Source organism: Drosophila tropicalis, unplaced genomic scaffold, assembly GCF_018151085.1.
Source record: "Drosophila tropicalis isolate 14030-0801.00 unplaced genomic scaffold, ASM1815108v1 contig_580, whole genome shotgun sequence".
NCBI classification, from domain to species: Eukaryota; Metazoa; Arthropoda; class Insecta; order Diptera; family Drosophilidae; genus Drosophila; species Drosophila tropicalis.
In genome coordinates, this window is record NW_027173057.1 from 109643 (window position 1) to 181731 (window position 72089).

The 72089-nt window shown below is 37.8% G+C and overlaps 2 long non-coding RNA genes across 2 annotated transcripts; both read right to left on the reverse strand.

The window, feature by feature from the left end:
* Positions 1-22763: 22763 nt before the first annotated feature.
* LOC137575643 (uncharacterized) lies at positions 22764-23933 on the reverse strand. The gene is made up of 3 exons (XR_011032215.1): positions 23814-23933; positions 22988-23105; positions 22764-22925 (listed from the first exon to the last, which is right to left on the reverse strand). It is a non-coding gene; the product is annotated as an uncharacterized lncRNA (long non-coding RNA).
* A 5656-nt stretch (positions 23934-29589) lies between these two features.
* LOC137575642 (uncharacterized) lies at positions 29590-47664 on the reverse strand. The gene is made up of 2 exons (XR_011032214.1): positions 47581-47664; positions 29590-30209 (listed from the first exon to the last, which is right to left on the reverse strand). It is a non-coding gene; the product is annotated as an uncharacterized lncRNA (long non-coding RNA).
* Positions 47665-72089: the final 24425 nt, after the last annotated feature.

The window sequence follows — 72089 nt, forward strand, 5'->3', positions numbered from 1 at the left end:
AAGAGTCCAAATATGCCTGTTTTCCATTGTCTTCCAGCTCCATAGTGAATTTTATATTCCTGTCAAATGAGTTTAGGGTGTCCAGTGTTTTATCGATCGTTGTTTGAATTCAGTTGTGTTTTTAATGTTATATTTCGAGTCCAATGTTATATTCCTTAAAATTTGTATAATGTATTTACAAAGTCCATAGGATGGTGAGCCAATTGATGAACAAATTGGTCCCAATGGTGTTCCTTCTTTGTGTATTTTTTTTAGTCCATATATTCTTGGAGAGATCGCCGTAGTTGTCGTCATTCTGTTCTTTTCAATCTTTGAGATAACCCCCAACTTATGTAGTTTGTCCACCAGATTGTTGTTCTTTGTCTGTAATCGTGTTGTTGGGTCTTTCCTGAGGATTCTATAGGTGTTTGGATCCGACAAAATGTCCATCATTCTATGGTCATAATCAATCTTTTTCATTGCTACCGTTTTATTTCCTTTGTCAGATGTTAGTATCAAAATATCGTCATGTTGTTTAAGAAATTTGTATGTCCGTTGAGTTATATTTAACATTGCACGATCTGTTGCATTTATGTATTTCATCGCTCTATGCTCTTTAACCATTAAAGAGAATGCAGTACGCGCTGCCTCTTGTTTCTCTTTTTCCTTAATTGTCTGAACTATTTCTTCTCCATCGGCAATGTATTTAATGAGAGGGAGCTTCTCGTGTTCTATGGGAAGAGCAAACTTTGGACCCTTTGAGAGTAATGATTTTATATCCGGCGGGAATTCCAATTCTGTGTCATTTACAAACCAATCGTCAGTTCTGTTGTTGTTCAAGAGAGCAAAGTTCCGTTTGTTGTTTAGTTTCTCATGTTTCATTTCATGATCTTCCCGCAATGTTTTTGTTAGTCTTTTTACTGCGTTTTGTTCTCTCTCCAAAAATGCGCTCATGCTCTGTTCGTCCAGCTGTTTTCCAAGAGTTTTTGTTGTCTCAGCTAATTTGTTGTTGATTCTTATTAAAGTGTTATGTTTATGATTTATAAGAAGGTTTAATATTTTTGTGTGAAAGAAATATGTATATCTGTCCAATGTTTTGTTAATGTCTGGAAATGTGTTATTGTCAAACTTAAAAATATTATCACATCGTGTGGTATTTTTGATAAAATTGGGAATTAATTTAGATCTTCTACATTTTAACAGAAATTTTAAACTACTTTTCAGTCTTACTAATTTCTTGAAGGTAGTCTGATGTCTATTAATTGTTGTTTTTGTGTTGCTGTAGTTAAGTTTTATTTCCGCAATTCCAATGGTTTGGGTTGCGATCGGCGGGCCATCCGTTGTTGTCATTGTGGTAGTTTTTGCGACCTTTGTGTTGTTATATAAAAATTTTTGATCAGGCTTTAGGTCATTTTTTACCCAATTAAAAATGAAACATTGTTATACCATACACCCATAGGCTGAAATGGTATATTAAAGTCGCCAAAATGTATGTAACAGGCAGAAGGAAGCTTCTCCGACCCTATAAAGTATATATATTCTTGATCAGGATGAATAGCCGAGTCGATCTAGCCATGTCCGTCTGTCCGTCCATCCGTCCGTCCGTTCTTCCGTAAGTCCGTCCGTCCGTCCGTCCGTCCGTCCGTCCGTCCGTCCGTATGAACACGCAGATCTCGGAGACTATAAGAGCTAGAGCCACCAAATTTGGTATGTATACTCATAGTCACATAGTAAAGAGTTAGGTATCACTGAGTCAAAAGAAATCAAGAAACGTGCCCAAATGTTTTTAAAATGCGAGAAAATAAAAATAATTCTGGGAAAGAAAATAATTTACACTTTTCACGCCACCGGGTGAACAGCAGAGAGTTAGGGGTAAGATTTTTCCCTAAACTGGATGCCGTCATACTGAGGAGTTCTTCTATAAATCGCCATAGTTAGTCCAGTACGAGTACGTCCAGTTTTTTTATAAATCGAAGTTTCGTGTGAAATTTTTCTGTTAATAAAAGCATAGAATTAAACGAAGGTTACTGCACGTTTTAATTTCCATTTACACACACCCATAACCTCGCCCATACCAGAAGGAAGGAATTGCGTTTTCTTGACTGAAAAATTACCCTGGGTATGTGCAAGTCTAATAATCTCATGTTCCATTGTTGAAGGCACTATAATCAACTCAGGGTCTTTAAGAGAATCTCGTTCTCTATAAAGAAGTCTTTATAACTTTCCTTTTCGACTAGTGCGCTTACTGCCTTGGTCCACTCATCTTGCAACTGAGCTTCTCTTAAAGCAAGCACTTCGAGTTCGTAAGAATGATACTTTTCTTCGCACAATTTTGTCTTACGACTTATATATTCTAAAATAGGAAGTTAGACCCAAAAATCTTTGTAACCCCTTTTTGCTACTTGGGATGGGAAAATTCGAAACAGCTTTAATCTTTTATTTTCTCGGCGTTATGGTACCATTTTCTACATCATAGCCTAAAAATAGGACTTTTCGTTGCAGCATCTGCCATTTACTCCAATTAATTCGTAAACCGTTTTTTGCCGACACGTCTAGTACGGGTTTTAGCTTGGCGAGACCATCATCTATACCTGCACTTGGAATGATGATGTCGTCCATGTAGACTACACAATCGTTTGCTTTAATCAAATCTCGTAACACAACCATTATGAATCTTGTAAATACAGCTGGTGAATTAGAAATACCGAAAGAAACATACAGGAATTCATTTTGTCCACTCTGAGTCATAAAAGCAGTGTATTTCTGAGAGCTTTTTACTACCGGTACATGGAAAAATCCGTTTGTTAAGTCTAAAGTTGAAAACATATTGGCACCTTGCAACTTTTCTAAAACGCTGTCCATATGAGCCATGGGAAAGTTATCACGAAGAATATTTCTGTTTAATTTCCTGTAGTCACAGCATAAGCGCTTTTGACCATTCTTTTTCGAGACTAAAACAATGGGAGACGCGTACTCAAATGTACTGGTTTTAATTATTTTCTCTTCTAGCCATTCTTGAATTTGCTTATCAACGATTTCCTGATCACAAATGGCTAAACGTCCCGGGTGCTGATACACAGGTATTTCGTCGCTCAATATAATTTTCATGCTTACTCGTGCGTTTGCATTTCTTTTTGGCTGATAGTTTCTAATTAATTTTTCTACTTCCCCCTTTATCAAATGGTTCAAGTGCGAAAGATTTATGTCTAGACTCCTATCCCTGTCTTCAATATTTGTGATGAAGATATTTCCAATCTGTCCTGTCCACTGAATATCTGACTCATTTTGTTCTCTCTTTGGCATCCTATGGGTGTGACAAACTTCTTTCTCTTGCACCCACGAATCAATGTCGGGACTACCTGATCCGGAAAAATAGGATACACTGCCCTCCACATCTTTTAGGGTGATCAAATCAAGATCGATTTGAATGATTTGTAGGCAGTTCGCCTGTAACTGTAACTGTCGTCAAGCTCCATATAATAATATTTTCTTTTGTTCGATACTAATAATTAATGCTAAGGTTAGTTTTGGTAAATTCAATTAGGATTAGAACTATCCACATATAGTCCCCAAAAATTTACCCAAGTCCGCTCCTGTCCCACGAAGTCTTCGTTTAATTTCTGCCAGCGGGTTGTCTAGCCTCCTCTAACGTTTTGTCTCTTGCCGCGTCCAGCTTCTGCCTCTGCCGACGTTTTACTTCGCGCTACGACCAGCTTTGCCTCTGCAAACGGGTTGCCACTGCCTCTGCTGACGTTTTGCCTCGCGCTACGTCCAGCTTTGCCTTTGCCAACGGGTTGTCTCTGCCTCTGCTGACGTTTTGCCTCGCGCTACGTCCAGCTTTGCCTTTGCCAACGGGTTGCACCTGCCTCTGCTGACGTTTTACCTCTTGATTCGCTCTGTCCAATATTTCTAGACTGTTCTAGAAAGATTCACTGATCGCCGTCCGTTACCATACATGCTCGTGCATGTAGTGTCTGCTTCGTAACGTATTTGGGCATCAACGATTTTATGCAACAAATCTAGCACATCCTATCTCGCTTGCACTTACACAATGATGCCGACACGAAGTTTTTGCTTTGTTACTTTGTAGAACTTTATTTGTTGTCTCTTTCACTCACGCAGTGTCTTATGTACATATGTTTATTTTTTTAAACAATATTTAGGTCGAGCCCCCAAAAATGTAGTGTTGATTTAACGATAGATACTATATTTATTTATTTATAAAAAAAAATTTTTGATCAGGCTTTAGGTCATTTTTTTCCAAATAAAAATGAAACATTGTTTTTAAGTTTATTTTTATTTATTTTCCGATATATTTCGGTTGCGCAGCGGCAACCGTCTTCAGGGCAACTACAATAAAATACAAGAACATTTGACAATTATTTGACATTTAACAATTTTGTAACATACAATATTTAACACGTCAGCACCGTTCGACGTGGAGTTAAGAACTAATTATTGTCAAGTAAATGTCTGTATAAGTGAGCACAGTTGTCGGTATCAGTCTTAAAGTTAAGTCGTGTGGCGCTCGGCGTATTGATGATATGTAGCATCTCCATGGTCAACCTTCTGTTGTAGTGTCGCTCTTCATCTAATATTGTTGTCTCTTCGAAATTCGGTGCATGGCCACTAGATGCACAGTGTGTCATTAGTGCTGTTTTTGGTGTGTCTGAGTAATGTCTCTTTTTATAGTCAGATTTGTGTTGGGCAATCCTAGTTTTTAATTTCGATTTGGTCGTCCCTGTATATCTTATTGCACGGTATGTTTCCTTGTCCAATTTTGAATATTACATTGCTTCTATTTGTCTTCTCTATCTTGGATTTTGTTTGGTTGAATATATTTTTGAGGGTATTGTCAGGTTTATGTGCTATTTTTATTCTATCTTTGTCATAACAATCCGAATGTGATAATTTGGGTATATAAGCGACCGAAATGTAGGTTTTTTCATTCTTAGTTCTGTCTAGGGGGATTCATGTTTTTTGAATAATGCTCTGATTACGTTATCCGGAAAATCGTTGTCTTTTAAAATATTTATTATTTCCATCCTCGTTTCTTCGTAGTATATTTTATCCGAAATGTTTAGCATCCGTTGGATGCAGCTCCTTGCTGTATTTATTATCATCGTTTTAGGGTGTTTTGAGTTGAAATTGATGATTCGTCCTGATGCTGTTGGCTTTCTGTACCATTTTAGTTTTAATTCGTTTCCTCGTCTGATGACCAAAGAGTCCAAATACGCCAGTTTTCCATTGTCTTCCAGCTCCATAGTGAATTTTATATTCCTGTCAAATGAATTTAGGGTGTCCAGTGTTTTATCGATCGTTGTTTGAATTCAGTTGTGTTTTTAATGTTATATTTCGAGTCCAATGTTATATTCCTTAAAATTTGTATAATGTATTTACAAAGTCCATAGGATGGTGAGCCAATTGATGAACAAATTGGTCTCAATGGTGTTCCTTCTTTGTGTATTTTTTTTAGTCCATATATTCTTGGAGAGATCGCCGTAGTTGTCGTCATTCTGTTCTTTTCAATCTTTGAGATAACCCCCAACTTATGTAGTTTGTCCACCAGATTGTTGTTCTTTGTCTGTAATCGTGTTGTTGGGTCTTTCCTGAGGATTCTATAGGTGTTTGGATCCGACAAAATGTCCATCATTCTATGGTCATAATCAATCTTTTTCATTGCTACCGTTTTATTTCCTTTGTCAGATGTTAGTATCAAAATATCGTCATGTTGTTTAAGAAATTTGTATGTCCGTTGAGTTATATTTAACATTGCACGATCTGTTGCATTTATGTATTTCATCGCTCTATGCTCTTTAACCATTAAAGAGAATGCAGTACGCGCTGCCTCTTGTTTCTCTTTTTCCTTAATTGTCTGAACTATTTCTTCTCCATCGGCAATGTATTTAATGAGAGGGAGCTTCTCGTGTTCTATGGGAAGAGCAAACTTTGGACCCTTTGAGAGTAATGATTTTATATCCGGCGGGAATTCCAATTCTGTCTCATTTACAAACCAATCGTCAGTTCTGTTGTTGTTCAAGAGAGCAAAGTTCCGTTTGTTGTTTAGTTTCTCATGTTTCATTTCATGATCTTCCCGCAATGTTTTTGTTAGTCTTTTTACTGCGTTTTGTTCTCTCTCCAAAAATGCGCTCATGCTCTGTTCGTCCAGCTGTTTTCCAAGAGTTTTTGTTGTCTCAGCTAATTTGTTGTTGATTCTTATTAAAGTGTTATGTTTATGATTTATAAGAAGGTTTAATATTTTTGTGTGAAAGAAATATGTATATCTGTCCAATGTTTTGTTAATGTCTGGAAATGTGTTATTGTCAAACTTAAAAATATTATCACATCGTGTGGTATTTTTGATAAAATTGGGAATTAATTTAGATCTTCTACATTTTAACAGAAATTTTAAACTACTTTTCAGTCTTACTAATTTCTTGGAGGTAGTCTGATGTCTATTAATTGTTGTTTTTGTGTTGCTGTAGTTAAGTTTTATTTCCGCAATTCCAATGGTTTGGCTTGCGATCGGCGGGCCATCCGTTGTTGTCATTGTGGTAGTTTTTGCGACCTTTGTGTTGTTATATAAAAATTTTTGATCAGGCTTTAGGTCATTTTTTTCCAAATAAAAATGAAAATGCTGACTTGTTAAATAATGTATGTTACAAAAAAAATGTTGTTAAATGTCACATAATTGTTAAATGTTCTTGTATTTTATTGTAGTTGCCCTGGTATATCGGAAAATAAATAAAAATAAACTTAAAAACAATGTTTCATTTTTATTTGGAAAAAAATGACCTAAAGCCTGATCAAAAATTTTTATATAACAACACAAAGGTCGCAAAAACTACCACATTTATTTATTAATATTTGAATTGTTTGATTACAATCGAGTTCGATTTATTGTTAAGATTTAAATATACTTATAAAATAACACTGGACTACTTATGCCCCTTGACGTGCGACTCAGTTGACAGTCTCTTTGCAATTGATTTACGGCCTCTCTAACAAGCTCTCTCTCAACTTATACATATAATGATCCTATAAAAAACGACCATCGTCCGCTATCATACGTATTTTGTACGAAAAATCCGTTCTTAAACATAACGTGAATGAGGCTAGATTTAGAGGAATATGACTTCACGGTAGAGTATCTGAGAGGAAAAGAAAACTACGCATCTACGATAAACCACACGGTAAAAATCCGTCACATAGTAAAGAGTTAGCTATCACTCAGTCAAAAGAAATCAAGAAACGTGCCCAAATGTTTTTAAAATGCGAGAAAATAAAAATAATTCTGGGAAAGAAAATAATTTACACTTTTCACGCCACCGGGTGAACAGCAGAGATTTTTCCCTAAACTGGATGCCGTCATACTGAGGAGTTCTTCTATAAATCGCCATAGTTAGTCCAGTACGAGTACGTCCAGTTTTTTTATAAATCGAAGTTTCGTGTGAAATTTTTCTGTTAATAAAAGCATAGAATTAAACGAAGGTTACTACACGTTTTAATTTCCATTTACACACACACACCCATAACCTCGCCCATACCAGAAGGAAGGAATTGCGTTTTCTTGACTAAAAATGACCCTGGGTATGTGCAAGTCTAATAATCTCATGTTCCATTGTTGACGGCACTATAATCAACTCAGGGTCTTTAAGAGAATCTCGTTCGCTATAAAGAAGTCTTTATAACTTTCCTTTTCGACTAGTGCGCTTACTGCCTTGGTCCACTCATCTTGCAACTGAGCTTCTCTTAAAGCAAGCACTTCGAGTTCGTAAGAATGATACTTTTCTTCGCACAATTTTGTCTTACGACTCATATATTCTAAAATAGGAAGTTAGACCCAAAAATCTTTGTAACCCCTTTTTGCTACTTGGGATGGGAAAATTCGAAACAGCTTTAATCTTTTATTTTCTCGGCGTTATGGTACCATTTTCTACATCATAGCCTAAAAATAGGACTTTTCTTTGCAGCATCTGCCATTTACTCCAATTAATTCGTAAACCGTTTTTTGCCAACACGTCTAGTACGGGTTTTAGCTTGGCGAGACCATCATCTATACCTGCACTTGGAATGATGATGTCGTCCATGTAGACTACACAATCGTTTGCTTTAATCAAATCTCGTAACACAACCATTATGAATCTTGTAAATACAGCTGGTGAATTAGAAATACCGAAAGAAACAAACAGGAATTCATTTTGTCCACTCTGAGTCATAAAAGCAGTGTATTTCTGAGAACTTTTTACTACCGGTACATGGAAAAATCCGTTTGTTAAGTCTAAAGTTGAAAACATATTGGCACCTTGCAACTTTTCTAAAACGCTGTCCATATGAGCCATGGGAAAGTTATCACGAAGAATATTTCTGTTTAATTTCCTGTAGTCACAGCATAAGCGCTTTTGACCATTCTTTTTCGAGACTAAAACAATGGGAGACGCGTACTCAAATGTACTGGTTTTAATTATTTTCTCTTCTAGCCATTTTTGAATTTGCTTATCAACGATTTCCTGATCACAAATGGCTAAACGTCTCGGGTGCTGATACACAGGTATTTCGTCGCTCAATATAATTTTCATGCTTACTCGTGCGTTTGCATTTCTTTTTGGCTGATAGTTTCTAATTAATTTTTCTACTTCCCCCTTTATCAAATGGTTCAAGTGCGAAAGATTTATGTCTAGACTCCTATCCCTGTCTTCAATATTTGTGATGAAGATATTTCCAATCTGTCCTGTCCACTGAATATCTGACTCATTTTGTTCTCTCTTTGGCATCCTATGGGTGTGACAAACTTCTTTCTCTTGCACCCACGAATCAATGTCGGGACTACCTGATCCGGAAAAATAGGATACACTGCCCTCCACATCTTTTAGGGTGATCAAATCAAGATCGATTTGAATGATTTGAAGGCAGTTCGCCTGTAACTGTAACTGTCGTCAAGCTCCATATAACAATATTTTCTTTTGTTCGATACTAATAATTAATGCTAAGGTTAGTTTTAGTAAATTCAATTAGGATTAGAACTATCCACATATAGTCCCCAAAAATTTACCCAAGTCCGCTCCTGTCCCACGAAGTCTTCGTTTAATTTCTGCCAGCGGGTTGTCTAGCCTCCTCTAACGTTTTGTCTCTTGCCGCGTCCAGCTTCTGCCTCTGCCGACGTTTTACTTCGCCCTACGACCAGCTTTGCCTCTGCAAACGGGTTGCCACTGCCTCTGCTGACGTTTTGCCTCGCGCTACGTCCAGTAACTGTAACTGTCGTCAAGCTGCATATTATAATATTTTTTTTTGTTCGATACTAATAATTAATGCTAAGGTTAGTTTTAGTAAATTCAATTAGGATTAGAACTATCCACATATAGTCCCCAAAAATTTACCCAAGTCCGCTCCTGTCCCACGAAGTCTTCGTTTAATTTCTGCCAGCGGGTTGTCTAGCCTCCTCTAACGTTTTGTCTCTTGCCGCGTCCAGCTTCTGCCTCTGCCGACGTTTTACTTCGCGCTACGACCAGCTTTGCCTCTGCAAACGGGTTGCCACTGCCTCTGCTGACGTTTTGCCTTGCGCTACGTCCAGCTTTGCCTTTGCCAACGGGTTGTCTCTGCCTCTGCTGACGTTTTGCCTCGCGCTACGTCCAGCTTTGCCTTTGCCAACGGGTTGCACCTGCCTCTGCTGACGTTTTACCTCTTGATTCGCTCTGTCCAATATTTCTAGACTGTTCTAGAAAGATTCACTGATCGCCGTCCGTTACCATACATGCTCGTGCATGTAGTGTCTGCTTCGTAACGTATTTGGGCATCAACGATTTTATGCAACAAATCTAGCACATCCTATCTCGCTTCCACTTACACAATGATGCCGACACGAAGTTTTTGCTTTGTTACTTTGTAGAACTTTATTTGTTGTCTCTTTCACTCACGCAGTGTCTTATGTACATATGTTTATTTTTTTAAACAATATTTCGGTCGAGCCCCCAAAAATGTAGTGTTGATTTAACGATAGATACTATATTTATTTATTTATCAAATAAAAATTTTTGATCAGGCTTTAGGTCATTTTTTTCCAAATAAAAATGAAACATTGTTTTTAAGTTTATTTTTATTTATTTTCCGATATATTTCGGTTGCGCAGCGGCAACCGTCTTCAGGGCAACTACAATAAAATACAAGAACATTTGACAATTATTTGACATTTAACAATTTTGTAACATACAATATTTAACACGTCAGCACCGTTCGACGTGGAGTTAAGAACTAATTATTGTCAAGTAAATGTCTGTATAAGTGAGCACAGTTGTCGGTATCAGTCTTAAAGTTAAGTCGTGTGGCGCTCGGCGTATTGATGATATGTAGCATCTCCATGGTCAACCTTCTGTTGTAGTGTCGCTCTTCATCTAATATTGTTGTCTCTTCGAAATTCGGTGCATGGCCACTAGATGCACAGTGTGTCATTAGTGCTGTTTTTGGTGTGTCTGAGTAATGTCTCTTTTTATAGTCAGATTTGTGTTGGGCAATCCTAGTTTTTAATTTCGATTTGGTCGTCCCTGTATATCTTATTGCACGGTATGTTTCCTTGTCCAATTTTGAATATTACATTGCTTCTATTTGTCTTCTCTATCTTGGATTTTGTTTGGTTGAATATATTTTTGAGGGTATTGTCAGGTTTATGTGCTATTTTTATTCTATCTTTGTCATAACAATCCGAATGTGATAATTTGGGTATATAAGCGACCGAAATGTAGGTTTTTTCATTCTTAGTTCTGTCTAGGGGGATTCATGTTTTTTGAATAATGCTCTGATTACGTTATCCGGAAAATCGTTGTCTTTTAAAATATTTATTATTTCCATCCTCGTTTCTTCGTAGTATATTTTATCCGAAATGTTTAGCATCCGTTGGATGCAGCTCCTTGCTGTATTTATTATCATCGTTTTAGGGTGTTTTGAGTTGAAATTGATGATTCGTCCTGATGCTGTTGGCTTTCTGTACCATTTTAGTTTTAATTCGTTTCCTCGTCTGATGACCAAAGAGTCCAAATACGCCAGTTTTCCATTGTCTTCCAGCTCCATAGTGAATTTTATATTCCTGTCAAATGAATTTAGGGTGTCCAGTGTTTTATCGATCGTTGTTTGAATTCAGTTGTGTTTTTAATGTTATATTTCGAGTCCAATGTTATATTCCTTAAAATTTGTATAATGTATTTACAAAGTCCATAGGATGGTGAGCCAATTGATGAACAAATTGGTCTCAATGGTGTTCCTTCTTTGTGTATTTTTTTTAGTCCATATATTCTTGGAGAGATCGCCGTAGTTGTCGTCATTCTGTTCTTTTCAATCTTTGAGATAACCCCCAACTTATGTAGTTTGTCCACCAGATTGTTGTTCTTTGTCTGTAATCGTGTTGTTGGGTCTTTCCTGAGGATTCTATAGGTGTTTGGATCCGACAAAATGTCCATCATTCTATGGTCATAATCAATCTTTTTCATTGCTACCGTTTTATTTCCTTTGTCAGATGTTAGTATCAAAATATCGTCATGTTGTTTAAGAAATTTGTATGTCCGTTGAGTTATATTTAACATTGCACGATCTGTTGCATTTATGTATTTCATCGCTCTATGCTCTTTAACCATTAAAGAGAATGCAGTACGCGCTGCCTCTTGTTTCTCTTTTTCCTTAATTGTCTGAACTATTTCTTCTCCATCGGCAATGTATTTAATGAGAGGGAGCTTCTCGTGTTCTATGGGAAGAGCAAACTTTGGACCCTTTGAGAGTAATGATTTTATATCCGGCGGGAATTCCAATTCTGTCTCATTTACAAACCAATCGTCAGTTCTGTTATTGTTCAAGAGAGCAAAGTTCCGTTTGTTGTTTAGTTTCTCATGTTTCATTTCATGATCTTCCCGCAATGTTTTTGTTAGTCTTTTTACTGCGTTTTGTTTTGTTATGTTTATGTTTTATAAGAAGGTTTAATATTTTTGTGTGAAAGAAATATGTATATCTGTCCAATGTTTTGTTAATGTCTGGAAATGTGTTATTGTCAAACTTAAAAATATTATCACATCGTGTGGTATTTTTGATAAAATTGGGAATTAATTTAGATCTACATTTTAACAGAAATTTTAAACTACTTTTCAGTCTTACTAATTTCTTGGAGGTAGTCTGATGTCTATTAATTGTTGTTTTTGTGTTTCTGTAGTTAAGTTTTATTTCCGCAATTCCAATGGTTTGGGTTGCGATCGGCGGGCCATCCGTTGTTGTCATTGTGGTAGTTTTTGCGACCTTTGTGTTGTTATATAAAAATTTTTGATCAGGCTTTAGGTCATTTTTTTTCCAAATAAAAATGAAAATGCTGACTTGTTAAATAATGTATGTTACAAAAAAATTTTGTTAAATGTCACATAATTGTTAAATGTTCTTGTATTTTATTGTAGTTGCCCTGAAGACGGTTGCCGCTGCGCAACCGAAATATATCGGAAAATAAATAAAAATAAACTTAAAAACAATGTTTCATTTTTATTTGGAAAAAAATGACCTAAAGCCTGATCAAAAATTTTTATATATTTATTTATTTATTTTTTATTTATTTATTTATTTACGTCAACTAACACAGCAGTCGACGAAAAAGCTTAAGCTAAAGACAGATAGTAATTAAATGAAGAAGGTATGTAGCTTAGCTTTATATACAACTAAACATCCCCAGCCCGGTGGAGGTGTTTTATTTGCACAAGGTGCCAGCTATGCCCCGATTCACAGCCAATGTGGCCAGGGATGAGTTGCAGCCAATCCAAGTCCAGAATATTTTCATTGGTTTCGCTGTAGATGATTAAAAAGTATAGCGCGAAGAGAAGTGACAGAAAGATGAGGAGAGATAAGGTGAGAAAGGTTGTTAAAAGATTGGCAAAGAACACGAAGAGGTTCGTGAAGAGAGTAGTTAGTCAGACATCTACTAAGGTGAATAGGAAAAAAGTTTCTGGTCCGACGTGAGGGAACACAAAAATACAGCGTATCTAGTAAATTCGTAGAAATGACTTCGCCGTTGACTAGTTTATGGAGAAAGAGAATGCCAAAAACAAGCCTACGGTTATAAAGTGAAGGAAGATTAATAAGAAGAAGTCTGTCAGAATAAGAAGGTAGGCGAAGACCCGGGTCCCAATTTAGACCGCGTAGCGCAAACTTAAGGAATTGCTTCTGTACCGATTCAATACTACGCTGGCGAGCAATATTCTAGAGTAGGGCGAACTAACGAAGTGTATAAAACCTTTGTTACATAGGGATCATCAAATTCTTTGGCCCAACGTTTAATGAAGCCGAGAAGGCTGCTAGCTCTGTTGACAATTGAAGAAATATGAACATTAAATGAAAGTTTAGGGTCAAACATAACGCCTAAGTCTTTGAATGATGGAACACAATCTAACAGAACAGACTTAATAGAGTAATGAGCTAGGAGCGGAGACAAACGACTGAAAGTCATAAAAGAACACTTAGAGGCATTAAGGTGTAATTTATTAACGTGGCACCAATCACAGAACGCATCGAGATCTGATTGCAAGTACTGTTGGAAAGAAGGATCATTATAGGAATAACAAATCTTGACGTCATCCGCAAACATGAGCACGCGTGAATGAGCCAAGGCCAAAGGCAAATCATTTATAAACAATGTAAATAATAGTGGGTCCAGATGACTGCCTTGGGGTACACCTGACGTAACTCGAACAGTTTTAGATATCGAGGAACGAAAAGACACCTTTTGGGTTCTGCCAATAAGATACGACTTTAACCAACCCAATAATTTTGGTGAAAAACCCATGATGTTAAGTTTCGCGAGAAGCAAAGAATGATCAACCGTATCAAAAGCCTTACTGAAGTCAGTATAAATAACATCAGTTTGACACTTTTTACGGAAGCCATGGTGTACTAGGGTAGTCAATTCTAAAAGGTTGGTAAGCGACGAACGACCTTTCATGAAACCATGCTGGCAAGGAGAAATAGTGGATCTGGATAGATGTTGAAGGGAAGACGTAATAATTTTCTCAAACAGTTTAGGTATTGCCGAAAGTTTGGCAATGCCACGGTAGTTGGAAACATCCGATTTGCAACCCTTTTTAAAAAGCGGAATAATAAATGACTCCTTCCAAATATCAGGAAATCTACAAGTCTCACTCGATATAAAGAATAACCGAGCTAAAGGCTTAGATAGGGAAATCGAACACATTTTAAGGATGCAACTAGGTATATCATCAGGCCCGGGAACGAAGGAAGACTTCATAGATGACAAGCTAGAGAGAATACAGTCTTCAGTAATACTGGGAAAAAACATACAATTTAAATGTGGGATTGAAAAGGGATAGGGTGTGGGATCCGAAACAGTAGTAGAATATGTCGACTGAAAAAATTTAGCAAACAGATCTGCAATATCTAAATCATTATTAGCAGACTGATCGTTAAGTCTGAAGGTGGAAGGTAGGACATTAGAGCGTCTTTTGGAATTGATAAAGTTGTAAAATCTTTTGGGGTTATTATAAAATTCAGCCTTACAGCGAACGAGATAATTGTTGTAGCATTGAGTATTTAAAAGACAAAATTGAGATTTAGCTATACAATAATTTGCATAGTCAAGTCGCGAACCAGTTTTTTTAAATCTTTTAAAATATCTCGATTTAATGTTGCGAAGATTAGAGAGCCTACGTGTGAACCAGACTGGCGAGCTGGAGACGGTAGAGACATTCACATAAGGAACGCCTTTATAAATTAGAGAATTAAGAGCAGAGTAGAAAAACTTCACTGCACAATTTATATCGCAGCACTCAAATAGAAAAGACCAATCAAAAGAGAAAATAATGCTGTTAAGAAGATTGAAATTTGTTTTACGAAAACATCTACGACGAGAATTTGAGATGTTATTAAATGAACTAGTAACGGAATTGTAAGAAATAGTAACTTCAATGGTAGGGTGATAAGGATCTTCAGGTTTCACTAGTGGCTGTGTTTGTGATACAGCACTAACACTAACATCAGAGACAAAAACAAGATCAAGGATTCTTTTAGAACAGTTAAAGAAAGAATTCAACTGATATAGTGGACATTCAAGTAGGCTATCAAGAAAAACATGTTGAGATGAAGGAATTAAGAAAGATAGATTATCATCAACAAGCCAAGAAATATTAGGCAAGTTAAAATCACCTAAAACTATAAGAACATCACGATCTTTAAGACGACCAAAAATAGTTCGTAAAGCATCAGCATGGTGCACGTAGATCATGATATCAGAAGCTGGAGGAATATATGAACAAGAGATATATAGGCTAAAGTTAGAACATGTAACTTCGACGCAAATAAACTCAACACCTAAGGGGAGATCAATCGGCACCACACTTGAAGACAGATTCGAGTTTACAGCAATGAGTACTCCACCGCCACGACGACCAACACGATCAAGCCTATAAGAAATAAAATTATTAGAAAGAATTTCATTATCTAAAACAGAGGAGTTAAGCCAAGTTTCAGAGAAAGCTAATATGTCAGCCGAAAAGGTTTGGCTATCACAGAAAAGGTTCGACAGCTTGGTAAGAAGTCCTCTTACATTTGGATAATGAATGCAAAGACTAGACGTTATTAGTTTTTTGAAGCAGAAGATAAAGTAGGAAGGTGGACAGGCAACGGACGAGAGCGTTTATTGGGCGCAAATTCGTGTACAACTAGGCCCTCTGGCCAAAAATTAGGGTCAACCATAGCTGAGAAGTACTCATTTGGTACTGTAATTTTAAAAGAGGAGATTTCGCGAGGCCTAGAAAACTTAAACTTTTGAATTAAAACCTTAGCAGGGCAAATATTACCAATGTAAGCTGCCACAGACGACTCAGAAGTATCTGGAGCAAGCCTAGAAATAAATAATTGTTTGCGATGAGGCACTACAGTTAGTGGAGGCGGAGGAGCATTGGGATCCGCAAGTGATTGAGAGCCGGCATGATCCTGTGATTGATCAGAGTTCCCGTGAGGGATAGATTGAGGTACACCAGGGCTTGTAATGGGTACTTCAATCTGAAAAGAAGAGCATAAAGAGGGACAAGAAGATGGTGTAGGCGAAAGTAAAATCGGAGAGGAAGTAATAGAGAGAGCTGGCGACTGCTTACGAGGCAACTCAAGGGTACATTTCTTGTGCAATTTCTCAGAAGGTGGAACAAATTTGAATTGCGACAAAAATTGAACGCTAGAGTCACACTCGTTTGACAGCTGTTTGGCCAGTTTGTTTAAAGAAAGAAACCTTAAACGAAGATCCCTATACATACGGCTAAAATCAAGCTGCTGGCTAGCACAAGATGGGCAAGTCCAGCGCATTAAGCCAAGCTCAGGCTTAGAAACAGACAAACCAGAAAATTTGTCGTAGTCGCGGCCATTGAGGCCAGCACATTTTAAGTGAATAAGATTATCGCAGAGCCAACAAGATATTGCTCTATACTGATCATCAAAACGATCAGAATGTTTGCAATTAGGTAGACAACAAGCCATTGAAAAGCCGAAAGAAAGGCAAAAAAATTATATATATATAAGAATATATAGAAAAATTAAATTCACAGCACAAAGATAATTATTGATAAAATAATAAATAATTACAAATAAAACAAAGAGACAGCTAGAGTGCACAGCACAACAGAGAGTGCAAGAACAGTTATAAGCCGAGCTTTGAGAGGCGGCCTTACAAAAGTGATTACGCGGGAGAGAAGCTAAGCACAAGCACAAAGCAGAGAGAACAACAAAGCCACTAGCACTGATGGTATGATGGGGGCGATGAGGGGAGCAACTGCAGAAGCAATGACGAAAGAAAAAGAAAAAAAAAAATATGTAAATGCACCAAACACTAATCACGAAAAAGAAAAAACTGTTTTAACTGATTAATTTGGCGAATTATGGAAATAAAACAAAAGGGAGTCAAGCGAACAACACCAGCGGAAGTGTAAACAAACTAAGCACAATTAAAAATTGAGAAAAAACAATAAATATTAATAAAAACTCAGGAGCTATGCAAAAACACGACCGTCACGTCAGAGAACAGAAAGCTTATAACAACACAAAGGTCGCAAAAACTACCACATTTATTCATTAATATTTGAATTGTTTGATTACAATCGAGTTCGATTTATTGTTAAGATTTAAATATACTTATAAAATAACACTGGACTACTTATGCCCCTTGACGTGCGACTCAGTTGACAGTCTCTTTGCAATTGATTTACGGCCTCTCTAACAAGCTCTCTCTCAACTTATACCTACTATAAAAAACGACCATCGTCCGCTATCATACGTATTTTGTACGAAAAATCCGTTCTCAAACATAACGAGAATGAGGCTAGATTTAGAGGAATATGACTTCACGGTAGAGTATCTGAGAGGAAAAGAAAACTACGCATCTACGATAAACCACACGGTAAAAATCCGTCACATAGTAAAGAGTTAGCTATCACTCAGTCAAAAGAAATCAAGAAACGTGCCCAAATGTTTTTAAAATGCGAGAAAATAAAAATAATTCTGGGAAAGAAAATAATTTACACTTTTCACGCCACCGGGTGAACAGCAGAGAGTGAGGGGTAAGATTTTTCCCTAAACTGGATGCCGTCATACTGATGAGTTCTTCTATAAATCGCCATAGTTAGTCCAGTACGAGTACGTCCAGTTTTTTTATAAATCGAAGTTTCGTGTGAAATTTTTCTGTAAATAAAAGCATAGAATTAAACGAAGGTTACTGCACGTTTTAATTTCCATTTACACACACCCATAACCTCGCCCATACCAGAAGGAAGGAATTGCGTTTTCTTGACTGAAAAATGACCCTGGGTATGTGCAAGTCTAATAATCTCATGTTCCATTGTTGAAGGCACTACAATCAACTCAGGGTCTTTAAGAGAATCTCGTTCTCTATAAAGAAGTCTTTATAACTTTCCTTTTCGACTAGTGCGCTTACTGCCTTGGTCCACTCATCTTGCAACTGAGCTTCTCTTAAAGCAAGCACTTCGAGTTCGTAAGAATGATACTTTTCTTCGCACAATTTTGTCTTACGACTCATATATTCTAAAATAGGAAGTTAGACCCAAAAATCTTTGTAACCCCTTTTTGCTACTTGGGATGGGAAAATTCGAAACAAACAATCCGTTTGTTAAGTCTAAAGTTGAAAACATATTGGCACCTTGCAACTTTTCTAAAACGCTGTCCATATGAGCCATGGGAAAGTTATCACGAAGAATATTTCTGTTTAATTTCCTGTAGTCACCGCATAAGCGCTTTTGACCATTCTTTTTCGAGACTAAGACAATGGGTGACGCGTACTCAAATGTACTGGTTTTAATTATTTTCTCTTCTAGCCATTCTTGAATTAGCTTATCAACGATTTCCTGATCACAAATGGTCAATATAATTTTCATGCTTACTCGTGCGTTTGCATTTCTTTTTGGCTGATAGTTTCTAATTAATTTTTCTACTTCCCCCTTTATCAAATGGTTCAAGTGCGAAAGATTTATGTCTAGACTCCTATCCCTGTCTTCAATATTTGTGATGAAGACATTTCCAATCTGTCCTGTCCACTGAATATCTGACTCATTTTGTTCTCTCTTTGGCATCCTATGGGTGTGACAAACTTCTTTCTCTTGCACCCAGGAATCAATTTCGGGACTACCTGATCCGGAAAAATAGGATACACTGCCCTCCACATCTTTTAGGGTGATCAAATCAAGATCGATTTGAATGATTTGTAGGCAGTTCGCCTGTAACTGTAACTTTCGTCAAGCTCCATATTACAATATTTTCTTTTGTTCGATACTAATAATTAATGCTAAGGTTAGTTTTAGTAAATTCAATTAGGATTAGAACTATCCACATATAGTCCCCAAAAATTTACCCAAGTCCGCTCCTGTCCCACGAAGTCTTCGTTTAATTTCTGCCAGCGGGTTGTCTAGCCTCCTCTAACGTTTTGTCACTTGCCGCGTCCAGCTTCTGCCTCTGCCGACGTTTTACCTCGCGCTACGACCAGCTTTGCACCTGCAAACGGGTTGCCACTGCCTCTGCTGACGTTTTGCCTCGCGCTACGTCCAGCTTTGCCTCTGCCAACGGGTTGCATCTGCCTCTGCTGACGTTTTACCTCTTGATTCGCTCTGTCCAATATTTCTAGACTGTTCTAGAAAGATTCACTGATCGCCGGCCGTTACTCGTGCTCTTACACAATGATGCCGACACGAAGTTTTTGCTTTGTTACTTCGTAGAACTTTATTTGTTGTCTCTTTCACCCCCGCAGTGTCTTATGTACATATGTTTATTTTTTTTAAACAATATTTCGGGCAAACCCCCCAAAAATGTAGTGTTGATTTAACGATCGATACTATATTTATTTATTTATTAATATTTGAATTGTTTGATGACAATCGAGTTAGATATATTGTTAAGATTTAAATATACTTATAAAATAACACTGGACTACTTATGCCCCTTGACGTGCGACTCAGTTGACAGTCTCTTTGCAATTGATTTACGGCCTCTCTAACAAGCTCTCTCTCAACTTATGTAATGATCCTATAAAAAACGACCATCGTCCGCTATCATTCGTATTTTGTACGAAATATCCGTTCTCAAACATAACGAGAATGAGGCTAGATTTAGAGGAATATGACTTCACGGTAGAGTATCTGAGAGGAAAAGAAAACTACGCATCTACGATAAACCACACGGTAAAAATCCGTCACATAGTAAAGAGTTTGCTATCACTCAGTCAAAAGAAATCAAGAAACGTGCCCGAATGTTTTTAAAAAGCGAGAAAAACTAAACTAACTAAACTAATTCTGGGAAAGAAAATAATTTACACTGTTCACGCCACCGGGTGAACAGCAGAGAGTGAGGGGTAAGATTTTTTTCCCAAAACTGGATGCGGTCATACTGAGGAGTTCTCCTGTAAATCGCTATAGTTAGTTCAGTACGAGTACGTCCAGTTTTTTTATAAATCGAAGTTTCGTGTGTAAAATTGTTCTGTAAATAAAAGCATAGAATTAAACGAAGGCTACTGCACGTTTTAATTTCCATTTACACACACCCATAACCTCGCCCATACCAGAAGGAATTGGCACCCGCCAAGTAGTGGTATTTGATTTGGATCCATCCGCCTCTCTACGAACATTGATCCTTTGAGCCGGATATCCTTCCGCTCCTCCAGCTTGCATCGGCGGATAAGTACAACATTTCTTATTAAAAATCTTATTCACATCATATCCCATTACATCCCAATAAAAATGTAAGGTTTCCCGCAGTACAATTTTAACCATGGAACAATACACACTTAAACAACTCGCTGAAATTGTTCAGCTGTACATTCAAAATAACTTCTCAAGTGTGTTAACTAAACGTGCGTGGAAAAATAAAAATAAAGTTAAAACTTTGCCTGGAGACAACACTTTTCGTCGATTAAAAACGCAATTTATATCGTGTTATGCCAGTCATCTGTCCAGACAACGACCAAGACGTTCCGACGAGAATATTGATGCCGTTCCAGCCAGTATTGTAGAGTCTCCATCGACATCAGGTCGCCATCGTTCGCAAGAGTTAGGCATCGCTCGTACCACTCTCCGACGCATAATTTGTTCGTGAAAATGAATTGGATAATTACTGGTTCCCACAAGACGGCGCAACATGCCATACAGCGCATGCCACGGCCAGTTTATTGCGCGAAATGTTCCCCGGAAGATTAATGTCGAAAAACGGCGATTATGACTGGCCACCGAAATCACCTAATTTGACGCCTCCTGACGTATTTTATGAGGATATTTAAAATCCATGGTATACACTGGTAAACCAAGGACCCTGGTTGCGCTGAAAAACAATATCCGACAAGAAATTGCTGCCATATCGGCCGAAACAGTGGGAAAAGTGATGCGGAATGCCGAAAAAAGGGCACATTTTGCGGTCAAGGCCAGAGGCGGTCATTTCCGAGACATCATATTCAAAAAGTAGTTAGAACAAATCTCCTTGAACCTAAATAAATGAATTTAAAAAAAAAATTTTAAAAATTTTTTATACCCTTGCAAAAAGTGTATATTAATTTTGGTCAGAAGTGTGGAACGCATAGAACGAAGCATATCCGACCATACAAAGTATATACATATATTCTTGATCAGCACGACGAGACGAGTTCAAATAGCCATGTCCGTCCGCCCGTCCGTCCGTCTGGATCAACGCAAACTCCTCCTAGACTGTAAGGGCTACAGAGCTGAAATTTTGCACATAGGCTTGTATATACTGAAGGGTTGTATATCTCGGATTCAGCCGGATCGGACCACTATATCATAAAGCTCCCATACAAACCCCAAAGTCACGAACAGTGACTTTTCTCAATAACTTCGTTATTTTCTATGTTATTAACTTAATATTAGAGAGTTTATTACGCTTATAAACGACTGTGCCAAATTTGATCAAGATCGGATGATATATAGCTCCCATAGGAACGATCGGTCGAAAACAGTGACTTTTGTAAATAACTTCGGACCACTATATCATATAGCTCCCATACAAACCCCAAAGTCACGAACAGTTACTTTTCTCAATAACTTCGTTATTTTCTATGTTATTAACTTAATATTAGAGAGTTTATTACGCTTATAAACGACTGTGCCAAATTTGATCAAGATCGGATGACTATATCATATAGCTCCCATAGGTACGATCGGTCGAAAACAGTGACTTTTCTAAATAGCTTCGTTACGTTCGACGCGATTGCTTTCAAATTAAACATTTGTTAGTTTAATATATGTATCTGTTAATGACTGTGTCAAATTTGATCAAGATCGGGCGACAATATCATATAGCTCCCATAGGAACGATGACTTTTGTAAATAACTTCGTTACTTTTAACGCGATTGCTCTCAAATTAATTATTTGTTAGTTTAATATATATGTTAATGATGTGCTATGATTCTTAAGGCCATTCTTTCGCAAACATAAGCCTTTTTAGATAAAACGTTCTTCCACATTGATGGCTAATAGGTAAGGAAAGAGTTACCAAAAAAGTTGCAAGGGTATACAAACTTTGACGCGGTCGAAGTTAGCCCCGGCCCTCTGGTTTTGCTTTAATTTTGCAAAAACAAATCCTTCCACTTTAAATGGCCCACCCTGTACGTAAGTACACACACACGCAGTGTAGGCCATTACCATAATCACTGCAAGACAGCCATTATTTCATTATACTGGCTTTTGTTTGGTACTAATATATGTAAATGACTTTTTTATAGCTTGCCAAAAGATGGATGACATAATCGCAATTAAGGCAAACACTGGGATAAAATTCGAATGTGTCGGCAAGGATCCGTTAGGAGAGTTTTTGGGCATGCAAGTAGACCGGAATGGTGATACAGGCAGTATCGGAATGAATCAGACTCAGTACATAAAGGAAGTATGTCGAAATGCTGCTTTCCAAGTTTCCAAGTGGCATGCAGAGACGAGAAAAGCGTTATACAGGACGGAGAGTTATTGTGTCTTTTATTAACACCAAGTACTGATATCTACCATTCAATTATCAAATTAGCGCAAAGGAATAAGGGACCTCACAGCGAACATGTTGCAGCAGTTAAGCATGCTATGAGGTATTTGGCGGCAACGAAGTATTTTAAGTTTCGCTACCGATCATGCGGTGTGTAAGCAACCGCAAATCGTATAGGGGGGCCCGAATTTCTGGAAGTCAGAAAAACATTGTAGTGTGGTTCTGAACAGCAAATACATGGCTCAGTAGCGACGAAAGAGGCTTTGCATTTGAGGCAATTGTTGATGGAGATTGGATAAGGAGACGCTGGGACATCTAGGAAATTTTTCGGAGACAATTTTAGGGCTCAATCTCTGGCCAAGAATCTCTTGTTTCATGCTAGATCGAAACACAGTGACATCAGGCATCATTTCGTTCGAGAAATTGTTACAATTGGCTAGATGGATATAAACTGCAAAAAAATTGTTTCAAGTTATTGAATTAAAACTAAGAAAGAAATTGTAATTGGCTCACAGAATCATATTGAGGAAGGGTATTAAATATACCATATGTTTCTATTTGCAGCAATGTATTATCTGTTACCCCTCGTTATATCGATTGTACTAAAGCAATCCGATCGATCGTCAACAATCTGCAATGGTATGGAAATGGAAAGCAAATTAGAATTGTTCATAAAAAAACCAGAGGGCCGGGACTATCTTAAAAATTTTGATGTTTGGGAAAGAACCGCCTATAATCCTAGCACAGCAAATAACGAAGTTATTAATGAAATGGTTTGCAAGCTGTTGTTTAGCAATTTGATAGACCGTACATTATCATTGCTTTCTAGCTTGGAGAGCTACCGAATGCCACACTTCCGGATGTCTCACTTAACTGTCAGGATGTTAAGTTTTTTTTTTGATGACTAAATTACGCACACAAAGAGGCGCTTCAACAATTATGCATGAAGCTGTGTAAAATATTTCGGCGCACTATTGTATATTTTCCTAAAAAATCGCGTTTAAAGTTATAGCTTCGGTGAGTTATAGGTAAAACGCCGAGTGGCCTTCAAGCAGCACGGTGGTGTAAGGGGTAGAGTTCCTGCCTGAAAGTGAATAAATTCTGATTCAACACCCGCCCGAAAACAGTTAGTTTTGGTTTTTCATTCTTTTTTTTTAATAATTATTTAGGCAGGTTAAAAATAAAATAAAGCGGATGAAAAACTCCTCAACGCGTATAAAAAAAATCGTGGAATTTTATCAAGAGAAGACTGTATTAAGGTCTAATATTTCACACTGCTTCAAATTACGGGGTATTCTACAACATATCCAAAATTCATCCAAATCGGTGATTCGCATACCTGAAGTTCCCCTTGTTAGACAGTTTTAAGTTTAGATGTTTTTTATTTTTTTTTTTGAAGTGAAAACTTCTTTAGAATCGTTGGGAGTGATTTCAGACTCGATGAAACGAAAAAGCGACACTAAAAAGAGACACATATAGATCTTATAGTATTTAGCCTGCGAGAGAATGAGATGCAAATATATAAAAAGCATTATGAATAAATAGCGACAACGCGAAAATGAGATCCGTGCTTAACTACAGAACTCGACGGCAATTTACAAAGTGTCGAAGTGGCTCTGTTGTTAGTGTGCTCGCTTGGCGATCGGGCGGCCGAGGTTCGACTCCCAGCTTGGTCGAAGTTTTTATAATGCTTTTTATTCATAATGCTTTTTATATATTTTTTATTTACTTTTTATACCCTTGCAGAGGGTATTGTAAAATTGGTCAGATGTTCGTAACGCACAGAAGGAGGCGTTTACGACCCCATAAAGTATATAAATTCTTGATCAGCATGAGAAGCTGAGTTGATATAGAGAGCTATATGATATAGTGGTCCGATCCTAAGGATTTTCATACTTTATCTTACCCGGGTAATAAAAACCCCAAAAAAAGATTTCATCCCGATAGCTCTTAAAACGGCTGAGTAAAACGCATACGCACAGACGGACGGACAGATGGATATGGCTATATCAACTCAGCTTCTCAGGTCGTAAACGCCTACTTCTGTGCGTTACGAACATCTGACCAATTTTACAATACCCTCTGCAAGGGTATAAAAAGTAAATAAAAATGTATCACAAAATATATAATGAATGAATGCACAGCAACTAGAATCACTGTCTGTTCAGCTCTCTAAAGTGGGAGAAATATGTGCATGCGAAACCAGATTGAGCAATGGAAAAACAGTTTTAATTGTGGCAATTTATATTTCACCAAATCAATCAATAAATAGCATCACGAAATTCATTCATGAAAATTTATTAAAGTATACACCAGAAGTATCGCGGATACTTAGAAAAGATTACGATAAAGTTCCAATGATTTTAAGTGGCGATTTTAACGTAAATCTTGCATTGGACACAGCGGTTCCTTTAATTGACTTTCTCAATACAACATTCAGTTTAAAAATGTGTAACAATCGCACTGAATCAACAACACGATCAAAAACAACAATTGACGCGGTATTTCAAAGATATGTTGACAACATCGAAAACAAAGCATTTGTATCATATTTTAGCTATCATAAGCCACTCGTATCATTTGTTGAAATTGAAAACATTGAGGATGAATAATAATAAAATGAAGAAAATAAAATATGACCTTTATAGTAATATTATTATTATAGTAATATTATAATGAACCTATAATTATCCCGCTTCTAATGCTGCTTTCGTCTCATTCTCTCTCAGTTTGTTTTACGGAAGGTTTCACTTCTGTTCGTGGAGGGGCGGAAGGATCCCAATAAATTACAAGTGGTTGGCTGGTGCCAATTTCTTCTGGGTGAGCGAGGGATGAATTAATAACGCGCGATAACTTCGGTTAAAAAACTTATGCTTTATTAAATGCACAGGTGGCCGACACACACGAAATGTTTCGGGTTAAAAGTCTACAAATTTCGAGATAGAAAATTCTGAAGAGAAGGAACGGGTGTTCGGGTGAAAAACTCGGATTAGATTGATTATGGCGATTTACAGGAGAACCCTTCGTCACCCTCCTCAGTATGACCGAATTCGGTTTTGGGAAAAACCCTACCCCTCACTCTCTGCTGTTCACCCGGTGGCGTGAACATACCGCCCCCTTGCAACAAGTTGCAATTGCCTCGCTGGACATGTCTAAGGATGGGGGATGGCAGCGTTCTGGATCGCCAAGACACGGGTGGAGATGGAGGGGGAACTTTGGATGCAGATGGAGTAGGCGGCACGATGGCTGAAGACCTCTGGATAGAAGCCCGAATGAAAGGCGGGTGCTTTTCGGGTCTTTGCTCTTTGGGTTGGATGTACGCGACAGAGCTGTCGATGTGCAAGAGCGTGTGGTGTTGCTTGCCACATCGATAGCATCCTGCTGTGCTCCTGCAGGAACCATTGGAATGCTCATGAGCCAAACAGTTCGGGCAGTATCCGTTGCTCAAGACTACCCGTAGCCTGTCGTCAGCTCGTAGTCCTCGAAACTGTCGGCACTGACGGAGCGCGTGTGCCCCTTGGCAAACGCGGCACCTGAAGCAATTGGAACTGCGTTCTAAATCGGATGGTGCTGCTGTCCTTAGAGACATTTTCGGGCTGCTGGAGGAGGTGGACCGAGACCTTCTGGATTTTCCAGTAACGGATCCACAGAGAACCCATCCGAACATCGTCTCGATCCCCACGAAAGAATCACCAACATTCTTGATGATTCGTTCCCCAAGGATAGTGGGAAGGAGCTCGGCTCCAAGCACCAAATCCACAGGAGCTCTTTGGTGAAATTGCGGATCAGCGAGCGGAAGGTCAAGCGAATCCTGCTTCACCTGATTCGGGACGGCGCGGGACGGAAGTGCTTCAGCTACACTAGGCAGCACCACGGCGACTGCTTGGAACTGTCGCAGCGGTTCGTCAGGAGGAGAAATCTGTAGGCGGCACACTTTGTCGCCGCTACCAGCATCGCATTGTCCAATGCCGCGAATGCTAGTTGATACTTTGCAGCTTGGAGGATTAATCAATTAAAACAGTCTTTGGGAAATAAAGGACGCTTCGGATCCCATATCAATCAAAGCGCGGATTTGAAACTGCTTGCCACGATGATGAATAGTTACCCTTGCAGTACCCAGGAGGCCAGTGTTGCGAGTGGAGGCGAAGTAACTTCCCACGTTTACATGAGGGCTGCTGGAAGAATCGGGGGACGCAGGAATCGGAATTATACAAGCATCAGGTGCTGAGCTCTCTTGCACTTGAGCGGAAAAGGCCTGAGCTCGTGCCGTAGGTTTTCGGCTTACGGATGGAAAGGTCTGACCGCTAGAGTTTGGTTGAAGGACATCTGTGGCCTCTAGTACACGGTGGCGATCAGTTAGGAATCGATTCAGGTCGTTCCAGGATGAGACGGCGGTCTTAGTTGGAACGGACTGTTCCCACAACAGAAGGGTGGATTTGGGCATTTTGCTCGTACAGATTGCTATGAGAATGATGTCCCAATTGTCTGTACAAGCCCAGGAAAGCTCAAGACCGGTTAAGCAACCTTGAATTGACGTCTGCAGTTCTCTCAACGCTTTGCCAGACTCTTGTGTTACAGCTGGGATCTGTAGAAGCTGCTTGGCATGGGTCATAATCAATAATCGATTATTTTCGTATCGCGCAGTGAGGTTATCCCACGCGGACTGGAACCCTTCATTGGTCAAGGGTGACCTAGAAACAATGGCTCTGGCTTCACCGCGAGTTTTGCAACTTAAGTGATAAAGTTTCTCCACTTGTGTTAGGCTTGGATTATGGATAAAAATCGCGGTAAACAAATCACGGAATGTAGGCCAAGCCAGGCTGTCTCCGTTGAAGATTTCGACTTCGCACGGGGGAACTGTGTGGCTTTGGTGGGTGGAATCGACGGAGAGCCTGACTGGTGGGGAAGCTATTTTCGCGGACAACTGCTCGATTCGCTCTCCAAACAAAGTCCCGCCTCGCACATATACCATATAACAATATTCATGTTTAGCTTTAATTGTAGCTATGTGCTTCGGACTATCTTCGTTCTTTTGAGCCGTCAAGGCTTTATAGCATCGTGAAAACTCTGCCTCGACTTTTGTCCAAAGTGACTTAAGCTGGTCTAAGTGTATTTTAACGGAGACGAGTGGCACATCGTCAGCTAAAGCCTGGGACTCGCGAGTCTCGAACGCCGTTAATGCCTCGCACACGGCAACAAAGTCGGAAAGAGACATCGTAGAGTGTTCTCTGAGCTATTACGAATCGAATGGAAACAAATAACTTCGTGGAATTAGAGCTCTCAAGCGAGGAGATCGAAACGAAGCCGTAAGTGGACTGTATAATTTAAGTATAGAGGAGGAGTGAGAAGAAGAAATGTCTCCTCTTTTTAATGAACACAATGAATAAGCATAGATAGCATAAATAAAATTAGAAGGATTTATAATTTTCCTCGCAGTTGTGTGAATAATTAAAAGGATATATAATAACTTGGATATTAAAATTTATACAATGTGGAAAAATGTTTAAATTTATAAGAGTATTTAAAAGTATGGAAAAATTGAGACCAGTAGGATTGGGAGTGCCGATAACTTTTCAATAAGGAAAAAAAAACTCGGAATTAGTTTTCATTAAACGGACAAGATCAATTTCATGGATCCCTGAGGAAAAGATCAAAATGCACCAAGACAAACCAAAATATTAATATAAATAAAGTTGTACTTATTTTTCTTTAGAAAACATTTTGCGAATTAAATTCAATCAGTCGATTGAAATATGTTTGCACAATAAGAAAATCACGAAGGAAAAATGGATGTCGTGACCGAGTCACGGCTTGGCTCAAGTGTCAGCACTGATGAGACTTGAGTGTCAGCACTGATCGAGAGTCAGCTGTTCTGCCGTTGTTTATGTTTACTGAGTTTAATTAATTGTAAATTGTTTAACGAGGATCACGATTTCCTACTTTAATTATGTAGGTTTCGAATTATTAAATTGCGGAAAGCCAATCGGAGTGGCTGCAATTAATTTTGTGTGGGTGAATTCAAATTGTATGTGGACATATGTATGTGTGTAAATGTGTGCTTAACGCGGCAAAACTATTACATGTGTATGTACCTATGTATGTACATACATATGTATGGATGTAAAAATTAATTGACATAAATAATTTATGCCGATGGACTAATGATCAGCCCGTGGAGTGTGCTGTACACTTTAAGTAAAGGTAAGTGGTACTTTATAAATTCTCGATTATTAAGCACCTCTACTGTTTTTACATGTAGGAATGCATATGTGTGTATATACATACATATGTATGTATGTATGTATGTATTGCTATGCAATTGGACTTTTGGACAATCCGAATTTCGAAGAATGGAAAAAAAAATGCACTTCATAAACACAAAAATGATCGGGAAATACCATGTAACCCTTGGAACAGGTCAGGTATGTACATACAAGTATACAAAAGTGTGTAGGTCGCTATGGAAGAGCGGGAAACCTCACACTTTTATAAGTTTGTAATGGAATATAGTGTGAATGAGATTTTTAATAAGAAATGTTGTACTTATCAGGAATTCCGCCGATGCAAGCTGGAATAGCGGAAGGATATCCGGCTCGAAGGACCAATGTTCGTGGAGGGGCGGAAGGATCCCAATAAATTACAAGTGGTTGGCTGGTGCCAATTTCTTCTGGGTGAGCGAGGGATGAATTAATAACGCGCGATAACTTCGGTTAAAAAACTTATGCTTTATTAAATGCACAGGTGGCCGACACACACGAAATGTTTCGGGTTAAAAGTCTACAAATTTCGAGATAGAAAATTCTGAAGAGAAGGAACGGGTGTTCGGGTGAAAAACTCGGATTAGATTGATTATGGCGATTTACAGGAGAACCCTTCGTCACCCTCCTCAGTATGACCGAATTCGGTTTTGGGAAAAACCCTAGCCCTCACTCTCTGCTGTTCACCCGGTGGCGTGAACAACTTCTTTAGTGTCTAACCGTTGGACGCCCTCTTTTTTTCTTTTGTCTTTTTGTCCATATTAAATTGCATGGCAATTTACACATATCAGTATGACTAAAAACAAATAAGTGAGAGTCATACTTGTTTAGACTTACTTAGAATAAAAGACTAATAAATAATATTCAATAATAACTTTTTTTTAAGGATTTTATTTCAAAATTTTATTCAATGCTAAAACGTTTATAATCAAAAATAATAGATGCAGCATTTAAATCTTTCAACAAAAATTTCCTAAATTGTATTAAAAGCAGCAACATCAACAGTCAGCCAATCAATAGAAACTGTTTCATCTTCGACAACGCAGGAAATACTTAGTTTCTGTATTCCAAATGCCACTGATACAAATTTTGACGCCCCCTATAATAATCCGTCTGAAAATATTTTTCTAATTTCTTTTTCCATGACCTTAAGATTCGTTTCGTCCACCCATATTTGGTTTTCTTGATTTTTTTGCTGAATATTCAGCTAATCGTTGTTCTCTTATCCACGTCTTTTTAGAAATTTCCTCATCACTTTCGGATAAAAATATATCGAACTGGTTATCTTTATTACTAGTTTCCTTTCCATTAGGAAGCTTAATTATTTGTTCAACCACATCCAGTCGTTTAGTCACTTTCCTGTATAAATGACTTAATTCAGAGATAGTAGAGTTTAATATCTTATTATCATTTTCTAAAAATAATATACGCGTTAAAAGTTCTGTCTTAGCTCCAGTGTTTAAATCAACTTCATCAATCTGAAATAAAAAAAGTTAAATTACTGTTTAACAACTAAAATATCAAAGTAGTAAATTCGGTTATGCCGAAGTTTATATACCCTTGCAGTTCTTGACAATAATAATTTTACATGTTCAAAATTTGTTTTCTGCAACTCAATTCATTAATATATGTACAAACAAAACAATTTTACTCTTCATACTACTTCATACACATACAGTTCATGTAGCGTTGCGTCTGTGTGTGTATGCATGTGCTCTGTTGATTTCATGATGACGTAGTAGGCAGCAACCAGCCCTGCCGGCAGCGATTGAACCGATTTATTTTGACTGTAACTTGTGTTCTATTTATCCGAGCGGATTGAAATTTTGGGATCTCATGTTTTATATCCAATACTATCATATTAGCAAATTTCATGGGGATACTCCAATTTTTATGAATTTTTTTTTCAAAATGTTTCTTCTAGAGCTACATATATGATATGGTAGTCCGATCCTGACAATTTTCTTACTTTATCTGCTCCAGATAATAAAAAGCACACAAAAATTTCAGACCGATAGCTCTTACGGACAGACGGACATAGCTATATCTACTCAGCTTCTCATGCTGATCAAGAATATATATACTTGATGGGGTCGGAAACGTCTCCTTCTGTGCGTTACAAACATCTGACCAATTTTATAATACCCTCTGTAATGGTATAAAAACGTGTTTTTCTAAGCAAAAAATTTTTTATTATAAAGAGGCGCAAAGCATTTCCTTTCTAACTCCCTCGCATAGAATTTACGTAGAAAATACGAATAAGGTGAAAAAAGACGACGACTGATGCCATTGCTATTTAACAACAAGTCTAGACGTTTTCTAAAATCGAACAGTTTTATTTTCCAAAGGAATATAAAGAATTCCTTGCATCGTGACAATAAAATTATATATTTATGTAAAGACGAGATAGGCAAACTCCACTCAAATTAAATTACACCTGTTATGCAGAAAGAGGTGTGTGGCAGCTAAGAATAAGTGGCAGTAGACTTCCTCGAGAGCGCGCAACAAGAAACCAGAGGGCCGAGGCTAACTTCGACCGCGTCAAAGTTTGTATACCCTTGCAACTTTTTTGGTAACTCTTTCATTACCTTTTATCTAAAAAGGCTTATGTTTGCGAAAGATTGGCCTACAATCATAGGAAATAACGAAGATATTGATCACAGTCACTGTTTTCCACTGATCGTTCCTATGGGAGCTATATGATATAGTCACCCGATCTTTATCAAATTTGGCACAGTCGTTAAAAACTGTAATAGGCTCACTAATCTTAAGTTTTACGACAATACCCCAGAAAACCACGAAGTTATTGAAAAAAGTCACTGATCGTGACTTTGGCGTTTGTATGGGAGCAATATGATATAGTGGTCCGATCCGGCTGAGTCCGAGATATACAACCCCTGCAGTATACATACAAAATTTTAACTCTATAGCTCTAATAGTCTAGGAGGAGTTTGCGTTGATCCAGTCGACGGACGGACGAACATGGCTATGTAAACTCGCCTCGTCATGCTGATCAAGAATATAAATACTTTATATGGTCGGAAATGCTTCCTTCTATGCGTTGCAACGCATGCCACCGCGGTGTGGCCCTGTGTAGATCCTCCGTTTGCTCCTGCTAGCATCGCACGCCTAAAGAACTGCACTAGCCAAGCAGTTCGCCATGTTTTCAGCAGTGTCCACCTGTATTACTGCCTCGTTTAGAGAGGTTTTAAAATTGCACTCTCTCATACTGCTGGCTCTGTACGCCTTCTCTTGAGGGATAGGCAATAACATGATTTCTCTGGAGCCGAGAACGGTCAGGATGGCCTCGTGGTCGCTGGCGGTGCAGAATGTATTTCTACCGCCGCTGTTTAGCAGGGTTATGTCCAGTTGTGCAAACGTCTCCAAAACCGCTCGTCCCTTGGTGTTTGTGAAAGTGCTGCCACAATCCACTGCCCAGGCGTTGAAATCCCCGGCGATAAGGCAGAAAGTGTGCAACCGAGCGTCAGCTGCCAGCTCGTCGACGGTCTCCCAGAATTCATCGAATAAGAGACTCAGAGGGAAGTAGCAAATGTACACACAAATCTTGCCTATGCATCCACGTGTAAAATGTCTCGTAGCCCGCAGTTTTGTCAGGGGTTAGACGAGAGTGCTGCACACGATGATGGCGTCCTTGTCTGTTCCGCTGCGCGCATTTTTAACGCTGGGTTTTAACCTATATGGTTTGCTAACAAGGGCCACATCGCACTTCTGTTCCACTAGAGTAAGCTTAAGCAGCTCCTGGGCTGCCACACAGTGGTTAAAACTTATATGTAGGGATCTAATCATGTTGCTTTCGAGAATGCAGCACGTTTGGTCCGCTCTTGGATGCCGATGGGCAACGCTGGCTGCCAGCCCCATGCGCTCTATTGACTATACGTTGGGCCTTGCGTAAGCAACAATTAAGCCGTATCTGCATTCCTTCACCGTATGGTCCTTTCCTCCACACCTTAGGCACCAATTTGTCCTGTCCACAGGATTCAAACATGCGGCGGCGACGTGGCCAAAACCAAGACATCTGTAGCACCTGACAGTCGCCGTGTTCAGGTGAGTGCGGCACACAGAATACCCAATCTTGAGGTTGCCAGCTTTCAGGACAGCATCGGCCACACCTGCAGGGACGCGAAGCGTAGCCCTTTGGTACCCGCCATGGGCCGGACGAAGGCTTTTGACGTCCTCTTCCGCCACCTTCAAACTCAGCTGCTTTGAAAGAGCCTGAGTAATCTCCGCTTTAGAGGCTTCCCCATCCAGGTCCAGAATGTCCACTATCACCTTATTTGTCAGGGCTTGGGCCTCCACCTTGCCGGCCAGGGCTAGAACAATGTCGTGCCTAAATCGGCCCCAGCTGGGTCCAGTTCCAGCAACAAGTCTCCCTTCGCTGCGCGTCTAACGGTGCTAACGCTCTCACCCACTGCGATCAGTATTTCGTCCTGGCAACAGTTTTAGCATTTCGCTGAAGGGCAGATTTCCTCTTCCTTGCACCAAAATAGCAGGTGGGCGTTTCTTTGTCGGCGTCTGTTTCGCTGGTCTCGCTGTCCTTGGCTCTCTGGCGGAGCATCCTGGGCTGTTGCGGCTTCTCCGTTTGTTGCCCTCTGGTGTCGAGGGACACTTTTGTGCAATTGGGGCATGCCACTACTGATTCAAAGTCGTTGCACAGAATGATGCTCAATGCTTGCTGCAATTCTTTCAGTCTCTCTACTTTGCCTCTGAGAGCATTCGTATTGCCTCCCTCCCTTTTTGGCTTCATGCGTTCGGCTATTTCCTCCAGTAATGCTCCCATTTCTGACACCTCGCTCTTGCCCCTAACTTGTTGCAGCTTCGATTTTTTTGGTTACACCGCACTGCCTGCTGGTGGACTCAGAGAGTCTTCACGCAGGCTCTTTGCACTAAACCACTCCTCTACTCCTCGCCAATGACCCAACAGAGCCTGTATCTCATTCTGACTAAGTGGACAGTCGTCCCAAAGATGCAGACTAGAGAAACCGGCGCAGCCGGGTTGGTTGGTTGTCCGGCAGACGATAAGATTATAAGCTTTGATACCATCTCTCTTTTAAAAATTTAAAGGATACCGTTACTTCTCTCAGTTTCCAGAAAAAAACGATTTTACAAAATACTTTTGTCCACTATTATATATATTTTTGATTAGCACGATGAGACGAGTTCAAATGGACATGTCCGTCAGTCCGTCCGTCTAGATCAACGCAATCTCCTCCTAGACCGGATCGGACCACTAGCTTTCATACAAACTGCAAAGTCACGAACAGTGACGTTAGTTACTTTTAGCAATTGTTATAAACAACAGCAAAACATAGCTATTAATTAAAAATTTAATCAAGATCGGGTGACTATATCATATAGCTCCCATAGGAACGATTGGTGGTAAACAGTGACTTTCATCAATAACTTCGTTATTTGCTGTGCTAAGATTGTAGGCCGTTCGCAAATATCAGACTTTTTGACAGATAAGAAAAAGAGTAATACCGATTTTTCGTTCTACCTAGTTAATTCAAAAAATATAACATTAAGAGCTAATTGTTCCTCTCGTTTGCAACAGTTTATTTTTAACTTCATAACTGCAAACACCTTAAATACGGACTGAATAGTATTTGTCAATATAATTCAAGACAGTTTTATTTGTTTGTGCAAAATGTGAAAACTTAAGTGATTTTGAAATGGGATTGATGAAGGAGATGGGCATCTCATCAAGGAGATTTTTTGAAAATGATGAAATGACATCTTTTATAACAGGTGTTAGTCAAGAGATCATTAAAAAGTTGGTTGTTATCTTGAATGTTATAAATTGCAAGGAAATGGTAAATGGTGAAAAAATTTTCGAATATACTTCAAGGACTGCTCAACTTTTGACTTAATTGTATCCGCAAAAAAAACTTACCCCAACGGTACATCGGATTTTGGCTCACGGAAAGGATTTAATAGAATTTCAGTGTTTACCAATTGGAGAGTTATCCGAAGAAGCACAGGAATGTAAAAACAAGGACTACAAAAGGTTCAGATATACTAATACATACATTAAAAACTTCTCGTGTTAGACAAAATGAAGACCTTTTTAACATGCTAGCAGCCTCTTCGGACCCACTTATTGCGTCACTGAGACACGTGCGATCACGAAAGTATTTGGAAAATAGCAACTATAGTCTCGAAATGTTGAGTTTATTAAATATTGATGTAAATATTGAAAATTATTTTGAAGAAAATCAGCCATCAATAGCAAATTTTCAAAATTAACCTAAAAAAAAAATTTTAAAAAAAAAATTGTTTTTTGTCATAATTATGTTAAAAAATCAAATTAAAACATTAAAAAATGTTACATAGTCCTTTAGAACAATGAAAAATTCTATTTGTGATTGAAAACAACCGGGTTTCGATCCATTTTGAAAGGAAAAACATGCTTGGAACTATTTTCCGACTTTGACCTTGAATATTACAGTACCACGAACACCCAGCACTCATGACAAACATTTTAAAGCTTAAGGTGTTCTTTATCATATGCTTTTTAAATTTTTCAAATCGCTTTTTTGGTTTAGAAGCTATTTTTGCAATGTAAAATGCCAAAAGGCCCCATTGTGCGTGGCTGGCTAATGATTAGGAATGTCATATACCACAATTAAAATGCATCGTTCGATTCAAACTTGGTACTGTTCGTGCAGGAAGTGTAGCAATAAATCAAAACCAGAATGATCCAAAAAATATTGTAACGCCAAATATTGATGTGTTGAACAATTATCAGGGCGGCCTTCTCCGACGTACAACTGTTGCGGATCTTTGTGTAGTTGAGTGTGTAATGCAAAACGCTATCACAGTGGTAATTTTTTTTTTTTTTTTTACGCGTAAAATATTTGTTGAATCTACACTTAAATCAGAGCCTAACAACAAGTTTGAGATATTTTTCTTAGTCTAGTACTTAAGCTAAATTCTGGGGATACTGCAGGCGGCCCTAATCACGTATTATTGGGTTGGTCTGTCGTTTCTTTTAAGACTAGTTCTATTGTTATTGATTGTTACGGCAAGTTTTTATTTTCAAAGTTCGAATTTCAATTGGTTCTATTTATCTTCAATTGCTAATTCAACATACAAGTTTACACTTTTTGGAAAGGTTATTTTATTATTTTTTATTTGGTATCAAAATCCTAATTTGTTTCATATCAGAAAAACTTAAAAAGTTTTTTTAAATGAAACCATGTAAAAAACACCAAAGATAGTGTGACCATTATTGTTTGGTACGCCAACTTTGTTTGTTATTAAAACTGTGTAACATCTTCTTTATTTAAAATGACTGCCCTAATTCGATCTCTTACAGTATTAACTAGGTTTTTACAATCTTCTGGAGTTATTGAATCCCAAACTTCTTGAATTTTTGACTTTGATCCAGGCAGGGTGCACTGAGGGTCATTTCGCAACTTTTTTTTCATCAAACCCCAAATATTTTCTATTGGGCTCAGGTCTGGGCTTGATGATGGCCAGTCTAACAAATTATTGCCATTCACCTGAAGCCAATTTTTGGTGGATTTTGTGGTATGAGGAGCTGCACCATCTTTTTGGAACGTATATTCCCCACAGTCAGAAAGCTTCGGTATTGATGGAATGAGGAACTTTTGCAAAATATCTTTGTATTTTTCTGCATTCACAGTGCCATCTATAAAGTGGAGCTCTCCTACACCATTTCCAGACATACATCCCCACACCATTGTTCTCGTGGGAAACTTTACCGTGCGTTGTAAGCAATCTTTGTGATACGATTTCTTACTATTGCGTATGACTCTGTGTTCCACACTTCTCGATTCATCGCTAAAAATAATGCAGTTTCACTGCCTCTGCATCCAGTTCCTACTGTCCACTGCCTCTGCACCCAGTTCCGACTGTGTTTAGCCCATAGCAACCGCTTTTTCTTTGCAAAGATGTTAGCAAAGGTTTCTTTTTAGCCTAAAAGTTTCAATATGCGAATATAACATGTGCTATACAACATGGAACTGATGTAAATCATACCTTGTAGAAGCCATATCCCCTTATTTTCATTTGTATACGAGTCCATTCGCGTTTTACGGATTTTCCAATCATTTTAGACCACTTTGAGGACATATCTCTAGCATTGCCTTGCCTATTTTGCCTTATAAGAGTCTCAAAAGCTATTAAGTCGCGTGGAGTAATCTTTGAGACACGACCTCTGTTGGCTGTATATTCTGCACCGTTGATTAAGCAAGATTAAGATTCTTCGATATTTCGCCATAGCTGTTTCCAATTTTAACTTTTTCAATGAACAAACTCCGAATTTGCTCACACACCGGCTTGACTCGAACCATCTTTGACGAAATTAGGTTAAATTGGATTAAAACGACAAGTAAAAGTTACATGTTTTTGTTTTCTTTTATCGTTACATTCTATGCACCGTTATTCTTGCAGTGTCTTTCTATATTTTCGCTTCTTCTCGAGTTTTTTTTTTTTAATAAAGTTGCCGTACCAATTAATAACGGTCACACTATTTTTTAGTGTTTTTGACATGATTTCATTTAAATAAACTTTTTAAGTTTTTCTGATATGAAACAAATTAGTATTTTGACCAAATGAAATATAATAAAATAACCTTTCCAAAAAGTATAAAAAGAACCAATTGAAATTCGAACTTTGAAAAAAAACTTGCCGTACCAATTAATAGTGGTCATTTTAAATGTTGTCGTTCCGTACGTACCACGGTGCCCCCGTCATTGATCTTAAAATCTTCGATTGCGCTCTTTGTATGAAGTCGACATTGCTGGTACTTGCATAACCCCATAGTAGGGCACCGTAAGTCCAGATGGGTTTCAGTACGGAGTTGTATAGGAGGACTTTATACTCCAGACGTAGAGGGGACCGAGCCTTGATGATCCAATGTAAGCTACTCGCTTTCAGTTTAAGCTGTGACTTTTTTGCTTCGATGAGCTTGCGCCAAGTTAGTCTTCTGTCTATGTGGATGCCAAGGTAAGTGACATCCACGGCTTGAGGAATTGGTACGTTGTTTAGCATTAGAGCTGGACAGTTTCTTCTGTTAAGCGTAAATGTGACATGTTTGCATTTCTGCTCGTTGACCCGGATACGCCAGGTTGCTAGCCATTCCTCTACCACCTTGAGGTGTTCCTCTAATTTTGCATTTGGATTATTGGGCATTTGGATCTGCTGAGGATTGCCGTGTCATCGGCAAAAGTAGACGTTGTAAGTCCTAAACTCGTTGGTAAATCTGCAGTGTACAGCAGGTAGAGCAGCCGAGTACACTGCCGTGCTTTGATTTCAAAGTCAGCCGAGACGGAGCCATTACATCTTACAGCGTAAGATTCCATGAGTTTGTGGGTGTACTGTGGGAGTTTTTGCCGGTTTTTGAACATCAGACCCTTCAGCCAAACTCTATCGAAAGCCTGGCCAACGGCGAGAAATACAGCCGCACAGTATTCTTTTAGTTCGAGTGCTGTTCGTATTTCGGATGGTATGCGATTGACTTGTTCACGCGTTGACTTGTGTTTTTCGCGGAAGCCGAACTGGTGTGAAGGGATTGTGTTCTCCGATGCCAGAAATGAGTTTAGTCGGATCTGCAGGGCCTTTTCAAAAAGCTTCGAAAGACATGGCAGGCCAAATAGTTTGCCTACAGGATGATGGCTGGGTTTTTTTCTTTCCCACTTTAGGAATCATGATGATAGTGGACCTTTCCTAGAATCATTTTCGGTGTGATTAGGTCATGGCCAGGGGCTTTGTTCGGCTTTATGTGGTTTTTAATAACTGCAGTGATCTCATCCGGTTGGAGTTCCGAGTACTCACTATCCGTTAATGTGCTCGAAGGGGGAAGTACAAATAAGTTTGATATGGGATTTGGCTGGAAAACCATTTTAAGATGTGTGGCAAATACGGATGCCATCTCTTCGTCACTGCGGGCCCATCCACCGGCTGGACGCCTTCGGTGAAACTGTCTCTGTAGGAGCGCTTAAAGTTGGGTGGGCTTTCCACAGAGGATGTTTAGTGCTGGTTGGACTGAGCTTTTCTATGTATTTCCTTTGAGCCAGCTTTCCTCTTGTCTTAACGCCTTGGAGAGGTTGCGATTGGCATGCCTTGGGCGAAGATTTGCTGCTGGTTATCGAGTAATCTGCCATTCTCTTCTTAGACGTCAACAGGTTTAGTGTAAGTAGGGGCATGACACTCTTGCTGCGGCTCTTATCATCGACTCAAGTGCAGAGACGCACATGTCAATGTCCTCTGCAGCATCCAGTTTCGGCGAAGGGTCAATGAGGGCACTCATGTACATTTTAAATTTAAGCCAATTTGTTTTGTTGTTTGTAAGCCTATATGGGCGATCAAGTATTTGAGGTCTTGGTTTGGACGGTTCTAGCAGTTGCTTGTAGGTGCTGTGTTTCAAATCTGTTGAGGAACGAGTGTTTTATACGGTTTTTGATTAGGATACCAGTCCAGCCATGAGCTTTTCTGTCTGGATGGTTTGTTGCTTAGAAGGTATATTTTGGTATTTGAAAATTATTTTTTGATGTTAAATGTGTTTCCGAAATCAGCAAAACGTCGATTTCACATGAGTCTAAGAATTGTTGCAGTTCGTTTTTGTGCTTGGAGATGCCGTTAGTATTCCAACGACATAGACGTAGGGAAGACATTTTTTATCATCGATAAGCTTCTGGATAAGCAGGTTTTGATTCCGCATCAGTTCCTGCATGCAGCTTTGTATGAACGTCATAAAAGTGGTCATCAACGCTCTCGAGAAAGACGGTCGTGTTATTTTTAAGCTCCCGCGTTTTTAACTGATTTTACAATTTTTTTATTTTGTTTTATCGGCATCGCGATCGAAAATTATATTATATTATTTAATCTAACTTGCACCGTATCACTCGTTTGCGTTTTTGTGTGTTTGTGTTAATAATTTTTAACAATTTTAATTCTGTTTATAACCTTTGTTGGTTTCTTTTCTTCCTTTCTCTCCCACCTATATTTCATTTTTTTCTTTTTCTTTCAGCCGTTATTTGCGCTCATACTGCAGTCTGTTATGTGCCTGTAATTTGGACTCTATATCACTAAGTCAGTGCTCCCTTTCTCTTTTAACCCTTGTGCACCTTCAATATCTCTCTTTCTTATTATTTCTGGACCTCAGAGTGAGTTATATATTTTAATACCAAAACATTTCTCATTTTTATTTGTTTGGTTACTAATTCAACTTATAACATAATGCCTGTCTGTTCAATTAAAAATTGTTTGCAGCCCTCCCCACCCTTGAATAGTTTTATGTACTGTTGGTTGTGTAAAACTACAGTGCATGTTAAGTGCGCCGTTTTTACATGCAGAGTAAAGGATCATTTAGATCAAAAAAAGGGTCTCAATTGGGGATGTGAGTCATGCCGAATCGTGGAGGATGAAATGGAACTTTTCATGCGGCAAGCAAAGTATAACCTGATGAGTCTGTACGCCAGTTTTCTTAAACTCTCTCAAGAGTTTAAAGCTGTCGAGTCTCAGTTTAGTAGTTTAACGCTACTGACTGAGTCTCGAAAGCGTAAGAAGGCGGGAGAACAGACTTCTGATTTGTCCTTGCGTTTATCGGTTCCGACCCCTTCTCAACCAATGCAAACTCCAATTCCACAGACGATGTCTGTAGTCTACACCAATGGATATTGCCGATAGAGATTCTAGTGATAGTAGTACCGGAGTGCCACTTGTTGCAACTGATGCTACAATTAATGCGGTAGCTGATGCAATACCTGCAATGCTGAAACCATTGGTGGGAGTGCCACCTAAAAAACACATTTTTGTTTCGAGACTTCTCCCTGATGCTACATCGGATGATGTCATGGCCCACATTCGTGCTAAACTGAATGTCTCCAATATATCCATAGAAAAGTTGAAATTTTCATATTCTAGAGCAGGGGTAGGCCCAAAGAGAGCCAGCTCAAACTGTCAGTGTATGTGTGTGCTTTACACTGCGAAAAATGAAAAGTGGGTAAAATATCGCTCAAACCAGCACAATCGATGATCTGCTGCAAGAAAATAAAAAATAAGAAAACAACCCCCAAATTAATGGTTTCATGTGCATTTATCCAACAACGCGATATAGATGCGCTCGCGTCGAAATGCTGCAACAGACTAATTCTGTTTTTACGCTCTCAAGTGCACTTCGTGTTGAATACGGCATGCACACAGATGGTAAAACGATCATATGCCGAAGAAAAGTGCCCGCACGGGCTATGGGTGCCTACCTCTGTTCTAGAGAAATTTCATCTTTTCAAATCAGTGTTCCATTTGAGTTCTTTGACTGTATCTGCAGTTCTAGCTTCTGGCCGAAAAACTTAATTGTGAAGGAATTTACATCCAGAAAAAGGAAGACACGGGGCCAAACAAGGATTCCTTCAACATCTATTCCTCTTTCTTCTTTATCTATTCCCACTCCTTCTTTATCTATTCCTTCTTCTACTCTGTCAAAAAACTAACAACTTCCTTCTCTGTCGGCTATCAGAATGTCAGAGGCCTTAATACTAGATTTACTAAACTCTTTGTAGATAGTCCTTTGTCCTTTGATTTTGATCTAATTGTCTTTACTGAGACTTGGTTAAAACCTGAAGTTTTTGACGCCACAGTCGTGGAGTTCTTATTACTGTAGATTCCGCCATGTCATCGAGTCTGATAACATTACCTGTCTCAAGTAGTATCGAATTTATATGCGTTACAGTATCTTTTAGTCGTTTTTCCATTTTTGTTATTAATTGTCCTTGGGGACTTTAACCTGCCCACTATGACTTGGTCATCACTTAATGGTAGCAAAACGTTGCTGCCCTCTGGGTGTCACGATTTTATTGATAATCTGTTTGAGCTTTCGTTGGGCCAGCTGAATTTTACTTCTTATCCAAGTTTTGTGAAGTAGCCAGAACTAGTCCAATGGTATTACCAGAGGTTAGTTATCATCCAATTTATACACTTGTATGGATATAAATTCCGCAATTTCTTTATTTTATACCACTGTTGGCTCAATCTTTAATGACTGTGTACCCCTAGAGTCACCTTAGACTCTCTCGTAGACTCTTTCTCATGTCATACCTCGCAAGCTGACCTGAATGTTTTTCAGGGGTGGTGTAGGGCTAACTTGTTTTCTCTAAACTGTTTTAAGTGCAAAGTTATGTCTTTTTATCGACGTTCTCCCCAATTAACGATTTTAATTGGAATTAATATTAAGAATTAATAATACTTCCTTGGTTGTAAAAGATTTGGGGATTTTAATAGACCAAAAACCAAGTTTTAATCAGCATATGTACATCGACTACTGTTAGTAGGGCTAAGAGTGTTCTTGGCTTTATAAAGCGCTGTTCGAAAGAGTTCAAGGATCCAAATACTATCAACTTCACTTTTTACTTCTTTATTCCTTTGATCTCCTCAATATAAGTTTTATCAAAACAAATTAGAATCTGTACAAAAACACTTTTTACTCTTTGCCTTTCGTAATTTGCGCTGGGATCCAATTGTACAACTTCCATCTTATTCTATTTGACTTCAGTTAATTAACCTTCCTTCTTTAACTAACCGTAGAACTATGCTTGGTGTAACTTTTCTTTACAAATTTTTGAATGGTGAGATTGACTCTTCCGAGCTGTTGAGTCAAATTAACGTTTCTGTTCTAGAAGGACCCGCAATTTCACACCGCTTATACTTCCCACCTGCACAACTAACTTTCTCTGCATGAACCTTTTCGTATACTATGTAGTGACTACAACAGACTTTGGCACGTTATCGGTTCCGAAACATCGCACAGTTGGGCCTCTGCTCGGATAGCGTTGCAAAAATACGTTTTTTCATGATCGCGTTTGGCAAAAATTATATATGCAATCGATAGGAAATACTTCAGAGATTATGAATCCGAAAAATTTTTTAAATCGGTTGAGATTTATGGGTGCTAGAGGCGCCCAAAGTTGAGACATTTTTAGTGAAAAGGAAAAAATGATAATTTTTAAAAAAAATCGCAACTTTAAAACTGAATATTGGGCGATTTCAACAATCGATCTTGGATTTTTTGGTTTTATCTGAAAAGTATGTTCTTTATTAATAGCATGTTTCATAAATTTTAATAATTACTTAAATAGTTATTGAACTAGAAGCGTTTAAAAAATGTACTAAATATTGGCATTTTTTGAACTTTGATGGAATAAAACTAGCAAGACTCAACGAGTATCAATACCGGACTACATACACTAGGTAGGTGAAATATTTACCTATCAGATGTATATAGTCCCAATATGCGGAGACCTGCGACAGCGATGCGTAAGCCATAAAACTAAGGCAACCTCGCCTAAAAAATGCGCTGCAGGTTTAAGGAAGAAGAAGAGCGCATGCGTATTGGCCTGTAGCTTCTTTGTATTTAAATGATAACATTGCGTAATGCTGTTTTGCAAATACTACCTGTTTACATATATGCCTTTCTACAATGATAAATTGCTAATTACCTGCTTTGGAAAAAATGACAAGACTTATTATTGACAAGACTTGTTATTTAAGTTGATGAAAAGTTTGTCCTATTTGTGGGTTGGTCGTTTTTATTTCCGTTTACCTAATTGGATGTAAATATTAAGTTGTTTACCTAATTAATACAAAAAGGGTAATACCGAAACACGAATGATGGAAATCTTTCAAGGAGATTTTTTGAAAATGATGAAGTGACATCTTTTATAACAGGGGTTAGTCAAGAGATCATTAAACGGTTGGCTGTTATCTTAAATGTTATAAATTGCAAGGAAATGGTAAATGGTGAAAAATTTGCCGAATATACTTCAAAGACTGCTCATCTTTTGACTGAATTGTATCCGCAAAAAAAAACTTACCCCAACGGTACATAGGATTTTGGCTCACGGAAAGGATTTAATAGAATATCAGTGTTTACCACTTGGAGAGCTATCCGAAGAAGCACAGGAATGTAAAAACAAGGACTACAAAAGGTTCAGATACACTAATACATTAAAAACTTATCGTGTTAGACAAAATGAAGACCTTTTAACATGCTAGCAGCCTCTTCGGACCCACTTATTGCATCACTGAGACACGTGCGATCACGAAAGGATTTGGAAAATAGCAACTATAGTCCCGAAATGTTGAGTTTATTAGATACTGATGTAAATATTGAAAATTATTTTGAAGAAAATCAGAAATCAATAGCAAATTTTCAAAATTAACCTAAAAAAAAAATTACAAAAAAATTTTTTTTTCTTTTTGTAATTATGTTAAAAAATCAAATTAAAACATTAAAAAATGTTACATAGTCGTCTAAAACAATGAAAAATTCCATTTGTGATTGAAAAAAATCGGGTTTCGATCCATTTTTAAAGGAAAAACATACTTGGAAATATTTTCTGACTTTGACCTTGAATATTACAGCACCACGAACACCCAGCACTTTTGACAAACATTCATTTTGAAGCTTAAGGTATTCTTTATCATATGCTTTTTAAATTTTTGAAATCGATTTATTGGTTTAAACGCTATGATTTTTGCAATGCTAAATGCCAGAAGGCCCCACTGTGCATCGCTTCCGGGTATAAAAAATGCGATCTTGTCCTTCCTCGCTCGTAATTAGTTGTAATCATCTTTTTTCCTTTCCTATCCTGTTTTCTTTTTATATGTAACCTATTATCTTATTACATTTAATATTTTCTATTTCTTTAGTTTAATTTATGTTTATATATGTAATACGCCTATGCACTTAGGTCGGAGTGAGTAGAGGTTGTAACATTAACTTTACTTAGGGTCATTCGTAACAGGCCCGGGGGCCACTTGTTCGTACTGAGGGTTGTACGACTACGTCTATTGAAAATTTTAATTAAGTGAGATCAATAGGGCCTCTAAACCACTTGGACTTTGCTGGCCAAGTTCTGGTGCGCTAGGTGGCGGATTCTGCAGATGGTGAAGCGACGGGGTCTCTTTCGCGGGCTCCGTCTGTCCAGTTCGGAGCACGCTAGCGAAAGATACACTGGGGCTGGTTGTAACATGCATGTTAGATGATCTAACAGCCTTGGCGAATAATACCCCCGGTGTAGTGTTGGATGCGTTGTATGTAGATGACCTTTGGTCCAGGTGGGGGTTTGCGCCCTTTTAGGTGTGCTTTAACATCCTTGAAGACAGGACATCCTCTGTAATTGGCCGTGTGGTTCCCTCCACAGTTACTGTATTGTCTTAGTGCGACGTTATTTCTGTTCTTGGTGCAAATGCCATCTTTATGATGTTCGCCACAGCCAACACACACTGACCTAAAGTTGCAATTGTTGGAGGTGTGGTTGTATTTCTGGCAGTTTTTGCACTGCGGTGGTTGGTATCTCTTATGGGGCTCCTCTACGGTGATTCTTCTGTGCAATAGAAGCTATAGAATATAGAATAGAAGGTTGTAGATTGGGTGCACTTTATTTGGCTTCGACCGCTTTGCATCTGGTTGGAGCTCGATTTTAAAGAGCGGCTGTGCGACTTTGTTCCTGTTGATGATGTTGACAACAGACTTAACCGCAAAGTTTTTTTTCGGCCAATGCGTCTGCTATTTCTTGAGTTGGGACCGATGGCGCAATCCCCTTTACCACAACCTGGAGCCCTTTACTGCTTTTTTGTTGGTAGGTATACTGCTTTTTTGTTGGTAGGTATACTGCTTTTTAGTTAGATAGATTAGATTAGAGTCGCATGAAGCGGATTCGCCCGCCCCACCTCGTTAGTAAAAAGAACAATATGAAGAATAGAAGAATAAGAATAAGAAAGTTATCTCTGAAAGCGAGCGCCCTTGTTGTTTTATTTATCGCAAAATTTCACATTAGTTAACGGTCCAGTTATACACATATGTATACTTATTAACTAATCATAAAAACTCTTATTATTGGCGCCCGAGCAGGGACTAGTTAAGTGACAGTGAAAATGAAAACAGTGCAAATCGAATACTAAAGTGACTCGTTATTCTTTTTATATTTTTTTTTGTTGGTGATACATAAACATTCATACACGTACATATATATAAAAATATCAAAGAAGCTAACATCGGCTATGCCGAAGTTTACATACCCTTGCAGTCCTGCAACTCAATTCATCAATACACAAACAAAACATTATTTCTCTTTTTAACACAATTTTTTCTTCTTCCATCATTCCCTAAGCAAAGCACGGCACGCATACACATACAGTTCATACAGCGTTGCGTCTGTGTGTGTATGCATATGCTTTGTTGATTTGATGATGACATAGTAGCAAGCAACGCTGCCGGCAGCGTTTGAACCGATTTATATTGACTGTAACTTGTGTTCTATTTATCCGCTCAGTTTCAAATGAATCTGGAATCTGAGATTTTATATCCAATACTATCATAGTAGTAAATTTCATGGGGATACTCAAAATTTTATGAAAATGTTTCTTCTAGAGCTATATGAAAAAGTGTTCCGATCCTGACAATTTTCAAACTTTATCTCACCCGGGTAATAAAAATCCCCCAAAAAAATTTATCGCGATAGCCCTTCTGTGCGTTACAAACATCTGACCAATTTTATAATACCCTTTGCAAGGGTATAAAAATCAGCTGTCATGCTCACTCTTAGAGTTAACGAGAACGCTCTAGTTGATATCATCCGTCCTATTCGTCACATGCTAAATTGATAAGGATGTTTTGTTGTGTTCCGTTTCATACGTAGATGTAAAAACGATCGACCACGTTTGATGATGTGATTCCATCACCATCAGATCGAAAAGAGGCATTTCATAAAATTATTGAAATATTGCAAAATAAAAAATTTCGAGAAGATATTCAAAGGGTTCGTAAGAGCGCCAAAGTGGGTCAAAAACTTCAAGGTTTGACTCCCTTTCAACACGAGTACACTGGTTCGTGGTGCTTATTTTCGTTGTTGAGAGTTGGGGGGCGACTTGTAAACGCTCCTATTGCATACGATGCGAAATTTTCGCTCATTTTCTCAAAACGCTAGCAATTTGTTCGAAGCTATGTCCGTCATCTCCATTTATCGAATTGTCATGTTGGCCCATGAGCTTTAGTGAGCACCCTGCGTGAACAGCTATGGGTTGTGATCGCTTTAGAAGTCTGCCGTCAGACAGTGAGGTCTTGTGTTCTCTGTTATAAATACAAGCCACGTCTTTCAACGCAAATAATGGAAAATTTGCCGACAGACAGAGTTAGAGGAGTCCGTCCGTTTAGCATTTGCGTCGTAGATTTTTGTGGTCCAGTTCACAAAACATTGAGAATTCGAGGAAGGCCTCCATACAAGAGTCGCGCCAGACGGCGCAATCAGAGTCATTGACGTTAAAACGTCGGAAGGGTCGATCTACAATAGAGCGATCCACAAATTGGCACCCTTGCCGATTTTTTGATGGCCTTATATCCCTCCAAAATGGCCGGTGTAGCGCAGATGAGCGCTAGTGCATTGTTCGTGTCGTCATTTAATGTTTGTTTTGGACTTAGGGGCGAGCCGAAACGTGGGAGTCGCATGAAGCGAATTCGCCCGCTCCGCCTCGTTAATAAAATGAACAATATGAAGAATATAGTCAAAAGTTATCTCTGAAAGCGAGCGCACTTGTTGTTTTATTTATCGCAAAATTTCTTATCAGTTAACGGTCCAGTTATACACATATGTATACTTATTAACTAATCATAAAAATTCTTATGATTTTTCACCGTATAAAAAGTTATGTAGGTAATAAGCATCAGTGGCCAAATTTTGATTTTGTAATATATTTTACATGTTTAGCAAAAGTGCAAAACTATACTTTGTATTTTATTTACTCGCAAAGTTGAAAGTTTCAACTATGGAAGCACTTTTATATATGAAAATATGAACTACTCATAATTACCTTTTCCAAAGAATTTTGTAAGTGTTCTCTAACTTTTGCGATTTCGGATACTAATGGGCTGAATATGGGTTTCCCAGCATCCTGCAAAGAAAAAGTTATTATTTTAACAGATGTTAAAAGGAAAAATTGGTTTTTTATTTGCAAAAATACTGGGTTAATATACAAAATTTTAAGCATCCTGTAGTGCCTGTTGCAGCTTATAATTTTACACCCTGACAACATCTAAATTGAAACGTATTCATTTTTTTTCAGACGATTTATGGTCACAATTTATACACGATTTTGCTCCCAATACACACTGCCATTTTTTTTATGCAACAAAAAATAGTGTCTAGACAGTGCATTTACTATCAAAATTTGCGAAGACATTTTTTAACTATTTTTTTTTTTTTGTTCAGAGGAAACAAAATTCATCCAGCGTTGTAAGCCCCGTTTCGACCTAACCTTAAATTTAAACATAATTCCTCATATTGTGTAGATACAATTAAAACAATAAAATGATATGTTTTATAATTTTTGAAAAAAGCAATCTTGAAACTTAATATTAGAGAGTTTATTACGCCTATAAACTACTGTGCCAAATTTGATCAAGATCGGATGACTATATCATATAGCTCCCATAGGAACGATCGGTCGAAAACAGTGACTTTTGTAAATAACTTAGGACCACTATGTCATATAGCTCCCATACAAACCCCAAAGTCACGAACAGTTACTTTTCTCAATAACTTCGTTATTTTCTATGTTATTAACTTAATATTAGAGAGTTTATTACGCTTATAAACGACTGTGCCAAATTTGATCAAGATCGGATGACTATATCATATAGCTCCCATAGGAACGATCGGTCGAAAACAGTGACTTTTGTAAATAACTTCGTTACTTTTAACGTGATTGTTTTCATATTAAACATTTCTTAATTTAATATATCTGTTAATGACTGTGTCGAATTTGAAAAATGTTACATTCTTTAAGATATTTTATTATTAATTTAATGTTTTCTGAAGATGGGTTGGATAATAAGGCTATTGGTGAATGATGGGGAAAATATTGTGCTCTGATTTGGATGAATGTGGGACAAAAGGTAAGGAGATGGTCAAGAATAATAGAGTTGTTGGTGTTACAGAAGGGGCATAAGTTTGAGATGTTTTTGTCCAAGTAGTGTGCATGTGTTAAATTTTGTATGTCCCAGTCGGAGACGTATATATTTAATTTCATCTTTACGAGAGATCATTACTTTATCCTTGTATGTAAGATAATTTTGTATACTATTTTTTTCTGAATTAATTGAAATTAATGTGAAAGCATCTTGTTGGTTTTTGTGATACAACTTTTTTATTTGGTTTTTTATATCTGCATTTTTGTGGTTTGGTGTATAAGTATGGGGAAAATGCCTAGCATTCTTTGCTGTTTTATCAGCAAACTCATTTCCTTTTATGTTAATATGGCTAGGGATCCACAGAAGGGAGAATTTTGGAAATAGTCTTATCAATAGATTTCGTATCTCAACAATGTGATAGGAATTGTTGCTAATATTTTTTATGGCATTGAGGGAGGAGAGAGAATCTGAACAAATAACAAATTTTGGTTTTCCTGCTTTTAAGAGTAATATGGCTTCGTGTATAGCCATTAATTCTGAAGAAAACACAGTTGAGTATGTCGGAAGAAAGCCAATTTTTAAAACGTCAGTATCAGTAGTTATAGCGTAACCTGTCGATTCATTTATTTGCGAACCATATGTATATATAAACGTTTTATTGTTCTGTTCTGATTTGTATTGATGGAACTGCTGTCTATATACTTCTGGAGTCGTTGCGCTTTTGCTAAAGCTGCTAAATTGTGTATTTATTTATTGCATTCGACTTAAGTGCCCATGGGGTGCTTCTTGTTTCAGTTTCTTTGAAGGTCCCATGCTGATTTCAATAGACTTGTTTGATAAGAGGACTCTGTCCAAGGCCGAATGTTTTTTCCCCACTTTCGGTGGTTTGTATTTTTTTATTACGTTATTGATTGGTTATGAGGTTAAAGAGATTAGATGTAAGTAATTCTTTTCTGACTTCAAGGGGTGCGACGTTTGCTTCAAACAGTAAGTTTGCCGTTGGCGTGGTTCTAAATGCTCCCCCCTTTTTTTAAATGGCTTGGTGCTGCCTTTCGATATATTGGCAAGGTCTATTTTGGACACTAAAAGCGATTGAAAGATAGATATTAATGTGAGTGTACTGCATCCGAATTTAGGTGCTGAAAGACATTTAATAATATCTAGGCGTTTAGACAGAAACGGAAAGTGCGTCAATGTGGGTGTTCCACCTGTGTTTCTTGTTGAATGTAACACCTAAAAGTTTTAAAAAATGTACATTCGGAATTTGAAAGTTGTCGGTAGATACATTACATGAGCAATTATGTTTGTTGCAGATGTGTTTACATTTCGCGGGCGCAAGACTTCCCCCCGGAGTAGAGACACCTATAGCTATATTGCTAAATAAGGAGTCTAGTTTTATTGTTTTATTTTTTTGTTTTGTCTAATTTAATCATAATGCGCTTATGATTATTTCCTTATGTGGATCAATGATTTCTGTATGTTTTTGATACGCAATGACGAACAGGATCACTGAGAGTGGCGATCCTTGAGGAATACCATTCTCGAGTGGAAGTGATTTTGAATAGAACTTTCCTACTTTAACTGTTATTTTTCTGTTTGTCATGAAGCTCTTGACGAGTTAATTTTTATTTGAGTTCATATTCTGCATTGGAGCATTCCATTTGCTCATCTGAGGACTAGCAGCTATTGTTATTTTCATTTGACAGAAGTTCTTGTAATAAGATTATGTTATTGTTTGGTTTTGTTTGTGTTATTCCTTGAGCTTTAAGTTGTGACTTAAGTCTATTTCAAATATTTTTAGGAAGGATTTTAACAGTTTGGTTTATGGTGGGTAGTGTGGTGTCGGATTGTTGTGGTTGTACGTTTAGTAAATTTTTTGAAGAGGTGGGTAGCTCTTTACTCTGAGTCAGGTCATCGTAGGGTACGACCTTACGTGTTGTTGCTGTCTGATGTGGCACCGCGGTGATGTTACCATTTTTGGTATTGCTTAACGAAGTGCATGTTGTTGAAGATTGGGCAATGTTAGAGTTGTTTTTTGCTACGCAGGAGTACAAAGATCCATTGTGTGGGCGTCTTGAATTATAGATGGAAATAGCATTTTTGAAGTTTACTTTTTCGAGGGTCTTTATGACCTGTATTTCTTGTTGTTTAACAAAGATGGAGCATTTTCTAAAGACTGATGAATGGTTGGTTTCGGGAAGATTTTCCTCCCTACAGTTTACACAGCATTTTTCGAAGGTACACAGCTCTTTGGAGTCAGGGTCCGTGTGATATTCTTTGGAACAATTAATGCAACACTTTTTGTTGCGGCAGTGTTTGGTGATATGTCCAAACCGGAAGCATTTGTTGCAGCGGAGTGGGGCAGGTATATACATAGGTATCCTATTTTTATATTTTCTGGTGTTGTGTGTGAGGCAAATGTAAGTATGATCAATCCAGTTTCTTCCAGTTCGTTGTTGACTTTTCTCATTATTTTTTTCACTTCAACGACGTTTTGGGCTTTTAGTTCTTCTTTGATGACATCTTCGGCTAGGCCGCGGAGATCATTTGAGTAAATGACACCTTTGCAAATGTCTGCAGAATGTTAGAATGTTCATAAACTACAACAGGGAAAGGTCCCAGCAATTGTAGTTTAATCAACTTTAGAGCTTTTATACCATTCCTTTTTTTAATTAATAGGTATTCGTCGCGTGTTTTCTTGGCCATTAGCACTTCACCGTTGCAAGCAAAGTCAATAGATTTCTTAATCAAGAACGGAGATATATTTGCCATTGAGTTATCATCAAAGATCAAAAATTTGGGCTCAAGCATTAATTTCAGCTTATCGACGTAAGTTTTACTGTTTTTTGTTTTGTTTTATGCTTATGCACATTTTGTCTGTTCAGAGGTCAGCTTTAAACTGTACAAAAAGCAAAAATATGACGCATAATAAATTTTATGAGATGTATTGAAAAACAGTCATCCGATTAAATAACAAATATTTTCGATTTCAAACTCGAAATGTATGTTTATTAAATTCGTGCCTATCTTGCCCAGTCTCACAAAAACACACGAGCACTTAAGCGCCGCCACTAGCTCACGGCCAACACCGCCCTTATGGACCGCCTAAAATTCGTTTATACGTATATTTTCCATGTTTCCAGTCCTATTTAAATAAAAAAAAATTGCGACAGGCGATCGATTTTTTCTAAAAACTAAAACTATGAATGTGGAAGTAGGGGTGGCAAATATGTTAAATAATTATAATTTGAGCGAATACTAAACAAATCTGCAAACCAAATTTAATGGTTCTACTTTTGTTTAGTTTTCGAGAAAAACAGTTTTATTTAATTTTTGGGGGCGAAGATGGGCGTGGCAAAATTGTCAAAGAAGCTTAATTTACGCGTGTACTAAGGGAGTACACATAAAAAATTTAATGTCTATAGTCTTTGAGAAAATCTGTTTAATCTAATTTGCGGGGGCTTGGCAAAAATTTGAAATAACCTTGAACACCGAAGGTATTACAGCGGACGAAATAAATTAAATATTCAACATTGTGGCGACACGTACGTACAATTTTTTGAACACACTTGATCTACCTTACAAATGCAAAAAAAAAAAAAAAAAAACAAAACTAACTGGTTTCGGGCGGGTGGAAACAGGATTTCTTCACTTTTACGCAGGAACTCTACCCCTTACACCGCCGTGCTGCTTGAAGACCACACGGAGTTTTACCTATAAGTCACCGAAGCTATAACTTTAAACGCGATTTTTGAGAAAAATATAGAATAGTGCGCCGAAATATTTCACACAGCTTCAAATTACGGGGAATTCTACAAAATATCCAAAATTCATCCAAATCGGTGATTCGCCTACCTGAAGTTCCCCTTGTTAGAGCTATTGGGATGAACTTGAAACTTGTTTTTTGAGCTACTTAGAACCCGGGTGATAAAGTATGAAAATCATCAGGATCGAACCACACGCATGCAGCTTGGAAGACCCCTACATCGAAGTCGCGTCCTTGATCAGAGTGTAAAACGAATGGAACGACGAGCAATGCACCAATGCTCGAGTTACAGTTTCGGCTGTCTGGTAAGGTATGGGATGCACATTCCGGTCACTTTGTAAAAATTCCATAAAAGGCCTCGACGGCCTCTTGCTACTTTTGTTGTCTACCACTTTGATGATGAATCTGCATGCCGTACTGTTGTAAACGTTCTATTCTACGTGCCATCTGTAAAGAGGCATAGTCAGTCCGTAAGATAAACGGACGGCCATTTAAATAATGATAAGTGTTTAGTGGCACAAACTACGGCGAGAAGCTCTCGTAGTGTTACACAATAGTAACGTTTTACTGGCTGGAAATATTTTCTTTAATATTCGATTACTCGTTCCTGTCTGCCAAAATGGGGCTGTCGTTAAAAGCTGTTTCAAGGTGGCAAAAACAGCACGATAGCCATTCAATAGTTTCTTTAGCTTCAATTGTTTTGTAAGAGGCAGGTTCACTTCCCAGGATCGGTCCCATTCGATAGAAGCTGTGGTGGCATCCTCGCATCTGTCTGGGTGTACCACAAAACTAGAGTGGGCGGCAGCGTTCTCTCGTGTGAGCTTAAATTCAATATCCTGGCAAAGAATTGGCCAGTGCCGTCGCACATTGTAACCTGACATGGGGCGAGGTACCATAGCGAAATCTTAGGTACATCTTATCAAAGTCGATCACAACTTTCTGTTCTAACCAAAAATCAGCACCCAGCAGTGTAGTCGTCGAGTTGTTCACCAGGATAAATCGATGAATCAAACAAAGACAAAGGTCTTTCGGCGCTCGACAAGCGCCAAATTATCGTATTTGGTTCCACGCGTTCAGCCTCATCAAGCGCTTCAGGTCGTGAGGTTTAGGGGCTAGGCGTCAGTGGGCGACTGATGCGTTCTTTACTAAAATGAGCCTGAGTGCCTCCGCCGTCGAGGTCTTGGTATGGCCGCCTCCACTTTCGACTACCAGACTTTGCAGAACCGGCTTACCGAGTGTGCGTCCAAACTGGGATTGCACTCGCATCGCTACGTCCAATGCCTCTTGTAGCTGACTCGTCCAATTGGAGATTACTAATACCGTAGCGGAACTTTGGGTTAAATTGCGGGACGTAGGGCCAGCGATGCCAAGTCTACGTATTTGTACGTAGATCTACGTATTTCTACGTACTTTTAAAAAATATTTGGATAAAAATTTAAAACCCAAAATTTTTGGGTAATATCAATACATTATGAACTAAATAAAAAAGATGATATGATTTATACTGGGTTAGCAGCTCTAAATTCCGTTTTCGATATGTTTACGTTTTTTCAATGGGTTAGCAGCGCTAAATTGCAAAAAGATTGGTAGCGCTTACTTCAGAATTTGTGCTTGAAATTGGAGGTGAAAAATTAATGGGAAAAATGGAAATTTTAACAAGTGACACCGACGAAGAAGCAAACGTAACTCCAACAAAGTACTCAGTAGCTTGGGAAAAAAGTATTCCTGGTTGACGAAAAGCAGTAAGGGTAATGATTGTCATATTGCAAATCTTGCAAATCAGACCTCAAATGCTGTTCAGGCAAGAGGGATTTAGACAAGCATGAAGCATAAGAAAAATTCGAGAAGAAATTGTTATGTGAAAAATTTACAAAACAGTGTTTCATGTTTTTTTTATATGTTATTTTAATTGTTATTACTTTACTCTTAGGCATCGATCAACCAACCATATTTTCTTTATTGCCTGAGGCGTCAACTTCTTTTAAAAATAAGGTTAAAAGTGCTGAAATACAGATGGCTTTCATTTTGGTAAAAAACAATCTTTCCTTTACTTTGGCGGAAGATCTCAGCAGTATCATGCAATCTGTTGCTAGCGATCCCAAAGTCGTACATTCATTAAAATTTGGACGGACAAAGGCTCAAGCTTTAATAACATCGGTAACTGGACAAGTGGCACAGGACAACTTAATAGAACGGATAAAATCGAATAAATTTTCGCTTATTGTCGATGAAAGTACAGACAGATCTACAACGAAACATCTCGCTCTTATTGCAAGAACTGCAGTGTCATTTAAAGTACAAGATACTTTTTTGGGGCTTATTGCAGTCACTGACAGCTCTGTCACGGCATTGCATAATGAATGCAAGAAATTTTTTCAAGAAAGGGACATATGAGCAGAACATGAAAGGATTTGCTGCAGATGGATGCAATGCAATGTTTGGCCAAAACCATTCTCTTTCGCAACTTCTGAAGAAGGATATTCCGAATTTGTTTTTGATGAAATTTATTGTCACTCATTTCACCTTTGCGAATCTTATGCTTGCAAAAAATTGCCAAAAAAAGTGGAAGGATTTGCAAGAGATGTCTATAACTTTATATCAAAAAGCCCAAAACGAATCGGAGACTATAAGGAGTTTCAGTCTTTCGTTAATGTGAAACCACACAAACGTTTACATATTGGACAAACAAGGTGGTTATCTCTGCTTTAAGTAGTTGAAAGGCTGTTAGAACAACTTCCTGTGTTATAACTTTACTTTCAAGGAGCTGCATTGAATGACCAGTTAAAATCTGCAGAGCCGATTCTTCAAATGTGCTTAGATTCGACGACAGAACTGTATTTGGAGTTTATGAAATTTGTGCTGCCCTATTTCAACAATTTAAACAAGGAAATGCAGTCAGAAAGTCCAAAATTGTATTTGTTGTACGAAAATCTTCTTACAGTTTACAAGACAATAGTTCATTGCTTTCTAAAATCGGAGTTTTTATTATTACCTGATGAAGAATTACTAAAGATTGATTTCGCTAACGATGAGAACCACTTGCCTTTAAAAGACATGTATTTCTGAGGAAACTTTGCGGCTTTGTTGAAAAAAAAAAACATAATATGGAACGAGATGAAATCATCGAGACTCAAAACTCCTGCCTTCAATTTTATATTGAAAGTTTAAGGCAACTACAAAATCGGTTTTCCTTTGAGGATGAGGAGCTGCAGAAAATGAAAAGTTTACACTTCATAAATCCAGCGACAATACTCAACAATAGTTTGAAAGCAAAGCTACCATCTATTGCACATTTGGGGCAAATGTTTCCAGGCATGTTTTTTATGGTCTTATGAACAGAATTTTCAATTAGTTCTTATTATTTACAGGATTGTGTTCACAAGATATGACGGAGCTAGACCGCGAATGGCGAGTTCTCCGGAACATGAACTTTCCCTTCAAAGAGGAGGAAGCGGTACCGCCAGACGTCTTTTGGCGTTATTTTTCAAACGTAAAAAACGGAAATCCAACCCACATGTTTCCCATCTTGACGGAGTTAACCCAAAATTTGCTTGTTTTGCCACATAGCAGTGCTAATGTTGAGCGTTTATTTTCAGAAATTAATTTAATTAACGCTCTAATGCTGTTTTCTAAACTATTGGAGGAAAATAAGAACCATTTTTTGTACAGTAAATAAAGGCTTCTAAACTCAAAAATGAAATCAGAAAAAAACTACAAGTTTTCGTTTAGCTTCCAGGTGCAAAAAATTTAATAAGTGTCTCAAGTCACTCTTGGGCATCTGAGCGTAAAAAAAAGTATTGAATAGAAATGTTAAATTTATTTATTCGTATGGTATATTTTGAAACAACTTTTATTGAGCTGGATTGCTTTTATCGATTTTTTATTTCAATTTCTGCAAAACACTACATGCAGCAGATCATATCCCACGCGCGAAAAAACACATGTTTTGTGTTTGTTAAGAAAAAAAGTACCGTTTAAAGCTTTGGAGAGCCTTTAAAGATTCTTTCTAAATATTGTGGAGTGATTATTAACGATCAAAAAATATAGTTTTTTTCTAAAATAAATAATAAAATAAGTGTCTGAAGACACTTTTGAGAGGGTTAAGACAAATAACAGAAACAAATTAGACACGGAGACTTTAAAAGGATTGTTTCACATTAAAAATGGATTAAAGGAAAACTTAGAGCCTTCTGACAAACACCTAAAATATTTTAATCAAAACATGTATAAATTTTAAACATGGTAATTTGCTTTCTAAAACGACAAATAAAATTAATAACAACACTTTGTAGCTTAGGTATTGCCGAAAGTTTGGCAATGTCACGGTAGTTAGAAACATCCGATTTGCTACCCTTTTTAAAAAGCGGAATAATAAAAGACTCCTTCCAAATATCAGGAAAGCTAAAAGTCTCACTCGATATAAAGAATAACCAAGATAAAGGCTTAGATAGGGAAATCGAACACATTTTAAGGATGTAACTAGGTGTATTATCAGGCCCGGGAACGAAGGAAGACGTCCTAGATGACAAGCTAGAGATAATACAGTCTTCAGAACATACAATTTAAATGTGGGATTGAAAAGGGATAGGGTGTGGGATCCGAAACAGTAGCAAAATAAGTCGACTGAAAGAATTTAGCAAACAGATCTGCAATATCTGAATCATTATTAGCAATCTGGTCATTAAGTCTGAAGGTGGAAGGTGACAAAGTTGTAAAATCTTTTGGGGTTCTTATAAAATTCAACCTTACAGCGAACGAGATAATTTTTGTAGCATTGAGTATTTAAAAGACAAAATTGAGATTTGGCTATACAATACTTTGCATAGTCAAGTCGCGAACCAGTTTTTTTAAATCTTTTAAAATATCTCGATTTAATGTTACGGAGATTAGACAGCCTACGTGTGAACCAGACTGGCGCGCTGGAGATGGTAGAGACATTCACATAAGGAACGCCTTTATAAATTAGAGAATTAAGAGCAGAGTAGAAAAACTTCACTGCACAATTTATATCGCAGCACTCAAATAGAAAAGACCAATCAAAAGAGAAAATAATGCTGTTAAGAAGATTGAAATTTGTTTTACGAAAACATCTACGACGAGAATTTGAGATGTTATTAAATGAACTAGTAACGGAATTGTAAGAAATAGTAACTTCAATGGTAGGGTGATAAGGATCTTCAGGTTTCACTAGTGGCTGTGTTTGTGATACAGCACTAACACTAACATCAGAGACAAAAACAAGATCAAGGATTCTTTTGGAAGAGTTAAGGAAAGAATTCAACTGATATAGTGGACATTCAAGTAGGCTATCAAGAAAAACATGTTGAGGTAAAGGAATTAAGAAAAATAGATTATCATCAACAAGCCAAGAAATATTAGGCGAGTTAAAATCACCTAAAACTATGAGGGAACTACGATCTTTAAGACGACTAAAAATAGTTTGCAAAGCATCAACATGGTGCATGTAGATCATGATATCAGAAGCTGGAGGAATATATGAACAAGAGATATACATATAGGCTAAAGTTAGAACATGTAACTTCGACGCAAACAAAATCAACACCTAGGGGGAGATCAATCGGCACAACACTTGACCTCAGATTTGAGTTGACAGAAAGAATTTGATATTATCCAAAACAGAGGAGTTAAGCCAAGTTTCACAGAAAGCTAATATGTCAGCCGAAAAGGTTTGGCTATCACAGAACAGGTTCGAGAGCTTGGGAAGAAGTCCTCTTACATTTTGATACTGAATGCAAAGACTAGACGTTATTAGTTTTTTGAAGCAAAAGATAAATTAGGAAAACTCGTGTACAACTAGGCCCTCTGGCCAAAAATTAGGGTCAACCATACCGTAGAACTACTCATTTGGTACTGTAATTTTAAACTCAGAAGTAAGTGGAACAAGCCTAGAGATAAAAAATTGGCTGCGATGAGGCACTACAGTTAGTGGAGGCGGAGGAGCATTGGGATCCGCAAGTGATTGAGAGCCAGCATGATCCTGTGATTGATCAGAGTTCCTGTGAGGGATAGACTGAGGTACACCAGGGCTTGTAATGGGTACTTCAATCTGAAAAGAAGAGCATAAAGAGGAACAAGAAGATGGTGTAGGCGAAAGTAAAATGGGAGACGAAGTAATACAGAAAGCTGGCGACTGCATACGAGGCAACTCAAACTTGAATTGCGACATTTAAATGTACGCTAGAGTCACACTCGTTATTCAGCTGTTTGGCCAGTTTGTTTAAAGAAAGAAACTTTAAACGAAGATCCCTATACATACGGCTAAAATCAAGCTGCTGGCTGGCACAAGATGGGCAAGTCCAGCGCATTAAGCCAAGCTCAGGCTTAGACACAGACAAACCAACAAACAAGATATTGCTCTATTCTGTTCATCAAAACGATCGGAATGCTTGCAAGTAGGTAGATAACAAGCCATTGAAAAGCCAAAAGAAACACAGCACAAAGATAATTATCGATAAAAAAATCAATAATTACAAATAAAACAAAGAGACAGGTAGAGTGCACAGGACAACAGAGAGAGCAAGCACAGTTATAAGCCGAGCTTTGAGAGGCGGCCTTACAAAAGTGATTACGCGGGAGAGAACCTGAGCACAAGCACAAAGCAGAGAGAACAACAAAGCCACTAGCACGGATGGTATGATGGGGGCGATGAGGGGGAGCAACTGCAGAAGCAATGACGAGAGAGAAAAATAAAAAATAAATAAATGCACCAAACACTAATCACGAAAAAGAAAAAATTGTTTAAACTGAGAGCAGAAGCTTTTATTTTCTAAGCTATTCTTATGAAATATTATATTGACAAGTTTATTGCACAAACGACTGTGCCAAATTTCGATCCGTGGAGAACAGTACCTTTCTTTATAACTTATTACGCAAATGTCATAAAAATTTATATTTCACAGTTTAACGAAGCTATTAATGACTGTGCCTAATATGATCACGATAGGGCGACTATATCATACAGCTCCCATAGGAACGATCGGTGGAAAACAGGGGCTTTAATTAATATCTTCGTTATTTGTCATGCAAAAATAAAATAGTTTTTCTACTTTGGCAACCATAGGTAAGAAAAGAATAACAAAAAACTTGCAAGGGTATACAAACTTTGACGCGGTCGAAGTTAGCCCCTCTGGTTTACTTATACTCATATACTTATTGCAGAGGGTATTATAAAATTGGTCAGACGTTTGTAACGCACAGAAGAAGACGTTTCCGACCCCATAAAGAATATATATTCTTGATCAGCAGGAGAAACTGAATCGATATAGTCATGTCCGTCTGTGCAAATCAACTTTACGCTGCCATCTTAAGAGCAATCTGTTTTGTCTGTGCAGTAATGAATTGAGTTACAAAAAAGAGTTCGGATATCATATAATATATTATGGCCAAGGTCTGACAAGTTTATATACACAGCCGAAGTTAGCTTCTATGCTGTTTAAAATTTCAGTTGGATTTATTACTGCTAACATGGATTTTTATCCATTTCCAGCTTCTATAATATTTCTTTCTATATGAATATTGCTTTATATATAAATATTGAACAGTTTTCCTGCGGAGAGAAACGGAATTTCGATCCACACCTAAGAATTATGGCGTGTCGTATAAATAACAAACGTTCGAAAACACTGAATTTTAATAAGTTACTTATTATTATATATTTATTTTTAAGCAATTGTTGTAAAAACTATGTAAATCGTTAAGCTTCTGTTAGAACGATCGGACCTCTATAATACCCTGATAAAATGAGTTTTTTTTTTTTTTTTTTTTGCTTTAAGGAGAGGTTGAGGTCTACAAATTTGTTTTTTTTTCAAATTGTGGAATTTTTGTTTTTATTCCGTAACATCTTTTATCTTTTAAATTTCATTTAAGAGATAAAATTTTGATATCAATTTTCTGTCATGTAATACATCTTAATTTCTTTGAAAATAGTTTACACATTCACCTAAATTGTGGATACACCTAAACTGAATCAGTCCGTCCGTCTGGATCAACGCAAACTCCTCCTAGACCGTAAGAGCTACAGAGAAAATTTTGCACATAGGCTTGTATATACTGCAGGTTGTATATCTCGGATTCAGCCGGATCGGACCACTATATCATATAGCTCCCATACAAACCCGAAAGTCACGAATAGTGACTTTTCTCAATAACTTCGTTGTTTTCTGTGCTATTGTCGTGAAACTTAATATTATTACGTCTATAAACGACTGTGCCAAATTTCATCAAGATCGGTTGACTATATCATATAGCTCCCATAGGAACGATCGGTCGGAAACAGTGACTTTTGTAAATAACTTCGTTACTTTTACCGCGATTGCTTTCAAATTAAACATTTGTTAGTTTAATATATCTGTTAATGACTGTGCCAAATTTGATCAAGATCGGGTGACTATATCATATAGCTCCCATGGGAACGATCGGTGGAAAACAGTGACTTTGATCAATATCTTCGTTATTTCCGATGATTGTAGGCCATTCTTTAGCAAGCATAAGCCTTTTTAGATAAAACGTTCTTCCACATTGATGGCTAATATGTAAGGAAAGAGTTACCAAAGGGTATACAAACTTTGACGCGGTCGAAGTTAGCCCCGGCCCTCTGGTTTTTATCTATTATTTGCTGTCAAATTTTTTTTTTTTTTTTTTTTATTTCGCTTTGTTTTTGTATTTGCGGATAGCTGTTTCAGTAACTTATACATTAGCAACGCAGATATTTAGAGAATCCGTGTTCTGACCAGTGATGAAGCGCTTTAACATGAGTCGGTGAATATACTTAGAAACATATACTCCACAAACTCACTCTGTGGTGACAGACGTATATTATAGGCTGTGTTTTTCTTGGAATTCGTCAATTTAATTGTTCCGATTTTGCGACCAGTAAAGTTGTGATGTCGGCGTTTGCATTGAAGTTATATCCATTTCTTTTAATTACAACAGAATAATTGTTTTAGCGGATTTTAATGAATTGGCTTAGGCCCGAATTCCGACCGACAAAACAAAATGAGTTCGGTTTCATTTGATTTGATATAGATGATTAGGTCTAGGACGACAAGATTTCTCTATCCCTTCATATTAAAATTTGTGAGTTTGAACTATGGACTAGTCCAATTCTCTCTCTATATTAGTACCGCACATTTAATTTTGCTCACCCTCACTTCCAAAAAAAAAAGGAAAATAATCGTTACACCATTAAATGTTATATTATTTTAGGTAATTTTTTTGGAAAAGACAAAATATCAGTAATTCGGAGTAATGAAGAATTGAGTGTGCTACCAGAAGCAGAATATACAACTGGCTCGAACGTATTAATAGAAACAGAAGAGCTTAGGATTACTTAATGTATAATACTAGATCGCAATTACAGTCAAGTAATGTAGCATCTCATTGAATTTAAATAATTCAGTTGGACAATCTAGCAATCCAGTGCCTTTGAAATAAATTTAATCCATTTAATCCTCAAGTTAGGTCAGCGTAAGCTTTTTATTTCTGCAAGTAATTTTATGTTATTTTACAAATTTCTTATAACTAATGATTGTACAATCTCATTTCACATACTTTAGGTTTGGCCTCTTGGCTACGAAAAAACAACTGAACACGCGGTTCTTATGTATGTACTTAGATCAATGCAGCTGCGTATTTTTCGCGCTTATGTGTCTACTTATGTATAATAAAGTACCGCAAGAGTAAGATGAGAGAGAGAGAGTTTTAAAGTTTTTAAAGAGCGTCATTCTGTTTGTTCGGACAGAGCTCCGTTTTGTGATACAGTGGCACAAAGTTTATTCGCAGGCCCGAATTTCGGCAACGATCGGATTCAATATTTTACCATTGCATCAATTCGGGAAAAGCCGCCAAATTTAATACCCCACTTAAATTTGATGCGTCTTCTAAAGGTCCTACAGTATCAGAGTTTCAAAATAAAAGCATTAACTGTAGACAGTTTAACAGTGATTTTACACCGGTGTGCAGAAATTTACACTTACTGTTGACCGGAAGAACCAAGGAATGACATTGGTGCTATCGAAAAGAACATGACGAAGTTATTTGGGAAGAGTTTTGCTTGCATTTGAAACAGGAATATGACGATTTTAAGGATGATGATTTGATTCTTGAAAAAAAACGCAACCGAAACAGAGGAATGGTGAAGCATTTGATGTTTACTATGAAGACGTAAAGACTTTGGTATCGAGATTGATAATTTATATGGAGGAAAAACAACTCGTACATCAGCTACAAAGAAACGTAACTTTTGAAGTACGAGAGGGTTATACCTTCTGACAGAGACGGTATCTAAACTTCGCCAATTGGTGCACCGCCGAGAGCAATTTATCCGTGAAGAATCAGGAAAACGCATTACGAAAAGATACAAACGTTAGGAAGAATATCGCTTTATTTGAAAAAACTGACGTTAATCCCGAGGAAAAAGATATTCAACCGGAGTTTTATGCAATTCACGTCAAGGAAAAGAAATACATTTGTTGGAATTGTGACATCGAAGGACACAGATGGGACATGTGCTTAGAAGAGCGACGCATTTTCTGCAACGGATGTGGAAAGAAAAATGTCTACAAACCACAAAGTGAAATATTCCTAGCCCGTTCGAAAAGCTCCAATCAGGGCCCATCAATCCGTCGCAATCGAGTGGACCCTCAATAGATGTCATCGATGGTACAGCGACAAACAACAGATTTGATAAATAATACCGGTACGAATCAGCGAGACAATAAAATTCAACCATATCCCAGACTACCATACTATAATAATAAAAAGTACACTAGAAGCCGCTCGCGCGAACATCTGCGACGCTTTTGGGAAATGTCTAAGATGACCAAAAGATCATAATAGAGTCTTCGACTTCTTCATCATTACATAATCATCTTGGATAGTCGTCATCGGACTTCTTCATCATTGGCCTTAGAGAGACATATCATCGTGGGACATTCACCTTGGAGCTCTATCATAACCTAAGTCAACTTGAGGGTGTAAATTTACATTATCGATTTCCACTTAAGTTTTGACTCAATTGCCACTCATAAGCGATCGAAAAGCTTTCACATGCTTTACATTCATGTTGAATCAAAGATATACTTGTAAGCTTCAACATGTGCTAAGTTTTAAGTACGTCGGAGTAAGTACCCAAAATGTCATATAGAGAAACGATCTGCATATTAAAGCTCACTTATTAAGCTCTTGAATGAAACTGCATTTAAGTGTTTGAGTCGTATTTTAAATAGGCACTACAAGTTCTAACCAATGTTGAAAAGCTAGATCCAGCAGAGATAGAAAATCTTTTTATCGACACAAAGGCAATCATATTACCGTGCATCGGCACAAGTAAAAAGGAAAAACCAGAAGAACTTAGTTTTCTAAATTCATCGTCTCATCATGGTGGACATCATAATCGTCAGTCAGTATTTGGAAGGGTATCTGCGAAACCGACAAAGGGAAAGACCTGTCAGGGACATAATTCATAGTACTTCGAAAGTATTTATTGCAGCCCAAAGCAGATGCATTTAATGTCAGTCAACTTATCAATATTTAATTTTAAGACAATAGCTTAGAAAACAACGAAGTTATTGTGAAAAGTCGTTGTTCGTGACTTTGCCGTTTGTATGGAAGGTTTATAATATAGCGGTGCGATCCGGCTGAATCAGAGATATACAACCCCTGCAGTATACACAAGCCTCTTTCGGCTCTGTACCTCTTACGGTCTATGCTATATGAACTCGTCTCGTCGTGCTGATCAAGAATATATATACTTTATATGGTCGGAAATGATTCATACACACTTCTGACAAAAATTAACGTACCCTTTTTGCAAGGGTATAAACATACAATTTAAATGTGGGGTTGGGAAGGGATAGGATGTGGGATGCGAAGCAGGAGTAGAAGTCGACTAAAAGAATTTAGCGAACAGATCCGCAATATCTGAATCATTATAAGCTGTCTGGCAATTAAGTCTAAGGGTTAGCGGACGGATTAAGTCTGAAGGTTGACGATACTATGCGAAGTACGTTTAGGTGGCCGCTACGATACCAGGACAAAGCCTTTTATGCGCGAGCCCAAGTTGATTCTGCCCACCTCCCACCCGACTGACCGAGGGGTGCAGACGTATAACGCACAGACAAACAAATAATACTATAGCTATCTATTAACTAAATAGGAAGGGATAGATGTTTTAAGTATTTTAATAGAAGACTGCAGGGAATAGAAGGTTGTGATAAGAGCAAAGGAGTCTAAAAGGTTCATGCATGGCATAGTTAAAAGATCAACGACTAAGTGTTAAAGGTATAATAGGATGTCTACTCCGTCTACATGGTACTGACAGATTTACCTGAGCTAATAACTCAGGCGAGTCGATATCACCAATTAATAGCTTGTGCATAAAAATAACACCAAGCATAATTCTACGGTTAGTTAAGGAAGAAAGGTTAATCAAAAGAAGTCTACTAGAATAGAATACGAAGGCAAATTGACATTGCGATCCCAGCTTAAGCCACGAAGAGAAAATAGCAAGAACTGTTTTTGAACGGATTCAAGTCTAGTCTGGTGCGACTCATATTGAGGTCACCAAATACAATGATCCATACTCTAAAATAGGACGGACAAGCGAAGTAAAAAGAAGTTTAGTTGTAAAGGGGTCGTCAAATTCTTTTGACCATCTTTTAATGAAATCCAGGACACTCATGGCCTTTGCGACCGTGGTGGAAATATGGGTGTTAAAATTTAACTTATGGTCCATAAGTACGCCCAAATCATTCATTTTATTTAGACGTTCTAAAGGGCTACTGTTTAGAAAATAGTCTGACCACTTGAGGAGAGTGCACCAGGATTGAATGTTTTTAAGATCAGCTTGTAGCGGACTAAATGAATCTGTATCTTTATAAGTAAGACAAAGCTTGATATCATCAGCATACATAAGCACACGCGAATGAACAATGACTGATGGAAGATCGTTAATGAATAATGTGAAAAGCGAAGGGCCAAGCTGACTACCTTACCAGAAGTCACAGGAATGGAATTGGAAGTTTAGAAAGTAATAGAGTATGATTAACAGAATCAAATTCTTTACTGAAGTCAGTGTAGGGCAGAGTGGGTCTAATCGGCGCATGGGGCAACCTGGCGCAGTCGAATTATCTTTGAATGTAATAGCACGATCTTAAGAGTGATAAGTGTCCTAAAATCGCATTTTGATAGGCTCTATTTGGATAATAAACTTTGACGTATCCGATTCGTAGTATCCGAAATTTTTGGGATTATGTAATTTTTTAACCTTAAAAATAAGTTTTTTTTCGCCAAAAAATGGTTTCAAAAACATAAATTAGTTTTTTAATTTAGATTAATATTATTGTGTGTAATTCGTTTAATCGAAAAAATTCAGACAGTTTTAAAATTTTTAGTTTAAAATGCTAAGACTAAGGGTGGGGCAAAATGGCGCACTAGTAGAAATTAAAATATTGCTTTTTAAAATAATAACTATATTTGAATAAAAGTCCGATATATAAAGTAGTAATTGTTGAAAACATGTCCCAGAATCAGACAGATGAGAATACTATATCATATAGCTGCCATACAAGCGTTGAAATTAACAATCATAAATAAAAGTCTAGATTGGTCTAGCCAATCAAAATGTTAGTGTACAAAAATTTGTTTTTTATGAAACAAATTTTTTAATACTAAACTTTATTTTGATTTTTTTTCGAAAAATCCCTTTATTTTACATAAAAAACTTGTAAAACGCCACATTGCCCCGCTTTTTTTGACAACGCCAATTTGAAGAAATGTATTTTTGATCAATAGTAGGACAGTGAATTAACCTTTCATTTAAGTGCTCATGTGAATACGAGCTCCCGATTAGGATATATGAAGGATTAAAAAAAATGCGCCGATTAGCCCCACTCTCCCCTATATGAGATCAGTTTGTTTAGCATTTTTGAACCCCTTGAATTATCAAGATTAGACCTCTATAACTATATAAATGTAAATTCTAAAAGGTTAGTGGTTGTAGATCTACGTTTCACAAACCCATGTTGGGATGGCGAAATACTAGAGCTGCAAAAATGTTGAAATTGCGAAGTTATAATTTTCTCAAAATCTTTCGGAATAGCGGAAAATTTTGAGATACCCCTATAGTTAGAGGCTTCTGACTTTTTGCCATTTTTATGCAGAGGAATGATATACGACTCCTTCCAAATATGTGGAAAAGAGGAAGATTCGACAGACAATAGAAACAATTTTAAAATGGGTTTACATAATGCGTTTGCACAGAACCTGAGTACACATCCAGGAAGACCATCTGGCCCCGGAGAATAATTAGGCTTAACTAGTTTAAGTTCGCTAAGAAGAGAACTTTCATCAATCACTGGATTGAAAATGCAATTAGCTTTTTCTAATTGATAAGGATACGGACTTGCTCGATATTCCGTTGAGGAATAGGTTGTTTTGAAAAAATTCGCAAACATATCGGCAATTGCCTGATCAGTGCTCGCTTTTTTATTTTGAAAAGACAAAAAAGATGGGTACAAAATTGTTTAGGGTCAGAAGAAAACTGAAGCTTACACCGCTGAAGATAATTCTTATAGCATTGTGTATTAAACATCATGAACTTTGAACGAGCGACTGTATACAGAGCATAATCTGATGAACGACGCGTTTTTTGAAACTTCTTATAATACCGTGTCTTCACATTTTTCAAATTGGATAACTCACGAGAGAACCAGGGAGGTTTGTTAAGCCGCTCCAGCCTACCAAGAGGCACACAAATGTCAAAGAGTGAATTCAGAGTATCATAGAAAAAACGAACAGCTGAGTTCATATCTCTACAATTGTACAGATAAGACCAATCGGTAGTAGCAATGTTTTCATTAAGGCTGGCAAAGTCAGTCTTACGAAAGCAACTAGTTAGAGGTAACTCATTTGAACCAAGTAATGGTGAAAGCAAGGGCAAATCAATTTTTAAATTTAATGTAGGATGAAATTTGTCTTCTGGAAGAACAAATGGTTCGATCCTAGAAACCTCACAATAAGAAGAATCCAATACAAAAATAATATCTAACGATTTTCCATTAGAATTTAAGACAGGATTGACTTGGGATAAAGATAAGCCTAGAAGGCCATCAATGAAGTCATGTGACAAAGAGGGCAGCAACGTGGTAGATTCATCTGTTAGTGACCATGCTAAAGCGGGTAAATTAAAATCACCTACAACTATGAGCAAGTCTTGACTGGAAACTAAGGAGGAGACAAATTGAATTGCCTCTAAATGATTTAAATATACCACCATGTCTGACAATGGTGGAATATAGGAACAAGTAATGAAAGCATTAAAAGATTTAAAATTTACTTTAACACCGACAAACTCAATCTCCTGGGTACTAGAAAATTGAATCATTTCAGATGATAAAGCAGCATCAACAGCTATCAGAACGCCACCACCTATGCGAGAAATCCGGTAACGTCTGAATATAGAAAAGTTTGAGGAAAAAACCGATGCATCAGCAATATCAAGTTTTAGCCACGTCTCTGTAAAAGCTAGAATGTTATGTTCAAAAGAAAGACTATCTACATAGAGATTAGAAAGTTTAGATTTCAGTCCTCTAACGTTCTGGTAACCCAGGTTAAGGGACGAAGCTAGTTTTTTTGACACACCAGCAGATGCTGATGTGGCAGGAATAGTGTTAGTTGTTGTTGGCAAGCGAATCGGTTTCCGATTTTTCTTTTTACAGTGTATTCCTTAACTATTATATGTTTTGGCCAAAAATCTTCTCGACATATAGTGTCGAAGATATTGGCAGAAACACAAATTTTAAAGGACGAAATGTCCCGAGAATAAGAAAATTTAAACTTCTCCACCGCAATATTCGAGACGTTAACTTTCTTCCGAATATAGGCTATTACATCATCAGATGTGACAACAGGGTCTAGCCTAGAAACAAATATATGTTTCTTTGGTGGTATGCCAACGAGAGGCCGCGGTCCCGAAGCGTCAGCCGCAGCAGTAACGTTGGACAAGTCACCCACTGCTGCAGTTAACTTGTTTACGGGGCCCTCGATACTTTTAGAACTATCGGCAATTTCCATTGGAATGGGTAATTGCCCGGACACATCAGACACTACAATAGGCATCGTTTTTAAGAGATCATTCCCAGGTGATACCGGTAATTCCTTACTAATAGCATTCACAACAGGGCTCTTAAACGAAATCAATTGCTGTACATTAGGAGTGGACGGTGCATGAGACCGGTCGGGGACGATAAGAGACGCTGGCGGATCTACAGATACAGAAACACCCCAAGGACTGGTCCTTTTACGTTTCGGAGACTCATTCATAAGCGATAAACTTCTGAACTGAGTCTCCACCGCAGTAAACTCCGCTTGGAGTTTATTAAAACCTGCCCTTAAAGTGTCAAAACTATCTCTAGTCCGCCTCATGAAAGAGCGCATCTCATTCTCGACCTCACGGCAAGCATCACATCCCTTAAAAAGTACCATCTGTTTTCTATTTGTTAAATATTCTTGAACCCAAGAAAGGAAAAGGGGTGGAAACCCAATGTCGCTCAGCTTAGAATGTAATAGGGTATGATTAACGGAATCAAAGGCTTTGCTAAAGTCAGTATATATTACATCAGTTTGTTTACCATTCTTGAACCCCTTGATAATTATTGATGTAAATTCTAAAAGGTTAGTGGTTGTAGATCTACGCTTCACAAACCCATGTTGGGATGGCGAAATAATAGAGCTGCAAAAATGTTGCAATTGAGAAGTTATAATTTTCTCAAAATCTTTCGGAATAGCGGACAATTTTAAGATACCCCTATAGTTAGAGGCTTCGGACTTTTTGCAATTTTTATGCAGAGGAATGATAAACGACTCTTTTCAAATACAGGGTGTGCCATTTAAAGTGTAAGGATTTGTTTTTGCAATAGCAAAGTAAAAAGTGGAATTTTTAAAATTTTTTTTTTTTTTTTTTTTAAAGTCATTTATTTAGGTCCAAGGAGATTGGTTCTAATTACTTTTTGGATATGATATCTCGTAAATGACCGCCTCTGGCCTTGACCGCAAAATGTTCCCTTTTTTCGGCATTTCGCATCACTTTGCCCAATGTTTCGGCCGATATGGCAGCAATTTCTTGTCGGATATTGTGTTTCAGCGCAGCCAGGGTCCTTGGTTTACCAGTGGTTACCTTGGATTTTAAATATCCCCATAAAAAATCCGGAGGCGTCAAATTAGGTGATCTCGGTGGCCAGTCATGATCGCCGTTTTTCGATATTAATTTTCCGGGGAACATTTCGCGCAATAAACTGGTCGTGGCATGCGTTGGAACCAGTAATTATCCAATTCATATTCACGAACAAATAGCAATAAAAAATCATTGTCCGATAACGCTCCCCATTCACGGTTACCGCTGTTCCATTTTCATTTTCAAAGAAGTACGGGCCGATGACTTTTTCGGCATGAATGCCACACCACACAGTTACTTTTTGGTCGTAACGAGGTTGCGTTTCGATGAATTGAGGGTTCTCAGTAGCATAAAGCCGACAATTTTGCTTATTCACTCCTCCATTTAAGTTGAAATGCGGCTCATCAGACATTATGATTTTTTGCCAAAAGCCACGATGATCCATTTCGCAAAATCAAGTAGGCGTGGTAAGTCAGATGGATGAAGTTGTTGAGCCATTTGAATTTTATACGGAAACATTTTCAAATCAACACGAATTATGCACATGGACTGGCATTACCAACACTACCAAACGATATAAATTTGGCATATAATCGACGTACAGTGTTGTCTCCAGGCGATGTTTTAACTGTATTTTTATTTTTCCACGCACGTTTAGTTAACACAATTGAGAAGTTATTATGAATGTACAGCTGAACAATTTCAGTGCGTTGTTTAGGTGTGTATTGTTCCATGGATAAAATTGTACTGAAATGACGCTTCCAACGCCGTATGACATTTGTTAATCTGACATCTCTGTCAAAAGTTATGGGGATGCCAGATGCTTCCACTTTAAATGGCCCACCCTGTAGATGGAAAAGAGGAAGATTCGACAGACAATAAAAACAATTTTAAAATGGGTTTACACAGGTAGACATCTGGCCCCAGAGAATAATTAGGTTTAACTAGTTTAAGTTCGCTAAGAAGAGAACTTTCATCTATCACTGGATTGAAAATGCAGTTAGCCTTTTTAAAAGATAAGGATACGGACTTGCTCGATATTCCGTTGAGGTATAAGTTCTTTTGAAAAAACTCACAATCATATCGGCAATTGCCTGATCAGTGCTCGCTATTTTATTTTGAAAAAAGATGGGTGCACAGAAGTCTTCCGTTTAGAATTAACAAAATTATAAAATTGTTTAGGGTCAGAAGAAAACTGAGGCTTACACCGCTGAAGATAAATATTATGGCATTGTGTATTGTATTGTGTATAGCAGAGGTAGGCACCCATAGCCCGTGCTGGCACTTTTCTTCGTCATATGATCGTTTTACCATCTGTGTGCATGCCGAAGTCAACACGAAGTGCCCTTGAGAGCGTAAAAACAGAATTAGTCTGCTGCAGCATTTCGACTCGAGCGCATCTATGTCGCGTTGTTGGATAACTGCACATGAAAAAATTAATTTGGGGGTTGTTTTCTCAACTATTTTCTTGCAGCAGATCATCGATTGTGCTGGTTTGAGCGATTGAACCATATTTAATTCACTTTTCATTTTTCGCAGTGTAAAGCACACACATACACTGACAGTTTGAGCTGGCTCTCTTTGTGCCTACCCCTGGTGTATAGCATCTTGAATTTTGAACGAGCGGCTGTATACAGAGCGTGATTTGATGAACGACGTCTTTTTTGAAACTTCTTATAATATCGAGTCTTCACATTTTTCAAATTGGATTTCACAAATAGTGAAAGAGTGAATTCAGAGTATCATATCTCTACAATTGTACAGATAAGACCGATCATCAAATCCAATACAAAAATAAGATCTAACGATTTTCCATTGGAATTTAAGACAGGATTGACTTCGGATAAGAATAAGCCTAGAAGGGCAACATTAAAGTCATGTGACATAGAAGGCAGCAACATGGTGGAAGGTAGCAATTTACAACGTCGTTTAGAATTAACAAAGTTGTAAAATCCTTACAGCGAACGTTATAATTATTGTAGCATTGAGTATTTAAGAGACAAAATTGAGATTTCGATACACAATAATTTGCATAGTCAAGTCAAGTAATGTTACGGAGATTAGACAGCATATGTGTAAACCAGACCGGCGCACTCTATATCATAGCGCTGAAATAGAAATGATAAGATTGAAATTTGTTTTAAGAGAACATCTACGACGAGAAACTGATATGTTATTTAAAGAATTAGTAAGCAATTAATAACTTTACTGGTAGGGTGAAAAGGGTCTGCAGGCTTCACAAGGGGCTGTGTTTGAGATACAGAACAGTGGGATCCGAGACAAAAACAAGATCAAGGATTCTTTTAGAACAGTTAAGTAAAGAATTCAACTGATATAGCAGACATTCAAGTAGGCTATCAAGAAAAACGTGTTGAGATGAAAGAATTAAGAAAGATAGATTGTCATCAACCAGCCAAGAAATATTAGGCGAGTTAAAATCACCTAAAACTATG